Here is a 72089-nt window from a genome sequence, read left to right as displayed (position 1 = left end):
GATCACACCTGCGATAGAATAACATAGTTCAAACAACCCCTATTCCTTTAATGGTCAAGGAAAGGAATTTTGGGCAAGGCCCTAAACCAAATTGCCTTGAACATGGCTACCGCAATGCTTACATTTTCGGACTACAAAAGGGAATTTCATAAAATCATGTTTCAATTGTAGAGGCAATTAAGATGGTCGCCTTCAATAGATTGAGAAACATTTGCCTTGCATCTTGCCAGCATATGAGCTTTCGGGGTTGAATGCAAAAAACTAGCACCAGTCAGTTCTGCCTTGGCAGAGGATGCATATCAGTGAACCAAGCTCTCTTGTATTATTTTTTTATGCGAATATAATTTTCTTTGAGTTGTAATTACAATTATGTTAGTTTTCAATTAAATAGGAAAATAGATATGGACATACAGACTTACAGAGCCTGGATAGGAAGAATCAAATTGTTTCAGTTTTGGATGGCATTCGATGCTATTAGGTGGCCAACAGACTAGGTTTCCCATAGGGAAAGTTGAGGCCACCTAACAAATCTCTCAAATGGTTGTAACTTGCTGATTAAATTTAATAGAAAAGGAGGACCTACCAAGCTTAACAAAAAAATAATATTTATTTTCATTTGAAGAGGCACAAGTGTCAACTCTAAGTTGAGCAAAAACATACTTACCCATCCTTTTCACAATGGGTTGTAGAATGGGTTTCTTGTCTCAATGATATTTTATTGACGGGTGAAAAATAAAATAATACAATTTCCATGCAAATTAAAATAACATAATGTCTATCCAGATATTTATACATTAAGTGATATCAAAATAAATACTATTATGATTAATTGGAATAGTTTTAGTGGATAACAAATGGATTTTGCAGAATTATACAGTAAGAAGAGAGGAAATTTTATGAAACAATATTATATGGAAGGAGGAGAAGTCTAAATGACTCCAACAAGGGTGTGATAAGAAATAGAAGTATGTTAACAAATAAGTGAACCATGCTTGTAATTTAGAGGTATTTTAACAAATGATTGAAGAATTTCTCTAATGGTAGGACTGGGTCAACGTTTGAAGAGAAAATGTCACCTTATTGAAAGTGTACTAGATAGAAATTTTAAATTATTATGTGCGGAGGAATATATAAAAGAAATTTATAAAGATGTTTTAGTAGAAGAAATCATTGAAAAAAACATAAGAAATTTATTGGGAATATTCTAAATGGTTACGGCACAACAAAAAGTGATTGAAAGTGGAGGGGATCGGAAGAGGGAATAATTGAAGATGTGGACATTATATTTTTATGGAATTTCAAAGCTAGAAGTTGATGAAGTTTATTTGAAAGTATGCATTGTTCTTTTTAGAATAATGAGGTTAAATAACCCAAGAAAAAGAAATTTTATGTGAAATATTGAGGGGGAATTCATATAATTAGATGCATTTGAAGAGGAACAAAAAAAAATGAAGAGAGAAGGATGGGGTCCAGAATTAAAAGAACATGGCCATTGAATTAAGAGGTAAGATATTAAATTTTAGTTATTCTATCAAACTAAGTGAAATATAAGAGAAATTGAAACAAAAGGATATAGGTATAGAGAAAAATTTTAAAAATTTTTATAGTGACCAAGAGTTCATTAAGTACTATATAGTTCGTAACATGTCATGTAATTTGTGAAAATATTGAAGCTACCCATTAGAAGGAAAATAATTGTAGAGAAAATGTATTAATTAGAACAAAAATAGAATCTTGACTTCATAAATTAAGTTTTGAGAATTTTGAGTCCTAAAATAAGCCTCCTAAATAAAATAATAAAATACCTTTTTAAAATAATAAAGCATCATTGATGAATTTCTAAAAGAAAATAAAGGAACCTATTTTTATTGTATTTTAGGTTTATCTCCTTACATGTATATTCAAATGTTAAGTGTAAGAACTTGTTGGATGTGGAATTATATTCTTCATTTGGAAAATACCCACTCTACATACTTTTGTGTAAACCTGCAGTAAAAACAAATTGAAAATACATGACAAAAATGTGTTTCTGGAAATAAGGTGAGGCATATCACTGACATCCCATACCAATAATATAGACAAACATGCATTTATGTATTTTCAATTCTTTTTAGTATGGCTCTACTCAAAAGTATGTAAACTGTGTACTAATTGGATATAAAATTTAATTTTGCCTCCAATATCAATCTACACCTGACATTTGGGTAAACTTGTGAGTCATTAAGATGAGAATACAATTAAAGTAGTAGTTTCCTTCATGTCTCTCAAAAGATATTTACCCCTAGGGATGAAATCATCATCTTGAATATGATTGGTTTTTTTATATTGATTTTGAGAGTATAAGTTTTTCTTTGAGACCCATTTTTAAGTTGAAATATCCTCAAATATAAGGTGTAAATGGAAATAATATATAATGTATGAGTGTAGCTAATAAATGAAGAAAGAAGACAAAATTATATTGAATGTGGTTGTAGAGAATGTTGATTCTAAAAGTGGGGTGCTAGTAAAAATCATGAGGAACGCATCTTAAAATGCATATTTTCTTGGTAAGAAAAAAGAGGCTTGTACAGCAAACTCACTATGTGAAAGTTGAATTACAAGTGATAGATGTTGTAATAGAAAGTTGTGTTAAGAGTATAAAATATATGTGAAAGTTGAATTACAAGTGATAGATGTTGTAATAGTAAGTTGTGTTAAGAGTATAATATTTTATAGTAATATAAAATGGTCTTTTGATAATGTATTTTTTAGAGAAACGATACTAAATAATGGAAGAGATATATATAGGAATATTAGATCCCATTCTTTTTTACATGATTAAGTGTTATGTGCAGTGAAAAAAAAGGAAAGTGGACAAAACCAAAAATATAAAAGATACCACAATTGATACAACAATTGCAATAGCAATAGGGAGGATAAGAAAAGTGGAGATGAATAAGGGTAATATAAAATTGAATATTATTGATGTAAAAGATCTAAGGAAAAATGAGCATATGCTTGTGTAATGAGCATTGCTAGAGTTTGTTGAGACAAAATTATGTTGTACTTAAATGGGATGCAGAGTGGGAAAAGATGCAGAATGGGAAAGTAAGCGCGCGCTAACCGGAAGAAGAAATTTAAGATAGCCAATCTGAGTAGGTGAGAATTGTAGCGGTTGGAAGTCGTGGTAAGATGCATCAAATTGTAGAAAAAATGATAGCAATGATCTTGAATACCATCTAATTAAACATGTAAAAAGATGAACGAGACCTATCGAACATTAACTATAATCGTAAATTTCGAAAGTGCGGCATCTCAATGACATTATAAGTAGGATGCACTTACAAAAGTATATTTGGCTGGGACAACTATCCTATGTATTTACCTAATTTTTTAACTATATTTGATTGGGACAACTATCCTATATATTTACTTAATTTTAATTATATTTTGAAGTCGGAAAAAAATATTATGCTCGAATAGTTCTGGTCTATAACAAATTTATTTCTACGCCAACTATTAAAATATGAAGCTTCAATTTTTGAACTTGAGAAATTAAAGTTGTTGTTAGTATAAAAGCCAAAGAAGATGGGTATAAATATAAAATTGCTCATGAGCTCAGGGTCTTTTTTCTCTCCTTTGGTTTACACCTATGCATACTATATAAAAATGTGAAAGGATAGCGAAATAATTATTTTTCTTTAGTATTCTAAGATTGTGTGACTTTCTAGGTTATGAATTTGCCTTTAATAATTGAGAGATAATTAAAAATGATACTAATATGATGTTAATTGAATTTTAAAAATGATATTAATTGGATGCTAATTGATTTTGATTTAACATGAACGTTAACACATGAACATTATGTGTTAAAGGTTGATGTGGGAAATTGAATTTTAAGTTTATGTTTTAAATATTAATTTTTAACATTTTTAAAATATCAAATTTATTTTTTAATTAAAGTTTTTATTTTTGTTTATTTTGAAATAGGGTATTTATAATTTTAAATTAATTATTAATAATTATTAGATAAAAACAAAAATTTTATTTCTATTAAATATTTTTAAATTAAATATTAAAAAAATATATATATGAGCATGCCTTAGAAATATAAGTTTGAAATATGAATATTTGTAAATTAGGAATATCCATCCCTTCGTGAAAAAGGAGAATGGATGGATATGTATAAACATCTAGAAATAGAAAAATCTAAAGGTGAATTCTATACATCGGCTTGTAGAGTTATAAACGCTAATATGGAAGGCAGAGAAGTCGTTGAATAGATTCCACTTCTAAGCATCTCATTGTACAGAAATAAATGTCAGATAAAGTGCATTAACCATTGGATTTAAGGGTATTCTGGATTCAACATCTTATGATGTCTACGCATTCTGCTGCAGCGTTTAATACTTCAGTACATGATACACACAACTCCCCGTACAGGGAAACGTCAGCAACGATGGCAGTGAAAGTAATTTGTGTACATTCAAACAATAATTTTCCTAGGGCAACGGCATTCGTAAACTCCGAATAACCTTTCCGGCCATTGCAACGGCATTCGTAAACTCCGAGTAACGTTTCCTTAGCCACTGCCAAATTAGTCAATCAAATCCTTGGGACAATAACGTACAGGACAGCAATTTCATATTGATGCTGACGCCGGTGGCGAAAGTACGTTTTTAATGTGGTAGGAATTAAAAGTCTCCACTTCTACGGAGTTTTGCACATTTATCATGATGATTTTGTTTAAACAATTTTTTCTTAATGGTTTGTAGATTTTTGTGGTGTGGTGTTTTAAAAGTTAAATTTGGATATTCCACCGTTATTTTTAATTTATCGACGTTTTTAGTCTAGATTAAGATTCATTATCAAAACTGATTTACAAATAAGAGAGACAGTTTTTTCTTCCCTCACACAATTAGGAAGCCCCAGCCTGTTTGGAAAAGGTAACCTTTTTAGTCCTGATGAGATTGGTGGTGCTCACATTTTATAAAAGGATTAATAGATTTATTTTAAATACAGATTTAAAATGAATGGAGAAAGATTTATTTATTTCCCTTACAAATTGTTTTATAAGCAGATATTATTTAAATTGTTTTATAAGCCAATATTATTTAAATCTTTATATAATTGTTCTTTTAGATTTTTTAAAATTTAACTTTATTGATTGACTAACAAGCTTAGTCATTATACTGGGTTACCATACAAAATATCACAGGTGATGAGCTACGATACAAAATATCAATATATCTTTGAAAATCACCACTGACTCCAAAGAGAATCTTAATACGCAAAAGTAAAGATCCCGTGAAATCCAGATAGTAAATGGCTCTAGCGTCCGCCTTCATACGGTACATGGAAAAGATTGTCAGCCTCGACGGTCCTACCCGAACAATACCTCCGGTTGTTAGAAGCTATTGGTATAGCAAACAAGGTTTTTTTGTCGGCAGGTGTTTTCACAAATTGGAGATACAAGATTTCATTGTCGATACTGGGCGTAAATTTTCTATAAAATTGTAGAAACTTATATGCAAATTAACTCATTCCACCAAATTACGGACAAGAAAACGACATTTGGAATAAGAGTAGTCTTATCTGTTTAGTTTCTTTGTACCCATAATTCAGCATTGCAACATAGTTTTGTGTCGCATTATTGCCTGCTGTGTTTCCGCATGATGACCCCATGATATAACAGCTTTTGCCGCATATTTCAACATCCCAGATCATAATTTTGTGTCTTTGTTATTGAGAGGCATTTTAAACATGTTTAGCTTTAAACCACACTGCACCCATTTCATACTAGTCGACGTAAAGTAAAGGAAGGATCAAATGTAAATGTTTATAATGATTTGATTGTTAGGGCTCACAAAAGTATACGTACTTTATTGATTGTATTTAATAACTATACAAATTTTGTTTTTATGAATATATTTCTAAAAAAAAGTAAAACGTAAATTAAAAAAATCCTTAAACAACCTTTACCCTTATATCACAAAAAACATATTTAAATCAAAACCAACAACATAGACATCGGGAAAAGGTATTCAACGTTATCCATGTGGCCAAAAATGAGTATATGAATATATTTCAAATCAAAGCCAAACATATATCACGCCAAACGTATTTAAATCAACAACGAAAACATGTGGAAAAAGTAAGAAAATCAAATGGAGAAATCCATACCAAAACATTTGAAACGCAGACAAAAAAATGTAGATGATAATATTTTGAAGCGAATAATGTTATCTTATATTTAATAAATAGAAAATATTACATTTTGAAAAATATAACGTTCTCTTACATTCAAAGAAACCATGGATATTAAGAGTAACGAAAGTTGTCTTTTAAGTAGCAAATAATAAGAATGATTAACCATCTGAAAGATGCGATTGGATCAACAAAAAGATGTATTAGTTTAACTTTTTTTAAGTGTAATTCAGGTATATATTAGTTAGGGAAGTCACTTTGTTTAAATTAAATTAAAAGATTATATTACGGTTTTTTATTATTATATATGGTTTAATTAAAAAAAATATTTACAACTTTAAATGTTATATATATTTAAATTACAGAATAGCATTAGAATTAATTTTATATATATGTATATATATATTATACCAATTCTATTAAATTAATTTTGAGTAATAAATATTATTATATAAATAAAATTATTTTATATAAATAATTAATATTTTTTAATGATAATTATTATTATTAAATATTATATTAATTTTCTTAATTTGTGAGAGGCATGGGACTAAAGTCGTGCAAACTTGTTGGAATTGAATTAGACAACAAACAAGGTATGGGATTTAGCTGGGTAATATAAATGATCATAAAGGTTATTTGGAAACATATAAAAAACCTTTATTTGGAAACATACAAAAAAAAAGAGAAATAGATTTATTTGCATAAAAATATATAACTTAAAGATTAAGATAACAAATTAAAATCTATATAAAATACAATAAGTAGGTTGAATGATATAAAGATACTACCATGCCGTAATATATTTATATAATTTTAAGCAATTTATGAGTAATTAGTCTAGTTTTTTTAAATATATTATTGTTCTCTTTATAAAAACAATTATGTTTTTTTAAATATATTATTGTTCTCTTTATAAAAACAATTATGGTTAATATTATTTAAATATTATATAAAATGAAACATTTTATAAAATCTATTTAATTAATAAATTAATTTTATTTCAAAATTATTATGATTTTCATAATTATTATATTTATTAACATAAATTATAAAAGACATTTAAAAATATTTAATGTCAATTTTAAGTATATTATTATTATTATTATCTATTTTTAAGGTTATGGCACACCAAATTGGTGTATGAGATTTCTTGTTTGTGAGCCAAGGGAGCCACTTATGCACGATGATTTGACTACTAAGTCTACAAAGGCATACATACTCTACCCCTCTGGTTTTGAACACTTCAAATGTACATATACATATACATATACATATACATATACATATACATATACATATATATATATATATAATTATAATTATAATTATAATTTTTAATGTTAATATCTTTTATTTATTAAATATAGTGACATACTTTATAAAATCCATTTAATTAATAAATTATTTTTATTTAAAAAAATATTATCAATTTCATAATTATTATATTTAATAAAATATTTTTTAAAAAACATTTAAGGTCAAAATTATATATAAACAAGCTATAAACTCAAATATTTACATAACAAAAATAATTTTTTTATATTTATAAAATGTTTTTAAATAAAATTAAGTATAAATATAAATTTAATATTTTTTATTTTTTTATAAATTTACCTATAGTATTTGAGTGTGTTTAATGGTTAAAAGTATATGTCTCCTAAAAACTAAAAATATGTATTGTATATATATCTCTATAAATTTTAATAATCACATATCTACCCTAAAATGGATCCCTTGTACTATAAGCAAAAAATCTCATGAAAAAACTTAATATATTTACCATATTTATAAAATTAATTATTAGTATTATAATATATTCATAAGCATATATTTTTATATTTATAAATACATATGATATATTATAATTTGATTTAAAAAATAAAAATCAAACATCTCATGAAAAAAAATAGATTTTTATTTATTTACTATTGTTGTAAACTTATAAATTATATTATAAACTAATTAATGTATTACTTCTATTGTTGTTTAATTTTTTCATATTAATTTTACTTTAAACAATTTAAATTAAATAATGATTAATTTATTTTTCTATTTAATTTCCCATTACATGAAATGTTTTAACATTACATATTTTTAATTATTTCCCTGTTCTTTATTACTCATTCTTCTCATCATTCATTTTTCATTCCCTTCCTTTATCTTCTTATCATCCTCACATGAATGGAAAGGAAACCTCACACGATAATAACACTTCCCCTCCCACATAAATCTTCCATATTTGTTTTCCAATTTCAAAAACTTTAATGACCTAATTATCAAAACAACAATGGGGTTTAAAAATATAGTGAGTGCGTCTCAGCCCTGTCTACCATCATTAATAAAATCAAATAAAACTGGTAAAGGGTATCTTAGCTTAATCCTGCGCAGATCATAACACATAGGACCATAATCTTCGTCCCATTACTTGAGAGTGAAAGTGGATAGAGTAGATGGTGGAGGCCCCGTGTCTAAAGATTGCAACAAGACAACTCCAAACAATTAAGCCCATAGATGCAGGCTTATCCAACGACTAAGATCGCAAATTGGTCATTCCATAGAAGGAGGTCTGCCTCAAACTAGAATGCCACAATGTCATGTGATCCTCCGTGGAAAAGTATTTGAGATTCAGATTTTTTCTGCCCACCGACCTATGCTGCACCTCACATAGATGGGCCTCATTGATTTCATTGGCTGCAGATTGGAAGGTAAAGGTGCGATGCATTGATTTGATTGTCTGCAGATTTAATGGTAATGGTTTTACTGAGAGCTTGATCACGAATCGGCAAAGAGATTTTGGTGCCTTGAGAAAGCGCTAAAAGGTGAAGTCGATGGCTCTAGCATCACTGTCCTATAAGCCGAAAAGTGAGTACCTATTTACATAATTGAGTGAAACATCGCTAGATGACTGACCATTGCATTTCAACACCAACTTTCATATTCACATGGTTTCTTTTGGGCCTTTGTCTTTTGATAGAATTAAATATTCTTTTATGTTCAAAGTTCTTACCCTTCATGCAACGTTCTCCTTTTAAAATTCAGTAATATATACCAGAAACAATGTGTTTTCCATCATCATCATTATCTTCCGTTCTTTCATGAAAATGTTATAAATTTGCACCATCACATATTGGTGATGTATTTAAATAAACATGTAGATTCAATACATATTATCATAAATTTTATTTAAAATTAAATAGTTCCTAATTTTCTTCATCTTCAAATTATTACCAGTGTTATTCAAAAGACTCTTTATTAAAATATGGGAAGTCTGAAGACTAAATATCGTTAGTGAAAAAATAGTAAGTCTCCTTTTTAGGTGTTTTAGTTACTATTTTTATAATTTCTATTGTGTTTTTTATAATACTTTAAATTTAAGTTTTCTCAAATTTTGTTTAGAAATGTTGGTAAGTCAATTATTTTTTAGGTGATTTTAATAAAAATTAATAAGGTTTTTTCAATTATTAATATATTTACAAAATTGCTCTATTTATAGTTCAATACGAAGTTATATTGTTATTATGATTGAATTATTATATTGTTTGTCATCCATCTTCATGATTTCAAAGTGGAAAAATTAGAGAAATTGAATTATAACAGTGGTCTTAGTGATGAGACGCATATTGGATGATTAAGGTTGAAGACCCTCCATCTCTAGTTTGAGGTCTAAAACATTTTTTATGGGTTGGAAAATTGTTGCTTAAACATTGTACCCCCTAGTATTATTCTACCCTTGAATAAATTTTCCAATAGTGCAAGAATCTTCTCAATCATTGTTCAAATGAGAACGTTCTCTCCCATAAGAGGAACTATCATGATTGACCACCATAATTCGAGAGGATTCCATGTAAACCCTTGTTACTCATGGAAATTTCACTAGCCATGTGGAAACAATGAAGAAAACACAAGAAGGGTCAATTTTAACTAATATGAGGGTCAAACATGAGTAAAATTTAACCCCGAGCTAGCTACTAGGCTACATTATAACCAAGCAACTAGGAGGAAAAGGATTTTGATTCTATTACAATAAATTGTGTTCAATAGTAGAAAATGGATAGAGAAAGCATACAATAGAGAGTGTTTGACTTCTATAGAAACTCACGAGTGACAGGTCTCACTCCTTCGTATTTGCACCAATTCCCTTCAGAGAAAGAAAGAGCGATGATCTCTCAACTTTGATCTACATTTTCCCCAAAAATGGTTCCCCGAGTTATATATTGATGTTACTATTGTTTGTGAGTGATGATTTTATCTACTCTCTAGTTTCCACATTTTATATATAGTACATACAAAAGTAGGAAAGAATAGTTTAAAAAATCTATAAAATGTAAGAAAAGTTAACCCACATATGATAATTAAATTGAATTTTAGTATGTTAGTATTAGATTTGTTGTGACAAGCTATTCAACAGAGTATCCATAGAAATTTACATATCATATTCATATTACTATAGATTTCATTGGGTATATTGTAGGGAATTGCAAGGGATCATATCAGTATAAGCATAAAATAATTAAACCCCTTCCATGGTTGATGAATCTACATTTGATAACCCTCGAGATCCAACAAAGGAGACATTCACGTGGCTAAAAGAGAAAGTTGTAGATATCGATCATAATATCATTTTTTATGGTAGCTCTAGCAAACAAGCTTGGAATATAAGAAGATAGGGGTTTCAATTTAGAGGTCAAATCAAATGGAAAATCAATGGATCAAGAAGAACCTGAAAAGGAGCTTAAGAATGAACAAGGGAAATAAAATCCCTATTTGAATGGCATGACCCATCAACAATGCATGTTCTAGATGGAAGTGAACATCGAAAACAAGCCATATCATGGTGATATTGATGTTTTCAACTAAAATTGTTGGTTGCAACAGTAGAGGTATTTTTTAGTGGCCACCACATAGAAAATGATTATAAAGTTTATTTCACTTATTTGAAAGTAGAATGCCATTCCATGATATCATGGGAAAGCCACATTGTTACCCAAAAGTTGGAGGTGTATTCCCTTGTCACTAAGTGGTAAGATTTCAAACAATTCATAAAGTCCAAATTCAACCCTGCCGAGTATGTAGCGGACTAGTCGATTTGGTGACATCTCTTTAGGAAAAGACAAGAGTAGAGTGTCTGTGAGTGCATCACATAACTCAAGAATATGGAAATAATGTTTGGTATATCTCCCAACAACATAGATGTACATGTGAAGTATCTAGGGGGGCTACACAACCATATATGAAAGCAAGTTAAGTTGTGCAAGCCCAGAATGGTCTATGAGGCTTGTGTGTAGGCATAGTACCTAGAAAATTTAGGATATAAGAGAGCGTAGTCAAGTGGTTCAAGGTATAAGGAACACCAAGAAGCTTCCAAAAAAGGATATAAGGAATGGAAAGTAAAAAAGAGAAAAAGGATAATGACCATAACACACTAGTGCAAACATCCTACCAACCACTACAACCATTATGAACTTGATGTTGACATAAAGTAGAAGTGTTGGAAACTACATTCGAAAATCAACCTGAAGGGCTAAAAGAAGGACGAGAAGAAGAAAAATATCATGGCCATAGATTCGAAAAATCAGTTGGAATGTAGCTTGCATGTGGATGAGAATATTGCCTACACATTAGTGTAGGTGGGGTTGAATTTCATTATCCTCCAAAGAAAAGAAGAGAAGGAAAACAAACTCTTCCATATAAAGATATATGTCAAGAAGACATAGATTTATGTTATTTTCAACATAGAACCTCAGACGAATATCACTGCATTAGAGTTAGTAAACAAATTGGGATTGGAGGTTTGAGATCATCTAAGGCCATATCAGCTGGGGTGGGTAAATAATAATTCATATGTAAAGGTCACAAAATAGTGTAAAATCAAATTTGTTATCAATGTTGGTTTTACTAATGAAGTAGAATTGGATGTAGTTTCACTTGATGTAAGTGGAATGGTGTTTGATATTACCAATGTGTACATGTGGGATGCAATCTACATGGTATCAGTTAACCAATACCTCCTCATCAAGGACAAAAAATATTTCACCATTAATATACAATTGAAAGTCTAAAATTTCATTGATAATTGCCAACCAACCCAATAAACTAATTAGTTCTAGCAAGAAGTATGTTATTGTCTTTTTAAGAGAAAATTAGTCTATAGAAGAGTCAATGAGAAGAAATGAATCCCTAGATTGGTGAATTAAGGACATAGAGAACAACTATAATAATTCCTAAATGAGTAGAGGGGAGCATTATAGGAGACAAAATGGATGACTCACAAGACATAAGTGGAGCATCAGATTCAATTGTTGCAAGACTATCTATTGCCAAACATTGGGTTTTATAAGCAGTCCATAATAAAGGAAAACAAGGTGCAAAAACAATGGAAATAACTATTAGAGTCGAGTGTTACTGGATGAATTAACTCACCATGTGTGTAACACATCATAATTATGCCTAAGAACGATGGGAATTGGTGAATGTCCATTGATTTCAAAACATTGAAAAAATAATTATCGAGAATGGGAACTCCCTACCAAGGATAAATGATTTTTTTACCCAATTTCAATAAGAAAAATACTTCACCAATGTAGAAATTAAATGACTGGAACACTAAATTCAAGTAAGAGAAGAATATACATGGAAAACCACACTCAAACTATACAAGGTTTGTATTAGCTTGGTTTGTACGAAACCAAACTTATAAATATTTTATAGGTAGATAATTTTGTGTAATAAGAGAAAAATTGTTATTAAAGAACAACTTTACTACATTATGTGAATAAGATCATATTAATATTAGATTAAATAAATATAACAAAAAAAATAGTATATAAATGAGAGGTACATTAACTTTTTGTTTAAAGACCTATTTTTAACTTGAAAATTCCTTAAGATGTAAATGAAAATAAGCTATAATGTATCAGTGTAGGTAATGAATTAAGAAAAAATAAGAAATTCCATTCAATGTGGTTCCAGAGAATTTTGATTCTAAAAGTGTTGGGGAAAAGGATGAGGAAAGGCATCCTAAAATGGCTATTTTCCAGCCACACAATAAAAATAAAATGGTTTTACAATAGAATATGACAATAAAAAATTGAGGTTAAAGAGTTTGCACAAGAAAATCACTATGTGAAAGTAGAATCAAAAGGGATAGATGTTGTTGAGAATTTGAGAATCATGTCACGTGTCATGTTATAGTCATCAAGACTCGTGGCGTGCGTGTAATACATGTTGAAACTATTGACATTGTGCAATTAAAGAGTAATATAATAATTTGTATAGCTCAACATATTATGATTTCGCATTAAGATGTGGCAATATGGCAAACATAGCAGTTTGAATGAATGGCATTGCTATATGTAGTTTAAAGGTCTCCAAGGAGAAGGATCTTTAGGGTAGGGAAAAGGAGTCGGTGCTGGATTTTGCGGGCTAGATTTGATGTCATTCTGGAGTAATTTCATGTTTCTTTACATAATTTAAGATGAATTTCAAGCTGGTTAAGAAGATCGTCAAATTTTACTATTTGAATGTTGTCTGAATGAATATCACGTGAAATAATTTGTCGGATAAATCCATCTTTTTGAACATTTTCTTTTGCAAGTTACAAGACAAAAATGGAAGCGTTGAAATCCTTTACGCGGATAGTTTCAGTCAAATGCGTAGTGTTATATCTATTTAAATTACAAAATTATATATATATATATATATATATATATAAAACTATTTTAATATAAATAAAACTAAATTGTTTATCAAATAGTAAATGTTATTGTATAAATAAAATTATTCTATGTAAATAGTTACTTCTGTTGTGGTGCAAACTTGTTTGCAAATCAATTAAACAACAAACAAGTCCTGGGATTTAGCTTTGTAATATAAACCACTATAAATATTATATGGAAATATATATAAAAAATAAAAATAAGAAAATAAACTTCTAAAATTAATTATATTTTAAAAATGGTTTATTTCTATAAAAATATATAACTTAAAAATTAATGTAGTAAATTAAAATTTATATAAAATATAATAAATAGATTTAATGATAAAAATTTCATTATACTTTATATAGATGCTTTTTGGATTAATTAATAATCCTGAATTGGTCTACATTTCAAACAAGCTAATGTGGTCCATTTTTAGGACAAGGTGAAGAATCAATCGATCTTAGGGTATAAATAGTAAGGATGCATCATTACTGAGAATTCGCTGTCAAAAACTAGCGATTGGTAAAGTAGTTAAATTAGTTTAAAAAACGTAATTAAAATGGTAAAATAATGAAATAAACTAGCTGTTAGAAATAAAATAAATATAAATTATTAAAATATTATAAATTAGTTTAAAAATTAGCCGTTAGGAATATTATATTGATTATAGGCATTAATTAAGTTGTTAAAATACTACATATTTATTTATAATTAATTGTTTTAAAATATTTTATTTACCACTAAATATCTAATTCATTATATCATAGTCTTTAAATCTACTCTTCAGTCAACATTTTTATTATTTCAATGCTTTAATAATAAGGTATTATTAGTTCCTTGTTGAGTTTCAAGAATGTTATTAATCTTTTTGTAAGAATTTTGATTCCTCTGTCTTTAGCCTCCTTACTAAGGGCCTGAATTTTTCCCTTGCCTCGAAGAAGATCTGTCTCGATGACATTATTTGTAACATCAAATTTGGTATCAAGGATATTCCTGACAATGTCAAGGAAACCATCAGGGAATATTGTGCAGTTATGCTTAGGAAAGCTATACCTCCCAAGGAAATCCTGAGCAAGGCCGAGTTTCTTTCCCTTAAGTCCCTTAGGGACAACCCTGACATTGTTGTCCTTAAAGATGACAAGGGTGGAGCGTAGTCATTCTTGATAAGTTTGACTATATCTCCAAAATTATTGACCATAATTCTAATAGCGGGAGTTACATAAGGCTTAAGAAAAATCTAATTAATTCAGTCTCGAAAGAGGTAGCAAATGCTATCAAATTGAGTCCTTCCCTTAGTCCTCTGCCTCGTAAGCTCATTGAGAGAAATCCCCTGACCCCAAGGATTTATGGCCTTCGGAAGATTGATAAGTTTGGAGCTCCCTTGAGGCCAATTGTTAACACGATTGGTGGTCCCACTTATCTTCTTGCTAAGTCCTTAGCTCAAAGGCTTAAGCCTCTCATAGGTCGCACTGACTCTTTTGTTAAATAATCTGCCTCCTTTGTTCAAGAGTGGAAAGATATCAAGTTGGAACCTGGAGATTTGTTGGTTAGTTTTAACATCGTATCTTTATACACCAAAATCCCCATCCAGGAAGGCATTCCAAATTACATGAGCTATCCCTCACCTTGACTTTTTTTAGTTTCCAAGGTGAGTTTTATAAGAAAACTTGCGGTGTTGCGATGGGTTCCCATTTCTCCCCTATCATCACTAACTTGTTTATGATGGATTTTGAAACCAAGGCTCTAGCCACAACTGAATTTCTCCTTAAGAAGTGGTGAAGATTATTGGATGATACGTCTATTATCTGGTCTCATGGGTAGGAAAAATTAAATATGTTTCTAGACCACCTTAATTCTCTTTCAAACTCCATCAAGTTCAACATGGAAGTGGACGAGAATGGTTCCCCTCCCTTCATGGATATGCTCCTTTCAAGGATGGATGATGGTTCCATCAATCACCAAGTTTTTTGAAATAAAACTAACACAGAACATTATCTCCATGCCAGCTCTCATCATTTTCTGGCTCAGAAACTTGTGGTGCTCAGCACTCTTGCTACCCGCATTGTAAGAATCTCTAATCTTAGCCACCTTAAACAAGAGAAATATCATATTATTGAAGTTTTTAGAAGGAATGGGTATAGCAAATCACAAAGCCTCAAGGTCTTTCACAAGGCCTGCAAGGTGCCAAGAGTCAAACCTTCTAGTGTTGATCCTGTCTCTAAGGTTCATCTCCCTTATATCCAAGGAACCATGGATAGAATTGCCCATGTCCTTAGGAAGACTAATGTCGCTTCCTCATTTAGACCTCTCCATACCATTAGGAATTCATTGGGATCTATTAAAGACCCTATTGATCCTAAAGATATGAAGGGCATCTACCTTATTCCCTGTTCCCATGGTATCCCCTATATTGGGGAAATAGGTAGGTCTATTAAGCAGAGAATCCATGAGCATGTTGTAGATATTAGACATAGCCAATCATGCTCATCAGCCCTAGCCGAACATGTAGAGAAAAAAATCACCACGTATTGAAGAGTCCAAAGTCATTGACATGGTAAATCACTTCCACCATAGGATGCTGAGAGAACCAATTGAGATTGAAATGCATGCCAAAAATCTTAATAGGAATGATGGGTGGAAACTAAGTAAGAGTTGGACTCCGACTATCACATCTTGATTCCTCCGGCTCCCCTCCCTGGTCAGTTTTATCTTTAGCTCTTCTTCTTTTTTCAATTGATTTTATGATTCATTTACTTGTTTCCTCCTTTCCTTTTTATGAATTATTATGAATTTTTGAGATCTTTCTCTTTCTTTTATTTTGAGCGGTATTAATAGATCTAAGAACTATTTATGATTTTATAATTAATTCTAATTAATAACCCCTCCCCCTTCTTTTCTTTTTAATTTTCAATCTCTTAAACTTGGGTTCTCCTCCTTGATCGTATATTTTTTTATTAAAGCATTGAAATAATAAAAATGTTGCCTCAAAAGTAGATTTAAAGACTATGATATAATGAAGTAGATTTAAAGACTATGATATAATGAATTTAATATTTAGTGATAGATAAAATATTTTAAAAATAATTAATTATAAATAAATATATATTATTTTAACAACTTAATTAATGCTTATAATCAATATAATTTTCCTAACGACTAGTTTTTAAACTAATTTATAATATTTTAATCATTTATATTTATCTTGTTTCTAACAACTAGTTTATTTCATTATTTTACTATTTTACTTACCCCTTCTTAACTAATTTAACTATTTATACATTAAGACCTATAAATTAAGATCCAGTGATTCTTCACATTTTTCTGAGGATGGGCCACATTGGCTAGTTCCAAACGTTCATGATTATGTAATCAATCTAAAAGGCATCTATATACATTATAGATCACAAAACTTTTCGATCTAACATCTTTGTTATACTATTAAATCATAATATATTTACATAATTTGAAGCAATATATTAGTAATCTGGATTTTTTAAATATATTATTCCTTTCTATTTATTATTTTTTTATTGTCAATATTATTTAAATATTATTTAACTAATAAATTATTTTTATTTAAAAATTTATGGTTAGTTTCATTATTATTATATTTATTAATCTATTTTATAAAATACATTTAAAAATATTTATTCTCAATTTCGTATATATATACACACTTGAAACACAAGTATATATACAAAAATAAATTTACTGTCAATTTCATAATTATGATATTTATTAACATATTTTACTAAAAACATTTAAAAATATTTAATATCAATTTCATATATGTAGATATTTTGAACAAAATATACATATATAAAAATTTATATCAAAACTATAAAATCAAATATCTACGTACCAAAAAATGTTTTTCTATATTTATATAATTGTCTTTTAATAAAATTTAAAAGATAAATATAAATTTAATATTTTATTTTTTATTTTTTTATAAATTTATCTATAGTAATTGAGTGTGTTTAATGGTTAAGAGTATGTGTTTCCTCCTAAAAACTAAAAGGAGGTATTGTATGTACACCTTTATATATTTCGATAGTCACATATCTACTCTAAAATGAATCTGTGTACCATAAAGAGAAAAAACTCATACACAAACTAAATACCATATTTATAAAATTTATTATTATTATTATTATATATTCATAACTATATATTTATATATTTATAAATACTTATAAAATGCTATAATTTAATTTAATTATAAAAAATAAAAATAAAACAACTTATACTAAATTATTATTTATTTATTGTTATAAAATTTATTATTATAATTATAATGTATTCATAACTATATATTTATAGATTTATATATACTTATAAAATGCTATAATTTAATTTAATTATAAAAAATAAAAATTAAACACCTTATAATAAATTATTATTTATTTATCGTTGTAAACATATTAATTATATTATAAACGAATTAATGTATTATTTTTATTATTATTTAAAATTTCTATAATGATCTCATTTGAAATTAAATAATAATTTATTTATTTTTCCTTTCCATTTCACATGTTTCTAATCATTTCTATGTTCTTTATTATTAATCATACATCACTTATTCTTCCATCAGTCATTTTTCATTTCCTTCTTTTATCTTCTTTTTGTCTTCTTCTCATCCTCACAGGAGAGGAAAGGGGACCTTCCCCTCCAATCTAAATCTTCCTTTTTTCTCTTCCAATTGAAAACCTTTAATCACCTCATTATCAAAACAACACGGGCGTAGAAATGTAGTGAGTGCGTCTGACCCCAGTCTACCACCACTAATAAAATTAAATAAAATTGATAGAGGAAGGGTATCTTATCTTAATCCTCGATAGAACCTCAGACAAAAGACAATCAATCTTCCTCTGATTACTTGAGAGTGAGAGTGGATAGAGTAGATGGTGGAGGCTCTGCATCTAACGATTCCAACGACGCAAAATCGCAAATACGTCATTCCATTCAAACTCGAATGTCACAATGTAAAGTGATCCTAATTCAGATTTCTGTCGGCCCACTGACATATGCTGCCCCTCACATAGATGTGGTTCATTGATTTAATTGGCTGCATATTGGATGGTAAAGGTGCAGTGCATTGATTTGGATGAAAAGGTGCGGTGCATTGATTTGGATATCTGTAGACTGAATGGTAAAGTTTTTATTGAGAGCTTAATCACGAATCTGCTAAGAGCTTTTGGTTTCTCGAGAAAGCGCTAAAAGGTGAGGTCGATGGCTATAGCATCACTGTCCTATAAACATAAAAGTGAGTACCTATTTACATTATTTACATAATTCTATTTACATTATTTACATAATTGAGTGAAACATAAAAGTGAGTACCTATTTACATAATTGAGTGAAACATCAGTGGATGAATTCAGCAATATATGCAAGAGACAATACTTTTTCCAATTAACACCATAATCATCATCTTTATCTTCTACTCTTTCATGAAAACGTTATCAACTTGCACCATCACATATCGGTGAAATATCTAAATCAATGTGTAGATCCCATACATATAGATTATCATAAATTTTCTTTAAAATTTTAAGGCTCTTAATTTTTTTATCTTCAACTTATTACAAGTATTTTTCAAAAGACTCTTTATTAAATTATATGATGACTGAAGACTAAATATCATTCATTAAAAAAATTTAAGTCTTCCTTTTAGGTGTTTTAGTGACTATTCTTCTCAAACTATTTTTTACAACGTCTAATGTGTTTCTTATAATATTTTAGTTTTAAGGTTTTTCGAATCTTTTTTAGAAATGTTGACCATAATTCAAGAGGATATCATCTCAACCCTTGATGTTCATGGAATTTTGACTAGCCTTGTGGAAAAAATGAAGGAAACACGCAAAGAGTCAATTGTAACTCATATTGAGTGTCAAACCTGAGTAAAATTCAAATCCTATCTAACTATTGGGATACATTATAACAAGTCACTAGGAGGAAATGGAGTTGGATTCTATTACAATAAATTGTGTTCCATAGTAGAACAAAGTAGCTAAGAATGGATAGAGAAAACATAGAATAGAGAGTGTTTGTGTTCTATAGCAACTCACAAGCCACATATCTCACTCATTTGTATTTGCACCAATTGCATTGAAAGAAAGAGAGAGTAGAGATCTCTCAACTTTAAGCTATATTTTCTTTGAAAAGGGTTACCCAAGTCATATATTAATGTTATTATGGTTTGTGAGCGATGATTTTATTTGTTCTCTAGTTTCCACATTTTATATATATTACATACATAATTAGCAAAGAGTAAGTTAAAAAATCTGTAAGATGTAAGAAAAGTTTACTCATATATGTTAATTAAATTGAATTTTAGTATGTTAGTATTCGGATTCTTGTGGCGATCTATCCAATGGAATATCCATGGAAATTTACATATCATATTTGTATGATGGTAGATTTCATTGGGTATATTGTAGGAAATTGCAAGCGATCAAATCAGTATAAGAATAAAATCATTAAACTCCATCCATGGTTGGTGAATCTAGTTTTGATAACCCTCATGATCCAACAAAGGAGAGATTCAGATGGCAAAAAGAGAAAGTTGTAGATCTATCGACCATAAAATCAATTATTTTATGCTAGCACTATCAAACAAGCTTAAAATCTAAGAAGATAGACATTTCAACTTATAGGTCAAATCAAATGGAAATAAAGGGATCGAGAAGAACATGAAAAGAAGCCTAAGAATTAACATGAGAAATAAAATCATGGTTTCAATGGCATGACCCATTAATAGGCCATATCTTAGATGGAACCGAACATTGAAATCAAGCCATGTCGTGGTGATATTGATGCTCTGAACTAAAATTGTTAGTTGTATCCAATAGAGGTTTATTTTAGTGATCACCACATAGATGAGGAATATAAAGTTTCTTTCAATTATTTGAAATTAGAAGGCCATTCCATGATATCATGGCAAAGACACATGATAACCCAAAATTTGGAGGTGTTTCCCCCTGTCACTAAGTGGTAAGATTTTAGAACATTCATAAAGTCCCAATTCTACCTATCGAGTATGTAGAGGACTAGTGGATTTCGCGACATATCTTTAGGCAGAAATGAGGGTAGACTAGATGTGAGTGTGTTACATAACTCAAGAAAATGGAAATAATGTTTGGTATATCTCGCAACAATGTATATCTACATGTCAAGTATCTAGGGTGTCTACACTGCCATCTATGAAAGCAAGTTAAGCTGCTCGAACCTAGAATGGTGGATGATGCTTGTGTGTAGGCATAGTACCTATAAAATGTACGATAGAAGAGAGTGGAGTCAAGTGGTTCAAGGTATAGGGAACACCAAGAAGCTTCCAAAAAAGGATAAAAGAAATGGAAAGTAGCAAAGGAAAAAATGATAATGACCACAACTAGTACAAACATTGTAGTAACCACTACACCCATTATGAAATTGATGTGGAGATAAATGAGAAGTGTTGGAAACTACACTAGAAATGCATCCTAAAGGGCTGAAAGAAGGACAAAAAGTAGACATGTATCATGGCCATAGATTCAAAAACTAAGCTAGAAAGTATCCTTCAAGTGGTTGAGAAGATTGTCTACACATTAGTACCGGTGGGGGTGAATTTGAGTAGCCTCCATTGAAAAGAAGTAAAAGAAAACAAATGCTTTCATATAAAGACATATGACAAGAAGACATAGGTTGATGTTATTTTAGACACAGGATCTCAGACAAGTCCCACTACATTAGAGTTAGTAAACAAAATGGGATTGGAGATTTGAGCTTATATAAGCCCATATCCATTGGGGTGGGTAAATAATAATTCATAAATGAAGGTCACAAAATAGTGTAAAATCAAATCTGATACCAATGTTGGTTTTATTAAAAAAGTAGAATTAGATATAGTTGCACTTGATGTATGTGGAATGGTGCTTGATAGTAGCAAACTGTACATGTGGGATGCAATCTACATGGTATGATCCAAACAATACCTCCTCATCAAGGAACAAAAATCCTTCACCATTAATGCACACAAGGGAAAGTCTAAAATTTCATTGGTAATTTCCAACCAAGCCAATAAACTAATTAGTTATAGCAAGAAGTATGCTTTTGTGTTTTTAAGAGAAAATTAGTCTATGGAACAATCAATGAGAGAAAATTCATCCCTAGATTGGTGTACTAAGGACATAGATAACAACTAGAAGAGTTCCTACATGCGTAGAGGGGAGCATTCTAAGATCCAAAAGGGATGCCTCCCAAGAGAGAAGTGGAGCATGAGGTTGTTGGAAACACTAAGAGGGGAGTGAATCAATATTTCTTTTCAATTATTATTTTTACTAGTTATATCACTTTTAATTACAATGAACAATAAGAATAAATACTTTTATTAATCTCTTCTCTAAAATAAATTCAACCCAATAATGTGTAGGGCTACAACCTTAGATGAAGACACCAATCTTCAATCTCCTAGGTTCCAACTTGTAGTTTTCCAAGCATCAACTTGGAATTCCCAAGCCTCCAACCTTGTCACTTTGAGGCACCAACCTCTAGGGCTCCAACCCTATCTCTCGTACAAGCTCCAACCTAGTCTCTCCAAGACTCATATCATCTAAGGCTCCAACCCTATCTTCCAAGGAACCAACCTTGTCTCTATGAGGTTCCTACCTTTATGGGTCCAAATCTCAGCTTCAACTCCTCAATATAGGTTTAATGATTCTACGCAACTCCCAATATATTCTTCAATGAGCCTTGCCTATATTTAGCAGTGCCTCCTCCAAATTACGTCATCAATGACAACCTTTTCTTCTCAGAAGCTGTCACCACAACTCTGCATTTCACCCAAGAAAAATCTCCAAGGTCACCTAATGATGACTTCAGCAATGCATTATGATCTTCAAGGATCTCCATGAATATTCAATATGCCGCTTCATAAAGTTCTTCAAAGCTCTGGTTATCTAGCTTGCTTTAAAGGACTACCAACCACTGTCCTCAATAGCTTTGCCCTCCACACATCAAGGGATCTTCAAGTCTTCTCAGAGGTGTATACTACAATTTTTCTCCAAAATGTATTTAATGGCACTCAATGAGACTTCAAGAATGTTGTTCAAAATTCCAAGAGATAGGCTCCAAAAATACTGCCTCAAGATATTTTAAGGATGAAGATCACTTCACTTTTGCTCCAAAGTGTCACCAAGGCAGCTCAACACACATTTTCCAAAAGTTTGACACTTTCACTTGGAAATGGCCATGGATCTAACCGATTTGGTGTTGCCATAGGACCTTCATGTCATAATATCACATGTGCAACATATTTCACAAACAAAAAGGAAACCTCATATTTGGGCCTCCTTTGATTATAAATTTTGTAAGATTACACACTTCTCGATTTCAATCTTCACATAGTTCCCCAAGTACAATGATAAACAAGTCATGCCAACAATCCTTCATATTACCTACATGATGGAACCATCTCACAAGTCAGAGCACTTCCTTCACAAATTTGATCCCTCTAGAAGGTATATGATCACAGGTTTTGATGCCTCTGTAAATCTCTGCAAATTCAACCCTGATCTCTCGTTGCCAAACTAAAATTTAAGGAAACTTTTCAATACACCTACCACTAGTCAGAGGTTTAGACTAATCCTTCTTTAAGATTTAGGTCCAAAGTATCTACACCACAGATAAAGCCCTCCACAAGTTCAGGTCCAAATATTACTGGTTCAAACTCCTAAATTCTTCTAGAAATGAAGTATATACCTATGTTACGAGGTAGAAATGCCACAAATTTTGACTCTCTGCAATAGTACAGTTTTGTGCTCTAAGTCTGCAATCTGAGGTGTTATTCTTCTACAATATGAGATGAAAATCTTCCACTGGTTTGTTGTATTCCAAGCCTTTTTGTTCAACGTTTGTTGTGACAGTCCATAACAAAGATAATCTTCAAGACTGTAATCTAAACTGAAATTTAAGTTAAGGTGATTGTCCCAAGCTCCAAAACTATGTCTCCAAGAGATTGATGATTGTCTGAGCTTGAGTTAGCCTCCAACAAGTGACCTTACTTCAAATCTGAGCCCTAAAACAAGTCTCCATAGGTTGCTGCCATAGATCTGCAATAGTCCAAGCTAGAAAGATAAAGAAAATCTACCCCAAACAATAATATTTTAGTCCTCCTTGGTCTTTGTCCCGCTTCTCTTCCTTTTGTCTGAATTATGTTTCTTCTTCACCGAAAATTTATGATGAAAATGAAGTGTGTAAATTCATATTTATAATATTTTGAACTCAAATGAAGAGACATGTCTCTTTAGTGGACATGACAAACTACACAAATCGGCTCAATTCAGCTAGGTAAAAGTAATAATTTTTCTAACTTATAAATTCAATTTCTCACAATCTAGAAGGAGATAGGAGGAATGTAATATCTTGTTAGAAAGGGGAAAATATCCTCTACAAGATGATGTCAATTTCATCCTTAGGTGAGGTCATATTCCCATCAAGAAAATTATATTTTTGAAACTATCATTATTATTTTTCATGGAAGCCATTAGGATTTTATTTTTAGGCATTCAATTTTAAGGGTTCCTTCATCATAGACTTAGGCCATTAATTATATTAGGATTAGGGCTTCTTCATCAAGAGTAAGGACATCATAATTTTAGGGATTGTATATTAAGGCTTCAAGTGACCTTGATTCATAATATACGTGAGGTTCTGGCATTTCCATACTCTGACAACAAGGTTAGTTTTAGTGCTTGCATCACTAGGGTATTACGATCAATGGGCATCTTGGGAAACATCACACATCACAAGAATTTTCCATCACAAACAATTCCATATTGACAGCAATGAAAACCTTGACTAATAGTATCCCCCTTTGTCATTGATAGAAATATTCTTGCCCTTCCAACATTCTCTCCCCCTTTTACATCAATTTCAATGGGGCGCCCAAGTACTCTCCCTATCAGGTTTTTCCTTGATATGTTTCTCCCCTTGTCAAGGTGCTCTTCCTTATAGAAATGTGGTCCATAATAAATGTGTTTGCATTTCTTTATTTGCTGAAACAACTCCCCCTTCCTGCATAAATTCCTCTAGCTCAAGAAAGATTGCTTGCCTTGTGATCAAGTAGAAGACATATTCAACAATGGTCCATCAGATGAGTAAAGGATTATGTTCTTTAATAGAGTTTCTCTTGAGAGGTGATCTATCAAAATATGATTTCCGATGTGTGACTCATCAAGGGTTTCATATGACCCTTTCACAGATAGCCTCTGAAAGAATGATCAAGAATCACAAGCTCCCCCTAAATCTATGCACGGTCTCCTTTTTGGTAGAGTTTCATCATCAAACACTTGGAATATCACATCTCCCAAGGATGTGTTCATGAAATCAACAACATGTTTTTGCTAGCTGGAGTGTTCAAGAGACTTTAGAATCCAGTTTGATTCTTCTCCATACTTGTGTAACTTTCTTCTCTTGCTTGGTTGTCATAGTTTTAGCTTGTTTAGAAACTCAAGTCAAGTTACAATCATGAGCCACATGTACAATTTTATGGCAATTGAAGCATTCGATCTTATTCATGAATGAGGAAGCATTATTTCTTCTTGCAAAGTTGCTTATAGGAGACTAATGAGGATCATTATATTTATCCTTGTGGTATGCCCTACAATCCTTTGCCATGTGCCCAAAATTTGTACAATAATAGCAATAACCAAAAAATATACCTCGATAATTGGAGGATGGAGATTTCCTTGATGTAATTCCGAAGTCATTTTTTCTTGGGATCCTTTGATGATATCCATTTTCTCTTACATTATAGGCACTATTTGCAAGTCTTCTTGGAGTAGGATTTCTTCCAATCTCATCTTGACTCTTTGCCTTGCCTTTGCTAGAACATGAGTCATCGAAATTTCTTCCAATATCTTCCACATCCTTTTTTTGAAGAATTAGGGTTTGCATCATCCTTATTTGAGTGTTTACCTGCATAGATAAGACTTCATTTATCGAGATGATACCTTTGATGACTTAGCATGTCATCTAAGGTTTGAGAACTCTTCAAGTTCTTATTCAGCAAGTCAACTTCCTTTTTAAGAAAGAAATTTTCTTCTTTCATTTTATTACATTCTTCATCCTTCTTTGATAGACTGATCTTCATTTCTTCCTTCATCTTGGTTGATTCACATGATTGCGCCTTAAGTTAATAGATTTTTTATCTTAATTTGGAGATGTCATCATCATTTTCTTCTAGTTGGCATATCATGGTGTTTCTTTCCTTTCCTGCATCATAAACCTATACTTATATGAGTGCCAAAGTTTCCATCACCTTCTCAGCTCCTTGTCCTTGTTTCTTTTCTTCTTCTAGTTGAGATCTAAGGGAGGAGACCTATTCCTTGTATTGAACAATTTCTTCTTCAAGTTTGTTCATGATCTTGTGTCTTTGTTCAAGGTGGCTTGAAAAAGTTTCTTAATTTTTCTTTTCTTTATCCAATGGATCTATCGTGGATATGACTTCTTCATGATGTCTTTTCTTGTTTTGATGACAATCCTCCTCTAGCTTGGTGAGCTCCTTATCTCTTTCTTGAAGTTCAATCTTGAATAAGTCAACTTCCTTCCTCATCTTGTCAAGGTTATGGTCACCATATTTTAAATGCTTCTTAAGCTACTCAATTTCCTTTTTCGAATTGTTTCTCTTCTAGGGAAGGCACAAGCTCCGCCATAAGATTTTCTTTGAAGTCATCTTTATTTTCTTCATCTTCTAGGTCTTCCTTAGGCTTGATTTCTTTAGTCTTGTTTTCAGCTTCCTTAATGCATTTTGGATTTCCTTCTTTCTTTCCATCATCTTCTTGACTAACAATCATGGTCAATGCTCCTTTTGAGTGAATATCTTGAAGTTTTTCCCACATACCTTTTTCCGATGGAAATTTCTCCACTTTCGTCTTGATAGCATTTTGTAGCCCATTCAAGATTTCCTTCATCACTTTTGTATTATATTCCTTGGATTCTCCTTCCATCATGATTTCAATAATCACTAATCCCCATACCTCAATTCCTTGAGCGATTAAGAAATTCCTAATTCTCATATTCCATATATCAAGGTTTCCATTGAACAATAAAGCCTTCCCAATTTGATTGTCTTCAGTTTTCATGTATGAGGAAGAGACATTTTTAGAAAGATTGGAGGCTTTGTTGCTTGGCTTTTCCAATTATGTTCTAAGGATCAGCCTTCAAGGCTTACGATTTCAATGAAGGTATTGTCTTTGATTCCAATTTTTGGAAATACTGAGGAGGTGAATTAATATTTCTTTTCAATTGTTATTGTTAGTTGTTAGATCACTTATAATTAGAACACAAAATGAACAATAAGAATAAAAACTTTTATTAATCTCTTCTTTACAATAGATTAAATACAATAATGTGTACACCTCCAACCGTAAATGAATACACCAATCTTCAATCTCCCAAGCTCCAACCTGTAGTTTTCTAAGCATCGACTTGGACTTCCCAAGGTTCCAACCATGTCACTTTGAGGCGGCAATCTCTAAGGTTACAATCCTATCTCTACTACAGGCTCCAACCTGGTCTCTTGAAGACTCCTATCCTCTAGGGCTCCAACCCTATCTTATAAGGCACCAACCTTGTCTCTATGAGTCTTGTACCTCTAGCACTCCAACGCTCAGCTTCAATTCATCAAGATAGGTTGAAGGATTCATCACGACTCACAATATTTTCTTCAACAAGCTTGTCTATCTTCAGTAATGCCTTCTCCAAATTACTTCATCAATGACAACCTTGTCTTTTTTTGGAGTTGTAACCAAAACTATTCATTTCAACCAAACAAACTCTCCAAGGTCACCTCATGATGACTTCAGCTATGAATTATGATATTCAAGGATATCCACGAGTCTTTGATATGATACTTCACAAAGTTCTTCAGAGCTCCAGTTATCTAGCCTGATGTAAAGGACTTCCAACCACTGTCCTTAATAGATCTACGCTTCAAAATTCAAGGGATATTCAAGTCTTCTCAGAGCTGTCTACTACAATTTTGTTCCAAAATTTATTTAATGGCTCTTAAAGGGACTCATGAATATTGATAAAAAGGCTAAGAGATAGGCTCCAAAACTACTACTTCAAGATATTTTAAGGATAAAGATCACTTAACTTTTGCTCCATAGTGTCACCGAGGTAGCTCCACATGAATTGTCCAAAAGTTGGTCATTGTCACATGGGAATGGCCATAGATCCAATCCAATTGGTGTTACCACACGACTGTCATGTCATAATATCACATGTGCACCAGATTTTAGAAACACAAAGGAAACCTCACAGTTGTTCCTCCTTCAATTATAAATTTGGTAATATTACATACTACTCAATTTCAATCTTCACTTACTTCCCCAAGTACAATTATAAGCAAGTTATGCCACAATCCTTCAACTTGCATGCATGTTGGAACTATTTCACAGGTCAAAGCACTTCCTTTACAAATCTGAGCCCTCTACAAGGTATGTGATCATAGGTTTTGCTTCCTTCATAAAGATCTACAAATTCGAGTCTGATCGCTAGTTACAAATCTGAACTTTAAGCAGAATTGTAGATACATATGTCATTGGTCTGAGCTTTAGACTAAGCCTTATTTAAGCTTCAGGTACAAAGTGTATACACTACATATCAAGCCGTCCACTAGTTTAGGTCCAACTATTAATGGTTCAAACTCCTAAATTCTTGCATATCTTAGGTATACACCTTTGTTCCAAGCTGGAGATGCCACAAATTTTGGGCCTCTGCAATGCTACAGGTTCGTGCTCCAAGTCTGCAATCTGAGGTGTTATTATTCTACAAGCTTAAGTGAAACTCTTCCACTGGTTTTCTGTAGTCCAAGGCTTTATGTTTACTGTTTCCTATGGTAGTCCACAAGAAAGATAATTTATAGGACTGTAATATGAACTGAATTCTAAGGTAAGGTTACTATCTCAAGCTCCAAAATTTTTCTTCTAAGAGACTTATCACAGTCCAAACTTGAGTTAGCCTTCAACAACTAACTTGCATTCAAATATGAGCCTTGAAACAAGTCTCCATAGGTTTCTGTCACATAACTGAAATATTCCAAGCTAGAAATATAAAGAAAATCTACCCCAAATAGTAATATTTTAGTCCTTGAGGGGACATGAGATCCTACACATGTTGGTTGAAGCTCGCTAGGCAAAAATAATAATTTTTCTAGCTTATAAATTCAGTTTATCACAATTTAGAATGAGTTAGGAGGTGTATAATAGCTCATTAGAAAGAGAAAAATATCTTGTACAAGATGATTTTAATTTCATCCATTGGTGAGGTCATCTTCTTATTAGGAAAATTATATTTTTTAAACTTCCATTATTATTTTTCATGGCAACCATTAGGGTTTTATTTTACAAATTCAATTTTTAGGGCTCCTTCATCATAGACTCACGCCATTAATTTTATTAGGATTATGGGTTCTTCATCAAGAGTAATGACATCATCATATTAGGGTTTCTTCATTAAGGCTTCAAGAGACCTTGATTCATAATATACATGAGGTTATGGCAACATCATATTCTGACAACAAGGTTAATTCTAGGGCTTGCATCACAAGGGTATTATGATCAATGGTAATCTAGGGAAACATCATGCATCATAAGAATTTTCCATCACAAACAATGTCATATTCACATCAATGACAACCTCAACTAACATAGATACAATTGTTGCAAGACCTTTTATTGGTAAACATTGGGTTGTATATGTAGTCCATAATAGAGGGAAATGGGGTGAATAAAAAATGGAAATAACTACTAAAGTAGAGTGTTATTGGATGAAGTATCTCACCATGTGTGTCACAAATCATAATTATGCCTAAGAGGGATGGGGATTGTCGAATGTCCATCGATTTCAAAACATTGAAAAAAATAATTATCGAGAATGGGTACTTCCTACCAAGGATAGATGATTTTTTGGCCTAATTGCAATAAGAAAAATACTTCACCATTATATAAGTAAAATGAGTGGATCACTAATCTCTAGTAAGAAAAGAATATACCTAAAAACCCACATTCAAACTATACAAGGTTTGTATTAGCATAGTTTGTATGAAGGCAAATATACAAATATTTTATAATAGTATATAAATCTATGTAATAAGAGAAGAAATATTATTAAAGAATAAATTTTCTACATTATGTGAATGAGATCATACTAATATTGGATTAAGTAAAATAACAAAAAAAATAGTGTGTGAATTGGAGGTACATTACATTTTTTTCTAGAGACCCATTTTTAACTTCAAAAATCATCAAATGTAATATGTAGAAGAATATAAGCTATAATGTATGAGTGTAGGTAATGAATCAAGAAAGAATAAGAAATTATATTCAATGTGGTTGTAGAGAATTTTTATTCTAAAAGTGTTGGGGAAAAGGATGAGGAAAGGCATCCTAAAATGCCCATTTTCTTGCCAAAAAAAAAAAAAAGGATTTACAATAGAATATGGAAAGGAAACATTGAGGTAAAGGAGTTTGTATAACAAAATCACTACATAAAAGTAGAATCAAAAGGGATATATGTTGTAATAATAAGTTGTGTTATAGTAGTAAATGGTATTAGAAAAGAGAATGGTCTTTCAGTAATGGATTTGCGAGGAGATGCTACTAAATAATGGGAGACATGTAGATGGAAATATCTGATTCACATTATGTTTTACATAATTAAGTGTTGGAAAATTTCCAATGATAGGATGGAAAGTGGCATCAACTATGTTGGCATTGATGTCAAATAGGCAATTATTGATGTGCAAGAAAATATGATTGTGCCAAGAGGGATGGCCAATTCTTTTGTAGTTATAGTCTTTATTAGGGAACCATCATAGTAGAACATTAAGTAAAGAAGTTATAAATTTTATATCAATGGTGTTTAGGTGAGCTAGGATTTGAAGGAAATTCTGTCTCAAGAGATCTACTCAGATGCTCCACAAGGATTTCCAGTTTTTAATGGAATGAATTATGTGTTCTAGAAGATCAGAATGGGAGCCCATTTTATGGCCATTGATTTAGTTGTTTGGTTTTATGTATCATATGTGGTGAATAATGAATTCGATATAGAGGCCAAGAGGATTCTAAAGAAATGATTGTCAAAGTTAGATGTTGATAATGTAAGTCATTGCATGGCTTTAAGAGAAATGTAAGAAAAACTCAATTGCTTATATGGAGAACACAACCGTGTAGCCAAATAAAAGGATGAAGAACCTTGCTACTCAAATAGTGAAAGAGACTTTGCAAATTTTTCTTCCATTAGATGAAATTTCAGCCTAAAAGTTCAAATGAATATTTTATTTAATTTCCATGTCATAATATGTAAACCAATCAAAATTATCTAAATTAAGAAAGAGGAATATGAAAATATTTTGGAGGGAAAAGAAGAGAAACTAATTTTTTTAATTGAAAAATTATTGGCCTTTTCATCTTCCATTCTTGTCTATTGTGTCTCCTTGCTCACCAAAGTTTTGTTGCTTTTTTCTCATCTACCATCTTGTAAACACTGAAAATGTTAGCAACAATGTTAACAATATATAATGAATGTGAGCATAGATTTTCTATGTTCATCAACATGTATCTTGCATAATATTTGATAAAATGAAAGGAATCATGACAAGAATTATGATTTGTTGATCCACTCCTAAAACTTTCTAGGATATAACATCTTTAAACTTTGTGATAACATCAAGAGTTTCCCTCTCCTTTTCCATTAGTTAGAATATAGAACTGATAATAATCACAAAGAGGCCAAATGTAAATAGAAATTACAAGCAGATGATTGTGAGTCGGTCAACCAAACCCCTAGAGAAAATATGACATTAAATTCCTAGCACAACTTTATGAAGGGTCATTCTCTAAATGAGCTATAGAGTGTTTACAATGGTCATGGACATTGTAATAAAGTGTCTTCAAGAGAGATTAGTGTCCAAAAATAAACCCTCCAGTGCACAAGAATGATGATGAAATAGATTTAAAGAGAGAGTAATGTCCAATAATAGAGCCATCTAGGGCACAAGAATGATGATGAAATGGGTGAAGAGATAGTAATTTTCAAGAATAGAGACTTCTAGGGCAAACAAATAATGATGAAATGGGTGTAGATGGTTAAATAAATAGAGAAAATGCAATGTTTAGAAGTCAAAAGCTAAAATAGTAACTGAAATCGTAGGCATCCTCATATCATGTAATCTCTTTTCGATCGCATCGGCATCATTCCAGGTTTGATTTGAGAGTCAACCACGAAAGTCACATGATTTGAGTAGTAGATTTATCTGTTGGTGAGAGTCTACGGGGTTGGTCAACTAACGACATGGGCATTGTGATTGGGGTATACCTATTTTACATCATGTTCCTTCTCAAATTGGTGGTAAATGACAGAGGAAGCATACAGAAACAATATGCCAATAGTAGCTTCATCTATGAAAAATTCATCAGGGTCTTGTCACATGATCATGAATGCTACAAAAAGTAACAAAATATTCCACATCTATTCAGACTAACTGAACATTTCTCATCTTTAGACTACAAATTTCAATGAATTTCTATCAAAGTTCTTGGTGAGAGTGGAGGAAGATGCAGGAAAACTATGACAACATGTGCATGTTACAAATGGATACAGAAGATAAAGATCCATGAGAGTTTTTCTCCTATCCGAACAAATTTTAGATCAAATAGGTATGGAAACGGGTATGTGGGAGTAGAGATTGGCGATACATGGAGAAAATTTCAAATTCCACGAAAACTATGGTTCTCACATAACTAATCCATGGAAGGAGTTACCGTCTTTGATATTACTATTAGACACATGAAAATGAAGAAGATATTTAACAAGATTGTGATGCATTTTTCATTAAAATTATATACATAAGTGAAATAATTTATAAATCATGGCTTTATTCTCTAAGAGGCTTCTTGTATTTCTAATTACTACTTAAGATTTGTGATTTTTTTTTCTCTCAAATAAAAAATACATATAGTATTTACATAAAACCTAAAGATTAAATTTCCAACTAAAAGTAATAAAAATATCTAATATTATAATTTTTAACATTTTGAAAAGTGAATAATACAAATTTACATAATGTCTCGAGATTAGATTTGCAACCAAAACTAATAAAGATATCTATTATTATAATTTTAAAATTTTCACAACTAATAAAAATATTTAATAATATAATTTTAACATCTTCACATCATTTTATGGATTTCAATTTCCTCTTCGAAAATATTTTTCATTTCGTTACATCATTTTATGGATTTCAATTTCCTCTTCGAAAATATTTTTCATTTCGTTAGGGCTATATGATTACATATTATCCAAGATTATCATTCCAACATAACTAATTAAATAGTGGACGTGGATGATTTGTTATTTTTATAATAAATCATTTAATAAAATCTAATGTATTTAAATTGTTACATTTAATTATTGAATTGAGGCTTCTGTGATCTATAATAGTTATAAGTAGAGCTTTGGTGTAAATCACATGAAGAGGGACATTTGTCTACCCGTTTCGAACCAACCAGTATGGTTCAAAACACGTCGACAAATGTCTCTCTTCCTGTGATTTACACCAAAGCTCTACTTATAACTGTTTAAAAATAATTCTAAAACTAAAAGGAATTTTAAGAACCAGTCACACATATTATTTATTTATATATAATTTAACATATAAAAAATTTATATATACATATATATATATTAAAAAACGTTTTAATAAGTGTGTTAAAATAAAATTACAACAGAAAAGAGCAGAAATATATATATTATAAAAGAAGAACCTTTGACTCAGTGGAATCTGATGTTTTCTCTCTCTCCACGCTGAGTAATGGTCCTTATTTCACTTCATTTGCTTAGTTTTGCATGCACTTGTGTGGACACTTATTTAACGTAATTTAAAAGAACAAGATTGCGTAGGTGCCTAAAGTGGGAAAAGAGCTTGATAACATAAAATGACTCGTTGAGAAAGTGCCTTGGTATTCCTCGATCACGGAGAAGAATAGTAAGATTCTCGTTATGACAAGTATTATTTAGATCCTTGCAGGCAGCACTCCTGTCCTTGCTCGTTGCACTCTCGAAGTTACCGGACCCTCGTGTTATAAAAAATAAATTTAATTATATATATATAGATACAGATACAGATAGATACACATTAAATGTTTTTAATTTTATTGGAAAAAAATTTTAAACAAGATTTTCAATTATTTGTTTATATTATTTATATTTTTAAAAAAATTATTATTATTTTTAGAGGTGTGTTTTTCATCTCTTAATCAGAGTGGTGTGTGATTTTGTTGCTCAACATGGAATTTGGAATTTATAGGGTTTTGTAAATGAAAATATAATGTTTGTTATAGTAAAAACATGAGTGAGTATACATATGTAAAAATATGAGTGGGTATGTGTAACATATATTAAAATTCATCTAATTAAAAAAAAATATTTCAACTGTGGAATTGAATAGCATATATTTCATAATACAAGTGCAATTAAGGGTCTATACATTATGGCGATTCGTTTTTAAATTTTAAATCTTATATCTGTAAGATCTAAATTAATCCACGGTGCCCTCCATTATTATCTATGACATGACCAAGGTGGTGCTATTAACACTGGTGGACAAATTAAACGGGGCTTCCAAGGAGGTGACCACTTCCACCTTAAGTCTGTCAATTTGTGTTTTAATTTGACATTTTGCCCTAGGTGCCCAACTAGTCTACAACCTAACGCTACCAATTGCTAGGCCCTTACTGTTCTAGCTGCCACATGGTGTTCATCTGTGCCTGCAAGGAGGGAGCATATCTCAGAACTCGTCCTTGCACCAAAATTTGAGGTTATCCACCTGACAATTCATTCTTCAAGCTTGGTTCATTGTGCAGCATCTGTTTTAGGAGCTTAACCCTGCAAACCCTAGACTGGTGAGGGTGCATTCAAGCGATTGGGTTTCGCCCCTACAGTTTGGCTCTGCTGCAAGTTTACACAGAGCTTCCAATTGGTCCTTCGGAGCAGATGGAGTCTACGAATTAACGCTAGTGTCCCTTCCTTCCTCTGTAGGTAATCTTGTTCTGCTACAACAATTGAATTAATTCACGAGTTATAATATTCTTTTAACTTGCTTGCTAACTGTTAATCAATTTCTCATTTTTTCCCGCAGGTAAAATGACTGTTACGCCTTTAGATTTTCCTGCGAAGCTAACAAAAATAAAACTCCACCCTTCCTCAGATGATGGTTTTTAATCTTTTCGTCTTCCAATTAAATTTGAATGGTGAATAGTTTCAAGTCTCAGAATTGAAATTCTTGCAATCCTCACACGCAGGTTATCAGAATTTGCGGCTTTGGGAGTTTGCTTCTGGCTTCTACAATCCTGTCGTGATCAACACTAGAAACCCTTATGGAGAGAAGGAATGGTATGAGATTGTTTCTGAATAAAACACTCGCTTGGTTAATCACTTTTAGTTTTGGTTTTATATAGAAATTTATCGGATTAGGGTTTGAAAGTGTAAAACTCTTGCTGTCATGATGTTTTAAGAACCTTCTTCTTTGAAAGATTTTCGATTATTCTTCAAAATTGACTCTGTATAGAGGTTAACTTATTTATTCGGTTGAATATTCTGTGGAATCTATTTTTGTGTCTTGTGCTTTCTTGGTTGAATTACACAGTTAGCACATAATAATATTTTGCAACTCTTTTTAGTTTGGAATGCCCAGATTTGGCTCTGTCTATGCAGTTTATAGTATTGGCAGACATTTATTATTCTTATGTTAAGACAATCATTTATCATTGGTCCTTTGAAGTCTAAATCTTAGAGTTAATGATTCGCTTAAGTTTTATAAAGACTCTAGCATACAAAACGACCTCCTGGGTGTCCCATTGGGACTGGCTAAGGAGCGAATCTGGATAGGGCTATGGGTTCTTTCACTTGGTCCTTCACAATGATAATTACTTAAATTGGATTTCCATTTTTTCCAGACAGTATTGTTTTAACATTCAGTCTTGATCGCTTCCTTCTGTGGTTAGCTTGGAATGTAATCCTCAATCATGCTCGAGTCTCGTTGTAAAGGGGTTTATTGTTTTAACTTTTAATAAATACAAATGTCTCCTCTGCATTAATCGAGAGGAGTCCGTAGAGTCTAGCAGTTCTAAAAATTGGGTCATTACTCTTGCTTGTATAATTTGGCTTGTGGGACAATTTACTTGCATCTGTAATTGCACAAGATAATTATTTTATAGGTAGCGTTTTAATACATACCTTTCTTTTTGTAACGCACAATTTCCTACGTTCTTTATTTACATAGAATACTTATCTTTTTACTATGGAAACATTACATGCCATTCTTTATTCGCATTACACAAAATTTTTCTACGAATCTTGTGTTCATGCTATAAGTTTAAACGTTCTTTCTCTAAAACTATGGTTTTTTCGGCTTCATATGGTCTCGGGTTTTTTAACCAAAATTAAATTAAATTCAACACTTTTCTTTTAAACGAAATTTTCGAGTATGGTTTTTAACAATCTTACTTCTGTCGGACAACAATTCAGTTTTCTCAGCAGTTCAGTACATTTTACCATTTTCTATAGAAATAACATATTCCTACTATTTACCTTAGACGTGTCTATTCATTTTACCACTAAAATTTAACTTAATTATCAACATTTTATGAACGTTGAATACTTGACAATCAAATCATGAAATTATTCCTCATATCATATTCCATACTACGGTCATAACAAAACATACTAGGCATGTATTACTTATCTGATATTGAAGAATGATTCCTTTCAGAGGAAACCTATCAACCCTACCAACGAGAAATTAATAATTACGTCCAATATTCTTCCACCAAGCTTTGAAATTCCTTCCGAACAGTTTTCTTAAGGCAACAATGTAATGGTTTCGGCCTCAAGACTCCAAGTCTAGCCCATAACACACTTCCTTCACTAGGGAAGCTAAACTCCAGAGGTTTTCCAACTGAACTCTTGTTCAGCTCCAAGAATCCTCTCCATTTTTCCAACCCCCCATTCCTCTCCTCTTATAGCTTTTCTTGGAGGAAGAGGAGATGATGGAATAACTGCCTTACGTCATAATTGTCCTGTGAAAATGAAATTTACTGAGGTTTATCTGTAATTCATGAACTATTGAATTGAGGCTTTTGTGATCCATATCAAGTATGAGAAGAATATTTCGACCTAGATCACATTATGAAATATTTGTCGATGCGTTTTGAACCAACGAAACCAACGAGTGTGGTTCATCATCAAGACGAGTTGAAGAATTAGATCATGGATGCATATCAAAAACATGTCCACAAATATTTCATAATGTGATTTACATGTAGCCATGATCTGATTCTTCAACTCATCTTGACTTTGAACCACACTCGTTAGTTTGAAACGCATCGTAAAATATTTCATAATGTGATTTACTCCGAAAATATCTTCTCATAATTCCTCAACTCTTCCATAAAAGAGTGTAACTTTTCATAAACAACTTAACTACTAATTAGTATTAATCATAACACAATAACTAATTGTCACTAGTTTACTGATTCGTAATAGTAAAAAGAAATGTTCAAAAGTAAATCATAAGTCTGGGGATGTCACAACTTCCCCCCTTAGTGGAACATTGTCAAGGTGCTCATTCCTCCATTTGTTCATGAAATAATCTAGGATATGCCTCCTGCATAAAATCTTTATCTTCCCAAGTGGCATCTTCTGAGCTGAAGTGCTTCCATTGCACTTTAACCTAGATGATAGCTTGCCTCCACAATGCTACTTCTCCTTAATCGAGTATGCGTAGGGGCTGGTCTAGAAAATCCCCTTCTGGTTTGACCTACCACAAGTACCATTGTCATATAACTGATACACATATAAATACTTGTGACATACTCATAGATGACAAGAGTTTTATATTTATATATTTTTTATACCTGAAGCTCTTACCAATTTATGATGTGCCTAGGATCATATACACACTTCTTTAAAAGAGAAACATTAAATACATTGTGAACCTGAATGTGACTAGGTAGTGCAAGTCCATATGCAATTGGTCCTACTGTATCTAGAATTTGGAAAGGGCCATAGAACCAGGGAGCCAAGTTGGCACATTTTCCCCATCTGAGAGTAATTATCTTTGGTTTAATTTGGATGTACACATGATCCCCTACCTGAAATACCCAATATGTTCTTTTCCTATCATCATAATATTTTTTCCTATTCTGAGCGGCTTTCAGATTTTGTTGAACCTTCCTCATTGTTCTCTCCATTTCCTACAGCATGTCCAGTCCTAATATCATCTTAGTTTCGAGAGTGTTCCAGTTTTCAGGGATGGTACACTTTCTCCCATGAAGTATTTCAAAAGGAATCATTTTCAGTGACCTGTGATAGCCATTATTGTACGCAAATTATACCAAATGTAGGTACTCTTCCCATTTTCTCGGTTTCTACATCACAAACATATGCAACATGTCCTGTACCACCTGGTTAACTCTTTTAGTTTGTCCATCGTTTTAAGGGTGATCGGAAGTGATGAAATAAAATTGCGTGCCCAAACCTATAAATATTTTTTTTCCAAAAAGCAGAGGTAAATTTAACATCTCAGTCAGAGATTATGATCCGAGGCATCCCATGTAGCCTAAAGATCTCTTTCATGAATATATCTTCTATTTGAGTTGTTTGATATGTGGACTTAATCGGTATTAAATCAGCGTTCTTGCTCAGTTTGTCTACCACAACCATAATTGAGTCATTTTGTCTTTTAGATCGGGGTAGACATGTTATGAAATCTAAGGTTATGGTATCCCATTTCCATTCAGGAATGGGTAAGGGATGTAGTAACCTAGCAGGGTGTTGATGCTCTGCTTTAACTTGTTGGCATTCTAAGCATCTAGCCAAATATCCTAAAATATCCCTCCTCATACTAGGACAATAGTAACTCTTCTTGATGGTATAGAAAACCTTTTGATAACAAGGGTAAGCAACGTAAGGACTTCTGTGAAACTCATCTAATATAATTTCCTTTATCAACAATTGATTGGGAACATAAATATGATTTTTGAACATTAACAAATTCTCAGGGTTAATACTATACCCTTTTTTCCCCACAACGCTTTGTGACAATTTAGCTTTCTGCCAAAGATAATCATACTTTGGGTCCTTTTTGGTTGCTTCCTTTATCTGCTCAGCAAAGTTTAATTTTGCTTGACTAAATGAAATTTCAAAGACAAAATGCAGTTTTCTACTTAATGCATCCCCCACTCGGTTTTCTCTCCCTTTCAAATCTTTGATTTCATAATAAAACTCACTTAAGAATGCATTCCATTGAGCTTGATGCACATTCAAGGTAGGCTGGTTGAAGAAATTCGTTAGGCTGTTGTCGTCAGTTTTGAGTAAAAACCTCTTCCCTAGCAAATAGTGCCACCACACTTTTAAGTCATGAACTACAACAGTCAATTCTAAATAGTAAGCATAATATTTCTTCTCATGCTCCTTTAACTTACGGGATTCATAAGCAACTACTTTATTGTTTTGCATTAGAACTCCACCCGCACCTTCTTTACATGCATCCGTACATACTATAAAATCCTCCTCCGGATCTACAATTTTCAATACTGGTGCGGTGGTGAGCAGATGCTTTAATTTCTCAAAACATTCATGAGAGTCCCTAGTCCATTTAAAAATTTTCTCTTTTTCTGCAAGGAAGTATTTGGATAAGAAACCTTAGAAAATCCCCTTATGAATCACCTATAGTAACCAACAAGGCCCATAAAAGAGCATATGTGCACCACATTTGTTGGAACCGGCCAATCCATCATGGTCTTGCTTTTCTCTGGATCCAATGCTATGCCTTCAGAGGAAATAATATGTCCTAGGTACTAGATTTGATCCTTAAAGAAGTCACATTTACTAAATTTGGCGTACAGGAGGTTTTCTCTTAAGGATTGTAACACTACTCAAAGGTGCTCTTTATGTTCCTCTATATTCCTAGAATATAGTAGGATGTCATCAATAAAAATAGGAAATAACTTGTCAAGGAAGGGGTGGAAAATTCCATTCATCATTCGCATGAATGTTGTTGGGGATTTTGTGAGTCCAAATGGTAAAACTACAAACTCATAATGACCGTAACGAGTTATGAATGCAGTTTCATACATGTCTTCATCTTTATTTCAGATTTGATTATACCCTGATCATAAATCAATTTTTGAAAGCACTACCACACTGTTAACTTGATCAAAAAGGTCATCAATTTTGGGTAAAGGGTATTTATTCTTAATTTTCAATTTTTTTTAATTGTCTGAAATCTATGCATAGCCACAAGGTACCATCCTTTTTTATTACAAATAAAACCAGGGCTCCCCAAGGGGATACACTGGGCCAAATATAACCTTTATCCAATAGCTCTTGAAGCTGTATTTTTAATTTTGTTATCTGACGGACACTCATTCTGTAGGGGGCTTTGTAGATTGGAGTAGCTCCAGGGACCAATTCTATGGTAAAATCGAGTTTCCTCTTAGGTGGTAACCCAAGGATGTCTTCCCGAAAGACATCTTAAAGTTCCTACACTACTGGTATTTTATATAAAGTGGTCAGCTTATCTTTAGATTATTTTCACCCCACTTGAACCTCATATATTTTACAACCTTTATGCATACAACATGCTAGCTGATGGGGTGTAATGGGACATAGCATAACTTCCCTTCTCACGCCTTGAATCTCTATTCTGGTGCCATCACTGGACAAGAAATTAATTGTCTTATCTTTACAATCTACTAAGGTCCATTGACATTCCATCTAGTCCATTCCTATCAGAACATCATGGGAGCCTAACAGTAAGACATTTAAATTTTTCCTAATCTATTGCCCTACCAAATCAATTCAACAATCTTCTAATTTTGCACTAACTCTTCTTTTCACTCATGTCGCTAGTTGGACTAGCCATGGTTTCTAAACTTCACCCTTTTTAATTGGCACAAATCAACTATCCTTAGGCTAACATAGCTCAAGCTTGCACCTAGATCTATTAAAATGGAAACAAGGTGATTGGATATTTTACCTTCGACCTCCACCATAGAGGGTTGATATTATGCCTGTCAGTCTTCTAGTGCCACATTAAGTTGAGGTATGTTCTACGCCACATCACCAACAATAGAAGCTTCTTGAACATTGTTAATTGGTTCTTCTCTCCCTCTATGAGGGAAATATTTGTAATAATGAGGTTCCCCACAACCCCACCATTGCAAAGGAGTTTTAGGAATCTAACCAGATTCCAAAATGCTTGATGATTCACTTTGTTTTGCTTCATTGTGAGGCCTATACTTCTGTTGACTCTGATTCGTAAATCCATTTGATCCCTTCCATCCTGCATATTTGTTACCAGACTGTTTCACATTTTTATTGGCTTTAAAAAAGAATTGCCCTTCTTACATGGCAATTTTTTATTACCTTCACTTTTTTGCTTCATCTGATTATAACAGATCCGAGCCTTTCGGACTGCTTCAACCATTGTTTTAGGGTTATCAAACTCCAATTTCTCTTTCATGTAGATAGGTAAGCTACTAATAAAGCACCCAGATTTGGCCTTCTCTTCACAAATATAGGGAACATATCTGAACAACGAAGTGAACATGGCTATGAACTCATCCATAGTCTGTTGTCCTAATTTTAGATCATGAAACTCTTTGGATTTTTCATCATAAAATGCTTAGTCAAATAGTTGTCCTTAAAACTCTTTTGGAATTTTCTCCCATGTGACTTCCTGATCACTGATTTCTTTGACTGATTGGTTTCCTCCCACCACAGGGTGGCCTTTCCCCACAACTGGTAAATTGCTAACGTTGCTTTCAAATTGTCATCATATCCGTATATGTGAAAGTATTTATTAATATTAATTAAGCAGGCCTCTGCCACTTCTTGAGTCTTTCCATTATATACTAGAGGTTTTATATTTTTGAACTCCCCTTGGAGCTCAATTTTCTTCCTTTTTGTAATCTTCTTGCCGGAGACATTATCAGATTCTCCTTCATTATCAATTCATCCTTCTTCAGAGTCTGTGCATTCCTCCTGTTGTCTATAGGACTCGACTCCATTTCCTTCATCCTTACTAGGATTTGGATTTCTATGATTCTGCCTACCAGAAAGGCCTTTCATGATCTTTTCTTGCTCTAGACGTAATCTTTCATTATCATCTTGCAAACTCTTCATCTCCACTCAAAGTTAACACAACATTTGTTTTCTAATTTTCATCGCCCAACTGTACCCACACCTCTGGGTTTTGGCCGGCAGTACCTCCAGAGAGGGTGGATCCCACTCCTTGTATCATCTTGTGCCCACCTCCTCTCTCTGTATGATAACCATTTTGTTATTCAACGCCTAACAACTCAGGCCTTAGTGTAGTAACCAAAGGGCTCTGATACAAATTGTAACATATTAAAATTCACCCAATAAAAAAATTTATTTCACATGCACCATAGGTTAATGTTTGGATAATGATTCAACTACAAAATTGAATAGAGTATACCTCATAATACAAATGTAATTATGGGTATGTACATTATGGTGATTTATTTTTAAATTTTAAATCTTATATCCATAAGGTCTAAATTAATCCATTGTGCCCTGCATATTACCTATGACATGACCAAGGTGGTGCTATTAACCCTGGTGTATGAATTAAATAGGGCTTCCGAGGAGGTGACCTCTTCCAACTTAAGTCTATCCATTTGTATTCTAATTCAACATTTTTCCTTAGGTGACCAATTGGTCTGCAACCTAACACTACCAGCTACCAGGCTATTACTGTTTCAACCGCAAGATGGTGTTCATCCATGCCTGGAAGGAGGGATCAGATCTTGGGACTCGTCCTTGTGCTAGAAGTTGAGGTTACCCACCTGAAAATTCATTCTTCGGACTTGGTTCATTGTCGAGAGTCTGTTTTTGGAGCTTAAACCCACAAACCCTAAACTAGAGAGGGTGCATTCAAGTGATTGGGTTTTGCCCCTATAGTTTGGCTCTGCTACAAGTTTACACAAAGTTTCCAATCCATCCTTCGGAGGAGATGGACTCTACTAGTTAATGCTCATGTCCCTTCCTTCCTCTGTAGGTAATATTTTTTATCTACAACAATTGAATTAATTCTACTTGTTACAATATTCTATTAAATTTCTTTCTTATTGCTAATCTTTTTCTCATTTTTACCCGCAGGTAAAATGAATGTTACGCCTTTAGATTTTGCTCTAGAGCCAATAGAAGGAAAACTCTGCCCTTCCTCAGGTGATGGTTTTTAATCTTTTCATCTTGCAATTAAATTTGAATGATGAATATTTTCCAAGTCTCAACATTGAAATTCTTGTAGTCCTCGCACGCAGGTTATCAGGATCTACGGCCTTGGGGGTTTTCTTTTGGCTTCTATAACCCTGTCACGCACAACACCAAAAACCCTTATGGAGAGAGGGAATGGTATGAGATTGGTTCTATGAAACGATCGCTTGGTTAATAGCTTTCAACCTTGTTTTTACATAGAAATTTATTGGATTAGGGTTTGAAAGGGTAAAACCCTTGCTTTCGAGATGTTTTAGGAATCTTCTTCTTTGAACAGTTTTCAATTATTCTTCAGAAGTGACTCTATACATATCTTAACTTATTTATTTGGTTGAATGTCCAGTGGAATATTTTTTTTTCTATTGTGCTTTCTTGGTTGAATTACATGGTTAGCACATAGCTCTTTTTAGTTTGAAATGCCCATATTTGGCTCTGTCTGTGCGGTTTATAGTATTGGAAGATATTTATTATTATGATGTTAAGTCAATCATTTATCATAGGCCCTTTGAAGTCTAAATCTCAGAGTTAATGATTCTCTTAAGATTTATAAGGACTCTAGCATATAGAACGACCTCCTAAGTGTCCCAATGGGACTTGTCGAGGAGCGAATCTAGATAGGACTAGGGGTTCTTTCACTTGGTCCTTCTGAGTGATAATTACTTAAATTGGATTTCCATTTTTTCTAGACAGTATTGTCTTAACATTTGGTATTGATCAATTCCTTTTCGAATTAGCTTGGAATGTAATCCTCAATCATGCTCGAGACTGGTTGTAAATGGATTTATTGTTTTTACATTTAATGGATACAAATGGCTACTTTAAATTAATTGGGAGGAGTTTGTAGAGTCTAGAAGTTCTAAGCATTGGGTCTTTACTCTTGTTCGTATAATTTGGCCTTCGGGACAATTTCCTTGCATTTGTAATTGCACAAGATAATTCTTTTATAGGTAGCATTTTAATACAGACCTTTCTTGTTGTAACACATAATCTCCTATGATATCTATTTACACATAATACTTATTTTTTTACTATGGAAACATTGCATGCCATTGTTTATCTACATTACACAAACTTTTTCTAAGAATCTTGTGTTCATGCTATAAATTTAAACATTCTTTTGCTATTGCCTAAGTAACATTCATATGGAAAGAATCTCTAAAACTATGGTTTTTCTGGTTTCATATGGTCTTGGTTTATTTACATAAATTAATTTAAATGCAACTTTTTTCTTTTAAACAAAATTTTAGAGTATAGTTTTTAACAATCTTACTTCTATCGGATGACAATTCACATTGCTTAGCAGTTCAGTACAGTTTACCATTTTCTATAGAAATCAACTATTCCTATTATTTACCTTAGAGTCATCTATTCATCGTACCTCTAAAATTTAACTTAATTATGAAAATTTTATGAAAATCGAATACTTGACCATTAAATCTTGAAATAAGTCCTTACACCATATTCCATACTATAACCATAACAAAATAGACAAGGCATGTATTACTTATCTGATATTGAAGAATGATTCCTTACATATGAAACCTCTCAACCGCACCAATGAGAAATATTCTCCCCCACAAGCTTCTTAGTTCCTTCCGAATAGTTTTCTTATGGAAGTAGTGTAATAGTTTTAGCCTCAAGACCCCAAGTCTAGCCAATGACACACTTCATTCCACTAGGGAAGCTAAAATCCATAGGTTTTCCAACTGAACTCCTATTCAAATCTAGGAATCCTCTCCATTTTTCCAGCCGCCTCATTCCTCTACTCTTCTGCCCTTTCCTAGAGGAAGAGAAGATGAGGGAATAACTACCTTAACTGATAATTGTCCCATGAAAATGAGAGTTATACTTCCTCAACTCTTCCATAAAATAGTGTAACTTTTCATAAACAGCTTAATTACTAATTATTATTAATCATAACACAATAACTAATTGTCGCTAGTTTAGTGATTCGTAAAATTAAAAAAAATGTTCAAAAGTTAGTTTGGGGATGTGACAATATACATATTTTGGTAGATTTAATTAAAAGTATTACCAGCTTATATCCATCTTAACTTCTGATCTATCAAGCACTGAAATGGATCAAATCTCTCCAAGTGAAAACCTCCTCGTTTAGTGCAAAACTTGAGGAAAGGTTCGCACCTTCAGAGATTTGATCCATCTTGGTTCTTAATAGATCCAGAGTTAAGATCGATCTAGGTTGGTTTTAGTCGTTTGCATCCAAGTAAAATATATCGAATATATGATTAATATTATCAATAATATGTAAATACATCTAATATTAATATAAGAATTTTAAATATGGTAAATATGTCTGAGATTAATTTGATCATTTTAATATTAAATTTGCTTAGTTACCTTAGTGCAAGCATTCAAATAAGATTATAAATCATCTACATTGAAATCAAGATATCTAGTGGAGGAAATCAAATACCATTAGAAATCAACATCTACACTAAAATCAACGCATCTAGTGCAAGAAATCAAATAGAATTAGAAATCACCATCTACTTAAACCAATGCATCTATTGCAAGAAATATTCTTCTGTCTCTCCCCCTCCATCTATATGTATATCTCCCTCTATCTCTCCTTCTTTGTCTGTGTATCTCACACACCTAAACACACATGCTCTCTCACTCCATATCTATCAATCACTTTGTCCCTCCCTCCCTCTTTCCATCTCTCTATTTGTCCTTATCTTCACCTTCCATCTATATCTCTATCTCCCTTTGTCTCCCTGTATCACCCACAGAAAATACACTCTCTTTCTCCAATCTCTCTATCCCTCCCTCCCTCATCCTCTCGCCCCGTCTATCTCTCTCTCTTCCCCTTCTCTCGCTCTCCGTCGCTTCTATCTCTCTTCCCTCCTAATGTCCTATCTCCCGCTCTCCTCCCTCCAACTCCATCTCTCTTTCCCTCCCTCTCTCTGCTATCTCACATCCTCTCGCTCTCTCTCTCTCTCTCTCTCTCTCTCTCTCTCTCTCTCTCTCTCTCTCTTAATGCTTTAACTCTGTTACTATATCCCTCTCCCTATCCTTCTCTCCCCGATTCTCTCCATCTCTCCTTCTTTGTCTCTTTATATCACTACAAACATAAAATCTCTCTCTCTCTCTCCATCTCTCCCTTATCACTCCCTCTCTCTCTCAACTTCTAGCTCTCTATGTCTTTCTTATTCCCTCTCTCTCCCCCCCTACAAGTCCATCCCTCTATCCCACCCTCTTTCCTCCTCTCTCTCAAGTCCTCTCTCTCATCCTTCCCCTATCTCCCTTTCTCTTCCCCATCTCTCTCTCTCTCTGTGCCTTCCAATCCTCTCTCTTCTTTATATATATACATATCTAAAACTATGTTACTATGTCCCTTCCTATCTCCTTCTCTCTCTTTATCACCCCCCTTCTCTCCATCTCTCGTTCTTTTTCTCGTTATCTCACCCCTCAACATACAATCTCTCTCCATCTCTCCATTATCACTCCCTCTACATCCCTCTCCACTTCTCACTCTCTATGTATTTCCTCTTCCCTCCCTCTCTCCCGCTAAAACTCCATCTCTCTATCCCTCCCTCTCTCCTCCTCTCTCGCATCCTTCATCTCTCTCCCTTTCTCTCCTACCTCCCTCTCTCTTCACCCGTCTCTCTCTCTCTCTCTCTCTCTCTCTCTCTCTCTCTCTCTCTCTCTCGTTCTCTCTATGTTACTATATCCCTCCCTCTCTCATTCTCTCTCCTTCTTTGCCCCCTTCACTCCATTTCTCCTTCTTTGTCTCTTTATCTCACCCGTAAATATACACTCTCTCTCCATATCTCCATTGTCACTCCTTCCCTCTTTCCACTTCTCACTCTCTACGTATTTTATTTTCCCTCCCTCTCTCCCCCTCCAAGTACATCTCTCTATCCGTCACTCTCTCCTCCTCTCTCTCAAGTCCTCTGTCCAACACTTCCTCTCTCTCCCTTTCTCTCCTACCTACCTCTCTCTCTCTCTCGTACGCGCGCTCTCTCTCTAATCCTCCCAGTATCTCCCTCCATCTCTCCTCCCCCATCGCTCCTCTCTCTCTCTCTCTCTCTCTCCCTCTCTCTCTCTCTCTCTCTCTTCCATCCAATCCTATTAGTGCCCCCCCTCTCCATATCTGTTTCCACTCACCTTCTCTTACCCTTTTCTTCTCTCTACCCTTTTCTATCTCTCTCACTCCTATCCCTCTCTCTCTCTTCATTCCTCCTCTCTCCACCACTTCAGTTTATCTCCATGTCTCCCTTGCCACTCTTCCTATCTCTCGACTTGTATCGTTCTATGTCTTTGTTCTTCCCTCCCATATATATCCACACTTGATATCTATCATGATATATTAATATATATTATAGTTTAACAAATTTCATATTGTATTAATCCAAAGTTATTAAGTTTAATAATATTAATATTATAACATATTAATATGAATGTCAAATTTAATAATAATAATAATAATAATAATAGGGTTAATAATATTTTTTTGCATGGTATTAATAATAATTTGGCCCATGCTATTTGACCCATAGCCTTGGTATATAATTAGATGTTGATTTCTAATCCTATCTGATATATTTTTATTTATTTATCATATATTTTTATAGCCTCTTTTATATTTATTTATTTACCATACCTCTTTTATAAATATGGTATTTTTCCCATGGTATTTGGCCCATAGGTTTCTCCTAAATAAAACCTCATTTTTTATTTTTTTTGTAACTATAAAGATGTTTATGGAGTAAATATAAAAAATGGTTTTATTTATTTATGATACCTCTAAATTATTTATATTTTTATTTACTTATCATATCTCTAGAGTAAGTATAAAAAGAGGTTTTATTTATCTACCATACCTCTAGTTTTTTTATATTTTTATTTATTTACCATACCTCTTTTTTGAGTGTTCATAAACCACTTTATATTTAAAATTTATATTGTGTTTATACATCATAATAATAATTAGATTTATTTTTAAATATAGTCGGCATTAGACTAGAAGTGCTAAATGTTAAATGTTAAACATTACATGTTTCCGTAAATGTTGAATGTTAAATGTGTTTACATGCTTAAGTAAGAGCTATCCCCATATTGGGACCTACCCCATACTCGGACATTAATAATCTCATTGTGCTAAGACTAATTTTTTATTGTGCTAATGTTATTTAGTTTTTTACTATTACAACTCAGTCTCAAAGATATGTGTCAAAATATTTCACTTTCACGATCATAATCATAAATATAATATTTGTAAGTTCAAATTTTATATTAAGAAAAAACTTATATTTACCTTATAAATATTTCAATATAAGACTTCAATATTAATTAATATATTTTAATATAAACTTATAATATATGTATATATACATAAAGAACATGTGGACACATACATATATGTTGACCACCCTATATTATGGAAAAAATAATTAAAAGTAAAATATTTTTGTTTCTCGTTTATAAATTAAATATATTAATGTCCATATATATATTAAAAAAGTTAAATTTTTATTACTAAAACATTTCAATATTTTCACTATTTTAAATGAGGTTTATTTTCCAAGTAAATTTGTCTAGAATCTAAAAAAATTATTGGAATTGCAAACTCTTCTCGAAAATACCTAATGCATATATATAGAAAACCTTTTTCCAGTTTTTCAGTTTGAAAAATATTTATATATCAAAATATTTAATCTCTCTTTAAATAATAAAAACATTATATATATATATATATATATATATATATATATATATATATAAAAGAATAAACTTGTATCCATACTCAAATGTAAAATCAATTAGATGTAATTTGAATATTTAAGAGAAATTTATCCTCTCCTCATTTAATTCAGTCGAGCTCACAATAAATATACTTCTATAATATCCTCAAACTTATTTTTTTTAGTTATTTTATTATTACTATTTTAAAAATAAAAATGAAAAATGATTATTAAATTGTTTCAACATTGAAATGTTGAAGCTTTCTATATCATTTATTTTACATATGATTGTAAATTTTTTAATTATAAATTAATTGAAATGATAAATTGTTAGTTAAAACTAGTTTAGAATGATAAATTAGTTACATGATGATGATGATAATGGTGGTGGTTAATGTCTACATAGACCAAACTTTGGTCTATTAGATCTAAAGAAACGAATTATTTAGTTTGATTTAAGATTTTATTCCTACGCTCAAAAACGTTAGAGAGAAACCTCTCGAGCTCACTATAATTTTGACATTGTAAAAGGCTAGGAAGGTTAGTATTGCAACAAAGATTATGAAACTGAGATCTATTGTGGTTGTACGCAGGGAACTCTAAAAGGAAGTGATTTTCATTCTTGAAGTTCATATTCTCACAGAGATGGAAAATCCTTTCCATCCATGGTGTTTTAGGAAGTGCCCAATGACCCGTTTCACTATGGAGCTCATGAGAGTTCATTCTAATCTTGGCTATATTAATTTTTTTCTTTGAGATAGTTAAAACGAAGATATAATTTTGATCTTCTAGGGTGGGGTTGATTACATCCTTATAATATCTTAATTTTCTTTTAGCTTCTAAATCTTTCTCACACCACATTTTTCCTCTCAACTTAGAAGTAACAATATTTTTAATGTTATTAATGTTTTGCAATGTAGCATTCTTGTCGATCTCCCAATGGTTTAACTAGGCCTTGGCATCTTTATACCAACCTTGTTTGAGTGTGAGGTGGTTTTGGCTAGAATTTAAAGCTAGCTTAGGAAGTCTATGGTCTCCTATGTTATTGAGCTTGTGCTTGTACAACAGAAGCCTAGTCAAAGCTAGACTCTCGATAGGGGAAAGACCCACTTCTATAAGGATTATAGGATAGGGTGTATTTCTTTTAATTTTGAGGTTATGCGTTATAAAACGCTTCTGGATTTGCTCAATCTTTCTCCAAGATTCTCTAGAGATGCTATAACCCCAAACCTCACATCCATATAAGATAACAAGAGTGTCTAAAGTTTCAAAGAGAGCCTTCTTTCTATCCCACATTACGAGGTTTGTCGTTTACAATTATTTTCAAGACCAAAATAAGCTTTCCACCCCCATTAATCATTTTCTCAATGCTATAGTTCCAATTGAGCTTGTGATGAATATCAATTCCTAGGTACTTGTAAGAAGACATTTCCTCCAAGTTACTATTGTCATACATAAAATTAGCATAATTGTCCTTCTTGGATTTGATAATCATAACTTTAGTTTTGTCAGTGTTAACACTCATACCCATGGTAGAGCAGAAATCCTTAAGAACTCTAAGTTGCTTATCAAGATCAAATGGGCAACTTGCAAGAAGAACAATATTGTTAGGATAGAGAAGGAGGATGATGACTATCCCAGCTAAGATCGTGCCAGCACAACCTGCTTCCTCTAAACAACCTTCTAGCTTATTGATGTAAATGCCAAATAGGGTAGGGGAGAGGGGGCATCCTTGCTTAACTCTGATATTACACTTAATATATTTCTACCACCCCTCATTGCTTTTAACTTAGCAATTACATTCTCATATAACATTATAGTGGCATCTCTCAACTCGAAAGGAACCTTTAGATCTTCTAATCTATTCCATAGGTTGCTTCTAGGAACCGTATTGAAAGCCTTTCTAAAGACCACAAAGCAACAAAAGAGATTGGATTTATCATTGTGACATTCCTCCACAATGATCCTAAGCATAACGAGGTGGTCTTTTGTTAAGTGCTACCTTCTAAAACTCGCTTGGCCTTTACCCAGCTTACCTTCACTTTCAAGCCATATGCTAAACTTCTTTTCCAAAATAATAACATATAACTTGGCTAAGAGAGCTGATCATAATAGTCCGATAATTAGAGGGGTTATTTGTATCCCAACTTTTAAAAATAGGGATAATGAGGCTCTGAGTACATGGTTTAGGGAACCCTTTTTTGACCTCTTTATTGAAAAGCTTTTGGATGTGGGGAATGAGGACATGACCTCCAATTTTTAAGATTTCCACTTGGTAACATTCAATGTCCTTAGCTTTCCCTTTTTCCAGGCGCTTAACCCCAAAATCAATGTATTCTAATGAGAAAATTTCTTTCATTGTGAACAGGGTTTCAAAGTTATCCATGACATTTGGTGATTCATAAAGATTTTTAAGATATGAATTCTAGTCATGTAAAGTAATTTTATTATTATATTTAGTCTTCCTAGTTAGGATTTGCCTCCGGATTTTCTTAGGAGCTACCTTAGAAATGTGTAAGAGATTCTCTTGTCTTTTACGAATATATTGTCTTTTTTCCTTTTAGTTAGGGCTTTGTATATTTTTATCTTGCCAATTTTAAGAGATTCATCAACAGATTCCTTAATTGCTCTCCTCGCACTTTCATAATCTTTATCATCCCATAGGTTGGTTTTGTTATTTCTTTTATTACTTGAAACTTCAATTGAGAACTTGTTAATATAGTTTGAGAGGGTCATAGTAAAATTATGATAGAGGTCTTCTATGTTGTCTATACTAGATAAAGGAAGAAAATTATTTTTTAATTCATTTAGAAAGAGATCATTCTATTTCTATCAAAGATTAAGTTATTTTGGCTGTAAGCATAGAAAATTTTAGGGGCGAATGTTCGCCCTTTGGCGAAATTAAGGGGTTTTAAATTTTTAGTAGGCGAATATTTTGTATCATAGTACATTTTTACAAATCACCTCAAATAGGCCACCTTATTTTAAGGGAGAGGGTAAAAAAGGTAAATTTAGCCCTTGAAATTAGGAGTTACAACCTTCCATTCACCCATTTTCAAGAATATGTTTTATTTAAGTGAATCCAATCACCCATTTTCAAGAATAGGTTTTATTTAAGTGAATCCTATGGGCCAAAGGCCCAAATAGCATATTTATAAAAGAGGTATGGTAATTAATAAAAATATAAATAAATGAGAGGTATGGTAAATAAATAAAACATTTTTTATATTTACTCCTAGGTCACCTTATATACATGCAAGGGCGTAAAGAAATAAAAATATAAGTAAAGTGGAGGTATGGTAAATAAATAAAACGTCTTTTTATAGTTACTCAAAATGTATGGTAAATAAATAAAAATATAAATAAACTAAACGCATGGTAAATAAATAAAACCTCTTTTTTATATTTAGTCCATAACCCTCGTTGTATTTATGAAGGCTCAAGAAAGAGGTTTTATTTAAGTGAATCCTATGGGCCAAATACCATATTTGTAAAAGAAGTATGGTAAATTAATAAAAATATAAATAAACAAGAGGTATGGTAAACAAATAAAACATTTTTTTATATTTACTCCATAAGTCACCTTATATTTACAAACACCCAAAATATGCATTATATTTCGGTGAAACCTATGGGAAAAATACTATGGGACAATACCATGGACTAGATTGTTATTAATACCATGCAAAAAAACATTATTAACCCTAATATTAGTATTAATAAAAATAAAAATGGCAGATGGTATTGACCCATGTTATTCACCAAAATGGCACATGGTATTGACCCATGGTATTCACCTGGAATGTAGCCTATTTAAATGGGGGAATTAAACTAGCATAGATCCATCTTTACTCTAGATCTACTAAGCCCCAAGAGGTATCAAATATCGTGATATGCAAACTAGCATAGAGTGAGAATATTTGATCCGATCAAGAGTAAAAATGGATGTTGTAATTTAATGTATGTTAAACATTTTAGCATGGTTAAAATAAAAATAAAATAAAAATCAACTATTAATTTTATTAATTTTTATAAATTACTAATAGTAATTTTTAAGCTCTAGGTTTATGATAACCCATGGTATTGACCCATGGTAATACCATGGTATTCATGTGAGCATAGAATATTTAAAGGGGAAATTCTATCATCTTGGATCCATCTTAATTCTGGGTCTACCAAGTGCTCAGAGGGATTAATAGATTTCATCCCCTTAAGAGTGGTAGATGTGGAGTTAAGATGGATATAGGTTGGTTTTTATGATAATGAAGATATTAAATAAACTTAGGAAATTATATTGTAAAAACATCTTAAGACAAATGGTTAAAGCATAGACATTGGACAAGTATATTTGTATACTTCTGTTTTAAACTGAAACAAATCCAGGGCTAAAGAGGAATGGATTGATTGCACTAGTCATCCTTCTATAACATTCCAACATATGCTGGGGTAAACAGATTGTAATTTCGGTAATTTTTCTAATTGCAAATAGGAACATACTTGTGTATTGGTAGGGTGGTTACGAGGTCCCTAGAAGTGCTGAATTTGAATTTTTCTTGGTTTATATATAGTATTAGGTTTTTTCTCATGCTTTCTGTGAATGGCACGGTGAATTTTATCCTACACCCACTAGGTTATCGATATGTAATTTCGGTAATTTTGATTTCAAGAGATATTTTAAAGAAATGCAATGATTTCATTTGTGTATTCAATAAACACAAGATTTTATGATTGAGTAAAATATTTGCCATGCCTGGTGAGAGATTCGCCACAAAATTATATATACATATTATATTATTGATAAAATCGCCTTCCATTTTTCCTATATACCATGGAGATTCACCCATTTATTATACATGTAAATTTAGGGGGGGTTCTTAAAATTTTCCCTAGCTATAAGGATTATCTTCTATGGGATCTCTATGCATGAAAAAATTGAGAGCTTTAAGTAAGGGACTATGAGGAGAGTCAGGCTCTTGGTCATTTAAGATGTCAAAATTTATTATTGTGTTGTATAAAGGGAGATCGAAAATAACATAGTCTACCATGCTGCTACCAAGCCCATGGACGCAGGTCATCTGGCTAGAATTGAGCCACTTCTTTAGACTGTTGCAGATGATGAGATCCTGAGCACTACAGACCTTGACCAACTCCGACCCAAAAATTTCTCCCCAAGGTCCTCAGATCTATTTTTGTACCGGCTAGCCAAAGTAAGGTCTTCCTCTAACCAAAGAGGATGAGGGTTGGAATGATTTCTTAGAAGAATAACTTGGTTGCTTCGAGTTCAAGCATTAATGTCACCCATTAAAAGGATATTAACTTCATTCCTTAAGCTAGAAATATCATTCTCTAAACCATTGTAAGGACTATTTTTATATAGATTCTTTTTCTTGTAGAAGTTAGAATTGATAAGGGAAAAATAACAGATTGCTATGTAGGTTTTCTTATCATTAATGCAGCAATTTCTATCCAACTATATTGGTTGTAAGGTTCATTTTTATAGATTCTAGCATGGGGGGAGATGTTCTTCTTAATGTAACAAGTTATACCCCCAATGCCTCTACGGGAGAACCAATTGTTCTAGGTAGACTATAGTGCAAAGACATCTATGTTAGGGACCTTAGATTCTTCATGCTCCCAAGTTTCAACAAGCAATATAATATCAACATCATTCAAGATCCAACTTAGCTTGGGGCTTTTGTTCCATGGAAATCCTCAACAGTTCCAAGAAAGAATCTGGAGCATGCTGAATCACTATCAATTACTATCTTTTTGGTTTCTATCTCGAATAACGATTTTTCTATTTCTGATTACTGTCCATTTTCCTTCCTTCCTAGCTTCTTTTACCTTTTGAACCTCCTTTCTTAATTATGCTTGATCTTCTGGAATGAGATCTTCATTTATAAATATTCTTGTTCCTTTTAGACTTGAGGTTCTACTAAGTATGTCATACTTATGGTCAATAGAACTCACCTTTATTCGGATTAGTCTTCCTTTATTCTTAGTTAATTTCCCCAATCTTGTTGATTTTGTGAGACAAGTTGTTTCAATTTATAATCTATTATGTAATTCTATCTGGGCTATGGATAAAGTATCCTCATCTACCTCCTCTTTCAAACTGAATATTATAAAGTTCAAGGCCCTTTTGTTATGCTCATGGTATAATTCTCTCAATTTTTTCATTTCATCTTTAATTGGTTTGATATCTAATTTACTTGCCACACTATTTAGGGTGAGACAACTGTTAACCTTTTCTTCTAGTTCTTTAATCAGGTCCTTCATTTTAAACCTCTAAAGTATCAGCATCACCTTGCTGGATGTTTGGTTCATATCTTGCTCTTATTTTTTTATAACTTGCAACTTAGTCTCCATTGCCTCCATTTTATTTTCCAATAGTTCTATTTTATTTTCTATTTGTTTTTGGATCTCGTCTTCAAGAGATGTGAATTTGTTTTGGAGCATGGCTTCTAACTCTTTTTGTAGCTTGACTTTTCTTTCTTCTCTACATTTCTTTAAAGATTCTATATACTCATAAAAGCTCTGTAAAGTAACTGTGCTAGGTTTACCTTTGGTAAAAATATATATATTATATTTATTTTTGTAAATTTTAATTATAATGACACTAACCATTTAAATTATAATTTGAAATATATTATAACGCTGAATTTAAAATTATTATTTAATATTATTAGTAATACATTTTAATTGGGAAATTATTTTAATATTTTTCCTTTTATAACCGTATTAATTTCTAATATTATGATTTCAAAAACATAGTTATTTGAACGTTCAATAATCCACATCACTCAAAGTATTTCAATGATTTTTAAAAAAAATATAAATTACAATTTTAATTAAAAAATAAAACAATAAAAAAATTCGTTTCAGATTATTTTTTTCTTTAAATATTAAATTATACTATTTTAAAACTCATTTTTTTATTTTAAACATTTAACGCTTAACAAAGTAATAACGATATTTGACAAATTAATGTAATTAGATTTTTTAATGATGAAATATCATTTCCCATGATTGAATCCATTCAAATAACTTATCCAAAACGACCATGATGGGATACCATTTACCCCTTACGTTAATCAAACCCTTACCAATAGCATATCCAAAAAATTTAAAAAGGTAACATAAGGATACCCGCATTTATCTTCAATTTCCTAGTTCACCCACTTTTATCTTCAATTTCCTAGTTCACCCAATTCTATCCTTAAGTTTTAACTTCATTGATTGAATCAGGTTCAATGATTTTACTTGTAATATGATGGAATTTCCCTATAAAACTTTCTGAAAATCTGAAAACTCTTCCCATGGCCACAATTATAAGGATATGATCTATCAACATCGCCAATACATATTTGGCTATTGTGGTAAGACCACCTTTGCCTTTACCATTTTGCACCATTTTCATTGTTGTTTTTCGAACCTAAGTGTAATGTGCAATTCCTAAAATATATATAATACCTTGGAGATTTCATTTCCTTCAATTCCGAAAATATATAAAATCTTCAAGATTTCATCGACAGCAAGCATGCCAATGTACTCCATAGCCAGTTTCTCATCTAATAATGTAATAGCTAGAACTTATAGAAATTCCTTACTATTTGCTGCAGTAACAATTCCTTCCTTTTAGTGAGTCTTTGTTGAATCAAAGCCTTCAACACCATATCTTTTCACCTCAATTGTGCTTAGAAGCCCCAGGCCATGTTTCGCATAGTATCTATGTCATTGTTTCCTTCTCCTACCGAGAGTGATTAGTATTACTTCCCGTTTTAATAATTTATTAGATACTATTTACTTAATATATATTTCTCCTTGATTGGGATCCCTCCCTATCTAAATGAAAAGGTGATGATATTTTATTGATGTGTGAAAACTTTAATAATATGATTTCTACGCAAATTAAAATATTATAATCTCTATCCGGATATTTGTACATTAAGTGATATCAAAATAAGTATTATTATGGTTAATTAGATAAGTTTTAGTGGATAAATGTGTGAAAACTTTAATAATATAATTTCTATGAAAATTAAAATATTATAATCTCTATCCGGATATTTGTACGTTAAGTGATATCAAAATAAGTATTATTATCATTAATTACATAAGTTTCAGTGGATAAGTAACGGGTTTGGTAAAATTATTGCAGTGAGGAAAGGGGATATTTTGTATTTATAGTGGAGGAGAACTGTAAATGACTGCAATGACGGTGTGGTAATAGGCAGGTATTTTTAACAAATAAATAAAGCATGCTCGTAATGGTATGACTGGCTCGATGGCGTACGGGGTAGAAATTTTAGAGTAAGAAGTGTTGGAAAATATATAAAAGAAGTTTATAGAGATGTTGCAGTAGAAGAAATAATTGAAATTGAATAGAATAAATTCGTAGGGAATATTCTAGATGGTTATGGTGACCACTAAAGTGATCGAAAGCATAGGTGGATATGAAGATGGGATGTGCAGTGGCACTAATTGAAGATGGAGATATTATAATTTTGTGCAATTTTAAAACTAGAGGAATGGAATGTGGATATGAAGAGGGATGTGTAGTGGTAGTAATTGAAGATGGAGACATTATAATTTCGTGGAATTTCAAAGCTAGAAAAATGGATGAAGTGGATTGAAAAACCCGGATTGGCATTTTAAGAATAACGAGGTTAAATAACTCAAGAAAATAAAATATTATGTAAATTATTGAGGGGTTAACCACAGAATTGGATGCACTGGTTAAAGATAAACAAAATATAAATGCACAATGATGAGTGTAGAATTAGGAGAATATGCTCATCAAATTAAGAGGTAAGTTTGTAAATTTTAATTATTCTTTCGAATTAATGGTGGAAACAAAATTTGTATTATGATAAAGAGTTGATTAAGTATTAGATAGTGAGAATGTCTAGTTTGCAATTTTTGTATTATGATAAAGAGTGGATTAAGTATTAGATAATGATGAACATATCATGTAGTTTGTAAATTACATTATTGGAATTTTGAGCTTTAATATAAAATAATAATATATGACTTATGAATTTTTAGAAGAAAATAAAGAAATCTTATTTTTATTGAATTTTATAGTTATCTTTTTAAAAGTATATTCAAATGTCAAGTTTAGGAACTTGTTGGATGGGGAATTTTATTCTACATTTAGCAAATATACTTTTGAGTAAAACCATGGTGTAAAAAAAATGAAAATACAAGAGGCAAATGTGTTCCTTGAAATAAGGTGAGACTTATTAGTAAAATCTCATACAAATAATATGGTAACACATGCATTTCCATAATTTCAATTCTTTTAAGTATGGGTCTACTAAAAGAATGTAAATATGATACTAATAGGATGTGGAATTTTATTTTACATCCAATAGTCATGTACCCTTGACATTTTATTAAACTTGTAATGTGATAAGATGAAAATACAATTAAAAAGTTGTTTCATTCCTTTCTTTCAAAATATATTTACCCATTGGGATGACGTCATCATCTTGAATATGATTGCTTCTTTTAAAGTTGAGATTGTCAGTAGATTTTTTTCTTCGAGACTTATATTCAACTTGGAAATTCATCAAATGGAAAGTGTAAATGAAAAAATCTACAATATATGAATGTATATAATGAATGGAGAAAGAATAACAAATTATATTGAATATGGTTGTAGATAATATTAATTATGAAAATGGGGTGTTAGGGAGAATGATGAGGAGATCGTTTAAAATTCATATTTTCTAGCACAACAAATTCAAGGTTCTACAATAGGATATTTAAAGAAAAAATTGAGGTAAACAAGCTTTTACAACAAGCTCACTATGTAAAGGTAGAATCACAAGGGATAGATGTTGTAATAGTAAGTTGTGTTATAATAGAAAATTGTATGGCAAAAGAGAATGGTCTTTTGATAATATATTTGCAAGGAGATGATACTAAATAATGCAAGAGATGTAGATGGGAATATTTCATTCCGATTATCTTTTACATGACTAAGTGCAATGTGTAGAAAAAGAAAAGAAAGTGGACAAAAAAAAAAAAGATACAACAATTGCAATAGGGAGGACACGAAAACTAGAGATGAAGAAGAGTATAATAATATTGAATATTATTGATGTGGAGATGAATGAGACTAACATGGAATTGAATATTATTGATATAAAATAATTTTTGCAATAAACAAAAGGGAAGAAAAACATATTCTTGAGTAGTGAGAATTTCTATAGTTTGTTGAGACAAAATTATTTTTTTGCATAAAATGGATGAAGGGAGGGAAGAAAGAAACAATAATAAGGAGAAATCTAAGGTAGTCAATCCCACTAGGTGATATTTTTAGTAGATCACAGCGGTGCACAAGTTGCATCAAATGGTAAAAGAGAATATGACAATGGTTTTGGAGACAATCTAGGTAAAGAATATGGAAACATAAGTCATAGATGTCAAACATTAACTATAGCCATAAATTTAAATGGTGTGGAATAGAAAGAGGAAGACACATGATACAAAATAGAGGAAGAATATGAATGGTACTGTGTTGTTGAGAAGAAATATGAAAAGAAACAAAAATAAATGTATCACAAGCACATTATAAGTAAAATACTCTTGTAAGAGTATCCTTGTATAGAATAATTGCTCTACATATTCAGTTAATTTTGTTTTTTTTGTTAAGCTTAGCAGGTCCTCTTTTTTCCTTTCATTTATAAGAAAATTTACACCACATAGATTGTCTAGGTGGCCTCAACTTTCCCATTGGGAATGAAATTCTGTTGGCCACCTATCTGCATTGTATGCCATCCAAAAAAAAAATGTTTCAGTCTTTCTATCCAAGCTATATAAGCCTTTGTTTCATGACCATACTTTAGATTTCCACCTATACATATTCTTGCATAAGGAAAAGTAAAAGTTATCCACATATAAAACAAAATGAAACAAAGAAGATTATCTATTCATTATGTTCTTCCGAGGTCAATTCGACATGCGTAGGGTCTTTGAAATTTGATCCCAACATCTCAGACAGTTCCAAGATGCATGGGATATGCTTTTCAATTCTGCCAAGCCCGATATCTTTCTTATGAAGTTGAAACTGAACTTTGTGGAATTCTTGTTTGTAACTCGGCATTCCTTGGAGAGAAACAACCATGTCTACCGAGATATGCCCCATGGCCTTGCCCAACAAGATTTTCATCAACCAATAAAGGTACAAGGTCTGCTTAAATTGCATTATCCTACCTCTAGTGGTACCAGGGTCCAAGACAAGGGTCCTCTAGTCATCCATGTACTCCTTAGTCTCGCTGCCCTACTTAACTTTTGCTTCCCATTCCTCTAAAACTTTTCGAATACCTTCATCAATGCCCTCACAATATGCTTCGGTAGCCTCATTGATAAGACTTTCCACCAATTTTCTACCCCTGTGAGGCTTAGACATGCTCAGTTCCTTTTCGTTTTTGGGCACCTAATCCTGTCTGCCATGGTCATGGATTTTTGTAAGTTGATCCATGACGAAGATTCCCCAAACTTGTTCATAGCAACAATTCGTTAACAAAAAATAATTCAACATGATATAACAATGCTCTCGTCCCTGGGTTGGATTACCCCTGAGAACCGCCCGACCTTGCTCCTCCCCTTTCCTTTTGGTATTGGTGCTAGGGCCTTCATGGTCATAGGTCGATTCCCTAGGAGGGGTCAGCCTACTGCAACCAGACATGAGACCTCGTCTCCACACCCAACTCCTTACAGTCACAAATCGGCTCTCTTCCCCTCGCTAATTGCATGTTGGTGAGTGCTTCCGCTTGCCAGCGTTAGGCCAACCATGGCTTGCAAACCCATTCCCGTCTGTCCAAGACACCAGCGTATAGCCTCTAATATTTTAATGCCTGAATTTTGACCCATGATTCATAGCAGTTCCCTCTCTACATTGGTTTCTATGTACTTCGCAGCAACTGCATTGGCAACGACAATAGGGGACCGCACCAAGGAAGCAACTTAACTAACACCCATGCCCCTCAGCACGAGGCTCGCGACCCCAACCACAAAACCCTATAGGCATCCCCACTCAACACTCGGAATAGGGTTTCCAAGATCCCCATGCGGGATAGTAAGAGTTCGAACTAGAGGGAAATTGTAGCAATACCCAATAGTAGCAACATATAGGCATAGGACCAAGCCAACACAACCACGCACCACCCCCAATTTCACCAACGATTCTCAACTTCCAAATTATCCTTCCTAATTTTCCCATAGTCTCTCCAGCAGAAACCCAAATAGGTCAACATTGCAATGGAGGAGAGATACCAAAAAACATACCCATTGATATTTGCAGGCCATCGACAAGCTTTAAGCTGAGAATGACGTCGCCAGACCCATCCAATGTACCAGCTCCCTCGTCCGTGAACAAATTCACCAACATCATCCACTTGCCTACCCTTTCCCCAGTTAAAACCTTCTCCTCCACCACCATCGTTGCTACCTTTCCCACCTCCTTTGCATTCAATCATGCCAAGGGCAACTGCACTCATCACCTTGAGCATGTGGGGAGTGGTGGTACAGTGCCCAGGGGTATTCAACATTAATCTCTGTTAGTTGTCCCAACCACTGGCTCGCACCCCGATTAGAGTATATATTTACTTAATTTTGACTATATCCTAAAGCTAGAAAAAAATATTATGACATAATATTTATTTTCTATAGAAAATTTATGTCAACTATTAAAACATGACACTTCACTTTTAGAATTTGAAAAATTAAAATTGTTTAATTTTTTTTGACCTGTTAAATTCATTTTAATTATAGTTCAAAATTGTAGAAAAAATGTTATAATATAAATAAAATTAAAATTAAAATTAAATTTAGAAATAGAATTTGAAAAATTAAAATGGTTATTCTAGACCAACAACGAAGTATATGAACGTAAATATAAAGTGGTTCATGAGCAAAAGTTTTTTTTCTCCTTTGGTTTTATTTCTGTAGTGTGGATGCCTACATGATCATAAATTCTATGCGTAGTATATATAAATGTAAAAATACTTCAAAATAAATAATTTCCTAGTGTTGAAAACATGTGTCACTCGTTGCAGATCCAACACCACAATGATTGAATCTTAGTGTTATAAATTTGTCTTTAATAGTCAAGACATAATTAAAAATGATACCTTTAAAGATGTTCATTGATCACGACTTAACATGAACATTGTACATTAAATGTGTTGGTTCATGTCGAAATTGAATTTGAAGTTTATATTTTAAATATTATCGGTTCATATCACAAGCATATGGAGTTGTTTTGAATATTGTTTTTAATCGATGTTTTTATATTGGTTTATTTTGAAATAGATTTTTTAGAATTTTGATGGAGTTCTTAATTGGAATTAGTAAGTTAGTAAGATTTAAATTTATTAAATATTTCCAAATATTTTTAGTAGTAATTATCAAAAAACACATAACTTATAGTTTTATTTCACAATTCACCTATTTCTATTTCTATGTTGAGACTCATAGACGTATTGATGTGCCTAGCAAGATATTATTGAAAAGCATAATCAGATGACTAATACTTAAGAAGAACCGACATATAACCAGGAGGATCAGATGAAAACAGACTGTAAGGGAAATACTATTAAGGAGCACCGAGATATAACCACAAGGATATGACAAAAATAGCCAATAACGAAAAGACTATTAAGGGGAACCATGTTATAAGATGAAAACATACAGTAAGGAAAATACTGTTGTCCATTTATATGAAAACATATAGTAAGGAAAACATACAGTAAGGAAAATAAAGTACTTAGATTTCATAAATCAACATTAAAGACCTTGCAATAGGTCAATTTCTCTAGAGAGAATTTATCTTTTCCTCTCTATACTCCTTTACTTCTCTTGGTTTGATGATCAACATATGCATGACCACATTTTATTAACTCCGCCACCACAAGAGCGGAGTTTTGATCAGGCTACATATATGTATATATTGGGATCTTGTTGGTCTGGTCACAAGAAATCCCTTGATATCAAATCTTTAATGCCTTTTTCCAGTGATTTAATGTTGGGTTTGAACGTGCCTTCAAGTTGCTGGATACATTCACTCAATAATCGTTGATGATGCAAAGCCTTTCTACTTTTCATGATACGAACTATGGCGGCTTCAATGGCTGGTTTTCTATCTTTTTCCACCGTCCCTGTGACTTTTTTCTTCTCATTCACGAGGCTGGGAAGTGGAACCTTAATCCTGGCCATTTTATGTGTAAAAGCATAATTGAATTCAAAAGTATCATGTGGAGCTATTGTTTTGATGGGTGGCTGCTTCAAAAGAATTTTGTAATTTCTGCATGCAAGTGAATGCAACAATCTCTCAACATCTTCATCTGGCAAATTCAACAGAAATTTAATGTCTTCGTAAGTCAATTTTTGGGAGTCATTGAACAACAATAGCGTAGCTGCTTGGTAGGTTGTTACTGTCATGTCTATACGCTTGTGGTCAAAATGGGAGATGATATCACACGTGCCCAGTGAATGTATTCATGTTGGGTAGAATAGAAGTGCTTGAAAACCTCAACACAAGTTAGCATCTGAGATGGCAGATTAAGTTGGGAGCATTGGTAGGTTGACCACATTTCCATATTCAACATTGCAGGGGAGAAATCTATTGTAAGATGATTTTGTTGTTTCGAAATATCATGAAAGGTAGCTTGCATTTCTTGGTTAAGGACAAAATCATTAACCATGGCCTCCATCTTGAATGTAAGCTGTGAACCACACTGAACCTTGAGCTTTGACAACAAACTCCATTCATGATTTTCAATTACCTTTTTATTATTGAACAACAATCTGCGAGAAAGTATTTCCTTGCAAAATTCAGAAAATACATCTTTATTACCCACATACCTAACAAGCTTCACCACTTTTTCCAACTCACTATCAATATGATCATCGTCATCCCTTTTCAGTACAATATTACAAACTGTAGACAGCAACTCTGCAACCCATAGTTACTGTTGTAGGTTATCTTAAAAGTTCCCCAACCCATCCAATGTATATTTCTTGAACAAGTTCTATATATTTGTTTTCTCAGATAGGGATTTTTTTGTGATTTGTATAATCGAAGGCGTTATTTGCTTAATCCAAGCATGTCAAAAACATTCTTATAGGACAAGATTTTACTTTAATCTTCATCTATCACCTGGAAACCAATGTTGTGTGTGTCATGAAAATTATGGGTGTTATATCGTTTTGTTTTTGTGCTACATGGATCAAGTTTGTCTAGCTTTGGATATTTTCGCTTTTTGGTCACAAGCCTTCCTCTTTTCCTTGGCGTTTTGTCCTGCTTATTCCTAGCTTTTTGTGCATCTTCTGAGGCACATAAATACCGATAACCAAAACATCACAAGTTGTGATCAATAGAGTAACTGAATGTGAAGGAAATTCTTCACTGGCCATAGCCATGGTTCTAATGATGCTAGCATGTGAAATATTACTAGCAAATGATACGAGACAGAGAGAAACAAAATATATTTTCACATTTGTCTTAGCTAAAACATTGTGTAAATAGGTGAACAAAGGTCAATGGAGAGACTCAGAATGTAATAATCAAAATTGACTAAGCTAGAAAATGAAGATAATTTGGCTTTTGGTTGCCTATCCTCCAAATGACCTAGGACAATATTTTACTTTAATCTTGGTCTATCACCTGGAAACCAATGTTGTGTGTGTCATGCAAATTATGGGTGTTGACTATCATTTTGTTTTTGTGGTACATGGATCAAGTTTGTCTAGCTTTGGATATTTTCGCTTTTTTGTCATAGGCCTTCCTCTTTTCCTTGGATTTTTGTCTTGCTTATTCCTAGCTTTCTACCCATCTTCTGAGGCAAAAGGAAGTTGTAATTTGTAATGAGAGACTATGAAGTAATGCAATTCAATTTTTTGGAAGTCAAATCTATGAAATATTATAATTGAGAAGATTTCTTGGAAGCATGATCCAACTTTTCCTTTATTTTAGTTACCCCATTATCGAGCATTTCTTTCTCTACATGATGAAAGCATGGATTCAAGGCTTTTTATGCACATAACTACCGATAACCAAAACATCACAAGTTGTGATCAATAGAGCAACTGAATGTGAAGGAACTTCTTCCTTGGCCATAGCCATGGTTCTAATGATACTAGCATGTGCAATATCACTAGCAAATGATACGAGATAGAGTGAAACAAAATATATGTGCACATTTCTCTCGCTTATGCCTTAGCTAAAACATTGTGTAAATATGTGAACAAAGGTCAATGGAGAGACTCAGAATGTAATAATCAGAATTAACTAAGCTAGAAACGCAAGATAATTTGGCTTTTGGTTGCCTATTGGGTTGTTACTAAAAATCTAAGTTTTCTTCCATTTCCATCCAGTTACATCACTGCAGTGGAAACGTAGGGATCTGGTCAAAGGACAGGTTTGGGGAAAGGGATGCTGAGGCATGAACTCTATTTGTAATCTTTGACTTTTGTAATAATACATATTCCAATGTCAGCCAATCACTTACAGAAAACAACAAAACAACAAAAAAACAACAAACAACAAACAACAAACAACAAAACAATATTTTAAGTAGTCAAACTAAACAAGAGCTTTGTTTGGAAATGCATAACAAAACCAATCAATACAGTCATGGTATTTCTAGTGTAAAGACAAGTTACCAAAACAACAATCACTGATAATTTTGAAGACATACAACAAAATGATTATGTATATTTGACTATTCAAGGATACTAACATACATGTTGACAATTTCCTGTAATAAAGCAAAAGTATTTTTGGAGAAGTAATAAAACATAATTTACAAATATTCTAATGTCTAAATGCATGGAATAATTTTACAGGTTGTTTCATCTATGGCAAAAGGAAGTTACTTTGCTCGTACAAGGAGAAGTGGTAGGAGAGTGAAAAGGGGTGCGCAGCTGCGATGCACATCGTCTGATGAGGACAAGCCAGCTGATGTCAATGCCAACAATGCACCAGGGAACATTGTTGAGGATGACCATGTGACATCAACTGATGTTAACACGCCATCAGCCACAGAACCACCATCAACAACAGTCCAAGGGGCAAGCTCTACTAAAAAGATTAGTGCTATAATAGGATGGAAAAAAGAACAAATGTTAGTTGCAATTGACGACATAGAGTTTAATGGATACTCAATTCAGGGATCTGCAGAAAAAAATGGTATTCCTCCCTCATCAATACATTATTGTATAAATGGACTGACTCATACAAAACGTACAGGGCCTCTTACAGTTATGACTGATGAGGAGGAGGCCGAGGTGGTTGAGTGGTGTAAAGAGATGGCCCAACTGGGACATGGAATAGAGTTGATACAACTCAAATCAACGGTTACTCAAATCTGTCAAGGGAGGCAAAACCCATTCAAAGATGGGTTTCCTGGTAAATCATGGTGGTTTGGGTTTAAAAAAAGGCATCCAAAACTTGTATTGCATAATGCTAAGGGACTTGACAGAGACAGAGCTTTAAATTTGTGCCCTGCAGTTGTGCAAAAATTCTATGACACACTTTCTAGTTCTTATGATAATCATTCGTATGGAGCATACCATATATGGAACTGTGATGAAACAAGTTTACAAGTAGGGAGGAATTGTGGCATGCAGGTAATTGCCAAGAGAGGGAACCAAAATGTGCCAAAGATTTTTCCCAAGAGCAGGGAGTGGATAACTATTTTATGTTTGTCAATGTAGTTGGTACTTCAATCCCGGGATTTTATCTATTCAAAGGTAAAATTCAACTGGGAAAATATATACAGAACTATGAACCAGGTGCATGCATGGCTGCACATCCCCATGCATGGATGACTAAAGAACTGTTTCTAAGTTGTCTTTTTCACTTTGCTGCATCGGTACCAGGTGGCGTCTCGCCTAATAATAGACACCTTTTGATATTAGATGGCCATGGGAGCCACATGGTTGTACAAACAATTGAGGAAGCAAACGATTTAGGCATCGACCTATTGACATTTCCCACTCATACCACTCACAGACTGCAACCCCTTGATGTCAGTGTGTTTGGCCCTTTCAAGAACTATTTTAGGTCGGAGCACACTGCATGGATGGCAAAGAATCTAGGGGTTGAGGTGAAAAGGTTTGAGCTAGCAGAGCTTGCAAGTAAAGCTTTTAAAAGCGCTTTGACACCATCAAATGTCAAGGCTGGCTTTAGGAGGATAGGAATCTAGCCACTGAACTATGATTGTCTTATGCATGATACTGGTTGTAGCCAAGCATTTCATATGGATGGTCAGGAAGAAGGGAATGCCCAAACAGGTGTTGAAGTGCAAGAAGTAGATGACCAAGATGATGTTGTTGCAGTTGGTAATATGATTTCCCTGTCTCAAGGATAGTTATATGCTGAAGATGATGAAACTGTATGTGAAACACAATATAATAATGAACAAATTCGCAGTAACATGGAGATCGTTCCACCAACTCAAGAACATGAAATTGTTGTTGCTGATATTGTTAATGATATTGTTGAACATGCAGTTGATAATGACCAATTGACATTTCCAAGCCAAGTAACCCCACCTTCATGGCTAGTAGAAGGAATGATCAATATGAATGCACATAGTGCCTCAGCAACCAATGGAGAAAGCATGAACATGCCCTCACAACTAACGAAATTTAACAGTGAAATTGTTCATTTTTTTGTGGACAATAGATCAATGGAAGAAGATGAAGGACATAATGAGGCATTAAATGAAGATAATTATATAGTTCAATTAGTTCCAACAGATACAGAAAGGGAAGTACCAAGCGATGACATGCAAGTGGGAGGGGTGGAGAAGACACTTGGACGGTTCCTAAAGCTACCAGTAGAGAGAGTATCAATGAAAAAAAGCAAGGTGCACTGGGTAGTCTTCGTCTGGGCCGAAGCTCACAGTTACTCACCTCAGAGGACTATATAAACCTATTAGTTGAGTCTGAAAAAAAGAAATTTGAAATGCAAGAATTAAAACAGAAAAAGAAGGATCTAGTCAAGAATAAGAAGGCAACAAGGATTGTTACAGCACAACGTTGAGCAGATGAAAGGATTGAAAGAGATAAAGCAAGGCAAGTTAAGGACCAACAAAAGAAAATGACAAGACAGGATAAGGAAAAACGAAAGGCACAGCAAATTCTTGAAAAGGAACAAGGGATGATCAAGGATACAAGAATAGCTGATGAAACTAGGATTATTTCAAACTCATTGGACTCCATTGCAGCTAATACACCATTATTCCAAGACCTCATAAACATTCAAGTGCCACACTATCAAACTGAGGGTTTACCCACTTTCCTTGTTCCTACCAGAGTCGGTGTCAATTCTCTGTATGCTCATTACACACCACTTAACGAAGGGGTCATTAGTGCAAATGTGAGGTATGGGTACTCAGTACCTCCATGGTTGGAAGTTGCAAATTGGAATCAATCATATGGCAGCAATCAACCATTTCCTAATCAGCCCTTGATTGGTAGGCCAACCTACCTAGCTCAAGAAGGTAACTCGGGGAGTTTTGGCACTCAAGCTTCTTAGGGCCATAAAGAATAGGTGTGTCATATGTGTTTGGTTCTAACCACATTATGATGTGGATTTTGGATGGATTGTATATTTTCTTGGCACAGAAACATTTTGGCTTACAACCTAATAGTGATTTCTTGTGGCAACCTAACTGTGTGTTGATAAGAAATTTTCAATGGGATATGTCTTTATGTGAAATATTAATTATGATAAAACTATTTATATAAGTTATTCTGTGAGCCCTCCCCGCCGCGTCGCAAAACCACGTGTAAAAGCGCATGGATCCGGTATGACACGTATCCACCATGGAGGTCCCCGTGTTGGGCATCATGTCATCACATAAAATTCTATGTTCATGCCATTTCCTCTGTTTGTTTAGGGTCATTGCTGCGATGTTTGGGAATTCAATAATAACATTCCATTCCAACTCTGGACAAGAGATAATGGCCAAAGGCTTAGGAAAATGGCTAAATACAAAAATCAAATAACCAAACAGTCTCAAATGAGGAGGCAATCTACCTCATAATAAGTTTTATTAAATGTCAAAAAGCCACTGATAATTTTATTCATTGAGGGGACACTTGAGAAATTGAGAGCACTCATTATAAAGTTACATATGAAAAAGTCTAAATATAGAAATCAAATGACCAGACAGTCTTAACTCATCATAATTTTTTGAGAGCACTCATTATTAAGTAGAGTAGGAAGAAACCTATCATTTAATCATGTATATATAGAACTGTACATCAAGATAGCGAGGGCATGAAGCCCAGCTATGGCAGCCCATCATCATGAACAAAATTTTCCTGTAAACTAATAGAGAAGGGGACAAACAAACAAATAGAAATGTTATATACATAGACAATTCTGAAGGCTTGTTAACATCAGAGAACCTGAACACATTTTATCTAGTGACAAACATAGCCTGTGCTCTGTCCTTGATGCCAAGAGGAGAGGGAATTGTCGTTATTGAGCAATGCATAGATTCTTCAAAATGGTTGATGGTGAATTGCACTAAGATGCAGTGCAGTCACAAGCCGGAGGCCCTAATGCAAGAATTGCTGAAGGCTAATTTTTGCCTGCAACCACCCGGGAATTCCCTGACTCGGCGATCGACTTTCCATTGGTTGATAGCTTGGTGTATACCGCTATTTTTCAGAAGGGATTCTGTGTATGAGCAATACACATGGCATCTTCCTTCAGACCCAGAAACCTACTATGTTATTATTGGGGAGGAGAGATTGGTGAATTCCATAAACACCCTCAAAATTGAGGATGTATTGAGCAGTTATGCTGAGGAGAAAATTAGTAAAATGTAGGAAAAGATCATTAATATTATACCCATTTTTCTTTACATTAATTCTATAGAAAAAGATGATGGTGAGATTTTTCCAAAGGATGCCTTCGATCTCAACATTGAAGGCATGCTTCACAGAACCATGAGTAACTGGTTTTGGAATCGACTGTAAAATGTGTGAACTCCTTATTTGTTTATTTATTTTATTGTCACATCAAATTAGATTTCCAAAAAGAATTTAGAATCGAATTATTAAGTTATGATGATAGAATCCACATTTAGCACAATAGTATTAAATTCAGGGGACTATCAAAATGTAAACTAATGGAAAAGTGTTGTATAAATGAGAATCCACTCAAAGCAGTTTGGAGAAATTTGTCTTCTAAATTGAATATCTAATAAATCAAGTGTTATAGATCAAAACTACACTGTGTAAATTGAGAATCCACTGAAAGCTGTTGGAGAATCTGCCTTTGTGAATTGAAACAAATTGAATGTTTCAATTGTATATTTTTCATTCTATTTGGTGTACTGATTTTCATTGGTTCAGGGCATGTAACTTTTGTTAGATAATTAAGGGTTAAAAACATATAACTAATTTGTTCATAGATATAAATGCAGGCAAGCTATATATGGCCTTCGTTAAATAACTGCAATGGTAGACTTATACAACCCCATACATATGGCCATTAAAGAATTTTTATTTTCATCCCAACCAAAATAACCCAAAATTTTCTTAACTGTAAATATACTCAAATTAGTCAATCTAACGACTTCCTACAAAAGTGCAATGGCTTAATAATGATATCCATTGATCTCAAACTTTAAAGAGAAGTGGATTGCGGTCATTTAGAGTGGTTGGAACCCAAAAAAAAATTTAAAGTGAATTTAAGAAAATTGCAAGATGAAACTATTGGATAGGTGAGCATTGAAATAGTGAGAGAGGATTCATTTCAAATACAAAGAGTGAAGTTCCTGACAATAGCTCTCATGGACGAGGTGAAGACAGGTGATGGATGTCATGAGAGGATCAGCTTTTAAAAGGGAAGCCTAAGGGAAACGTTATGCAAGTCAATTGAGAGCAGCGTCAGAGAGTCTACTTAAACACCATTTCAGAGAAGTAATGGATGCATTGTTCCAGAAATGCAGAGAAACACTGGGAAACAGATTAAGTAAAATGAAGGAATTTGAGATGCAGAGAGGATATCTCATTACGGCAAAAAGGACTGAAACATTGTCTAGTTACGACAACATGTAGAATTTGATTAATATTTAAAAGCAAGTTCTAAACCCAAATCTCTTCTCAACCCCACAAAAAAAAGGACACAAAAATTTCTATAAAAGGAACGAAACGTTGTCTAGTTACGACAACCTGCAGAATTTGATTAATATTTAAAAGCTAGTTCTGAACCCAAATCTCTTCTCAACCCCACAAAAAACAGGACTCAAAAATTTCTATAAAAGGATTGAAACTTTGTCCAGTTATGGCAACCTACAAAATTTGATTAATATTTAAAAGCCAGTTCTAAACCCAAATCTCTTCTCAACCCCACAAAAAATAGGACACAAAATTTTCAATTGAGGTGTCTACAAACTACAACAGTTGGAACACATTTTATCTGTTGATAGACAGAGCTTGTGTTCTATCCCTAATGCCAAGAGGAGAGTGGAATTGTGGGCCAAGAGGAGAGGGAATTGCTATCCTGGTCGGTTGTTGGGCGAAGCCCTCTGCCGAGGATGGCATCGGGCGAAAATAACAGCGAAAACAAGCAATCTATCAGACATATCAGAAATTAAGTCATACCAAAAGACAAGAGGGTTTCGAGGGATTGTTTGGGGTCATTGTTGCGATGTTCCATTTTCCCTTTGTCTTTCTTCTCAGGGCCGGTTGTTGGGCAAAGCCCTCCGCCGAGGATGGCACGGGACGGTCGAGGGCACAGGACGGTCGAGGATAGCACGGGATGACATTCCAGGTGATTCCATTCTCATCTTAATGTTCAAGGATGGCACAGGACGACAAAAATAACAACGAAAATAAGTGACAACCATTTGGAAAATAGTTTGATTATTAAAGGGGTGTGTTAAAGCTTTTTTTACATATAATAAAATGGATTTACAAATATAAAAGGAGATTCCTAAGGTTGTTTAAAGCTTTCAGAAAAGGAGTGTTTTTTATGTAAAGGATTACGAATGTTTTTTGCATCGAGATAGTTGTGTTTTGAAAAGATTTTTGGTAGCGAAAATAATTGAAAAAAGCATGGTATTATTTCATTGTTATAGGAAAGAGAAAATCAAAAAAGACT

The 72089-nt window shown here is 32.8% G+C and overlaps 1 long non-coding RNA gene and 1 pseudogene across 1 annotated transcript; both read left to right on the top strand.

The window, feature by feature from the left end:
- The first annotated feature begins 34661 nt into the window (after positions 1–34661).
- Positions 34662–43198, top strand: LOC149203212 (uncharacterized). The gene is made up of 3 exons (XR_016253613.1): positions 34662–34976; positions 35240–35330; positions 43125–43198. It is a non-coding gene; the product is annotated as an uncharacterized LOC149203212 (long non-coding RNA).
- A 26292-nt stretch (positions 43199–69490) lies between these two features.
- Positions 69491–69958, top strand: LOC149203211 (xyloglucan galactosyltransferase XLT2 pseudogene; annotated as a pseudogene).
- The last annotated feature ends 2131 nt before the right edge of the window (positions 69959–72089 follow it).

This window comes from Pinus tabuliformis, chromosome 2_1, assembly GCF_031772625.1.
Source record: "Pinus tabuliformis cultivar Carrire ecotype Pingquan chromosome 2_1, CPIR1, whole genome shotgun sequence".
Lineage (NCBI taxonomy): Eukaryota > Viridiplantae > Streptophyta > Pinopsida > Pinales > Pinaceae > Pinus > Pinus tabuliformis.
The sequence above is the reverse complement of the archived record's forward strand: the minus strand, read 5'-3'. Positions and strand labels throughout refer to the sequence as shown.